The sequence below is a fragment of the Sander vitreus genome, chromosome 5, assembly GCF_031162955.1.
Source record: "Sander vitreus isolate 19-12246 chromosome 5, sanVit1, whole genome shotgun sequence".
NCBI lineage: Eukaryota > Metazoa > Chordata > Actinopteri > Perciformes > Percidae > Sander > Sander vitreus.
This window is the reverse complement of record NC_135859.1, coordinates 20,889,895-20,961,983: the sequence shown is the minus strand read 5'-3', so window position 1 is coordinate 20,961,983 and position 72,089 is coordinate 20,889,895. Positions and strand designations below refer to the sequence as shown.

Below are 72,089 nucleotides of genomic sequence, written 5' to 3'. Positions count from 1 at the left end.
AATGACTAAGTGGGTAAAGGCAAATGATAGAACAGCTAGAACAGTCTGGTAAATTCAGAAAATTGCATCACTTTACTATAATGTAGCCTTTAAAACCAGGAAAAGACAACACTTATGTCATATTACGATATCCAAAATTTAAGACAATATCTAGTCTTGTATATCGATATAATATAGATATATTGCCCAGCCCTACTTCAAACTTCAAACGGCTAATGTCTAAAAGGGATGTGCTGAGATGCTCCTTGTAATGCAATGTGTCAATTGTCAAATCACATAAGCCAATGGAGCTTAAAAGGGCTGTAGGCAAGAAACTAAAGCTCCAGGAAGTCTTAGGTCAACACAAGAAATGACACTCCTAGCTTCACCTCACCAGGTATCTGAAGAGGAGTAATTGACAGGCCAGAGTTCTGACTTCTGCCTCAGACATCTTCTGTTTGGTCAGATTGATTTTTAGCATGTTTTACTTTGAAATGAGAATGGCTACTGCTGAGATGTATGTGATTCTGATGTTATATACTTTTGCAAACAAAAATGCCTATTCTTGCTCAAGGGCAGATTGTCTGGTGGGTGTATTGAGCTTGTACCCAGTGCAATTTAAACCCTGTAAAACCTTCTAATAACTTGACTTCAAAAGAATCATGCCCTACCCTGTGTGCAGACTGAGCCGACAGCCACTCACACTAACATGTGCACTCCCTCTATATCTTTTATTGGCAGTTTGGAGACAAAGCTCAAAGATCAGGCATACCAACACTTTATATAAAGAACATATTTTATATAAAGTAATATTTGCATATACATACACATACATGCACATTCTGTCTGCTCACTTGCATACAATGACACACATTCAGAGCCTGTCTATAAAAAGACCAGGCAAGTAAAAAAAGTATTTAAATAATAAGTAAATAAAGTAATTTTGCTGGACGATAAATTGTCCCAGAAATTATTGCAATAAACGATAATATTGTCGTTCTGAGACCATTTTCATCTAATATAATGATAATGGCATAATAATGCAGGTACACCTTTTCAAAGATCAATACACTTTTATTTCTAAAGAATATTTAACACTGGAACTGGAAGACATTTTAAATATCCACAATATGTCTTTGATGTCCTTTAGTATGTCATCTTTCATGCTGTTGTACAGTTGTGGAATTGCCGTTTGTGACATGTATGTTCTCCCAGGCAATTCATACTGGCTGTCAAATGTTTGCAGCATTCGTCGAGTGTTTGCGCAATAGACTACAGACTATGTACTACATTTAATAATTATTTATTAAACACTAACTATTACATTTAAATAATATATAATTAATAAATTATATCTATATCTATGTGGCTATTTGCCACATGGCGAAAAAATGTTTGTATCAAAATAGTTCTGTTTTTCAGTCTTCATTTTGGCGAAGATGCAGCTACTTTCTTCCGCTCCTCTGCTGTCTGCAGGCCAGAGCTTCGCGGGGACGGGCCGACACCCACACCCACCCACACCCCCCCACACCCACACACACACACACACATCCACATCCACACAAAAACTGGCGCACACACCAGACGCCAGCCACCACGTCACTTCTGTTTACTGATAGCTATCGTTTACCTCAGACTAATTAATTAGCTAGTAAGTGGCGATTATTGGCAGCCAACCTTCCAAAAGAAAGCACAATGAAATTAAATAACTGATCATTAACCGCTGACCGACAAGCAGGTAACGGAGTCTCAGTTCACCGTCTGGGAGCCTCTCTGACACACTTTCCGCACTCCGTATCCGCGGATAGCTGTAGGCTGTGCATTGTCGGACACATGCAGCCACTTTCTTGAAACCGCTTGCAAGACTGACAAGTCCACAGCGGCGTGTGTGTCCAAACCTGTCTCCACCGCGTCCACCTGCAGGTTGGCAACTGTGTGCTTTGGAATGAAAGGGAGAAAACAGGACGCCGAGTAACACGCTCATATACTTTTTTTTAACTTTTTTTTTTTCGGCACCTTAACTGCAAAGTGCTGCGGGAAACCCTGCTCCAACAACTAGTGTTTTCGCTGTCTCTCTCTCTCCGCCAGCTCTCCCCACACACAAAGACCGTGCAACTGACAAGAGGGTTCACTCGTTGTTACGCTAAGGAACCCAGAGTGGTCATCCAGTCTCTTTGGTAGAGAGAGAGAGAGACAAGGAAAACAAACAAGCATGCAAATAGAAATTATCGTGGCCGGAAAAATTATTTATAAAAAAATAATAACTTTTTTTATCGTGCGATTAATTGATTTATTGACTATCGCGACAGGCCTACTTTTGCCAGCAGACATTATTTTAACACTAGTAGAAAAACAGCTTGTCACAGCATCTGTCAATCTCTTTATCGGACCTGTGTCGTGGCATCCGTTGTGACATAAAACCAAAGCTGCTCTTGTCAGGAAAACAATAAGCAGATCTTTGGATTTTGGTGATTCTGCTGAAATGATAGAAAACGTAGCTTGTGTCATAAGCCTGGTATAAAGCAATGTCTTGATAATATTGTTTTTACTGAAACCACTAAGACTGAACAAGTTACAAAATCTCATAATGGATCAACCCAGAGACTTTAAAGGTGACACATACAGTATATGCTGTCAACAGTGCCTGCAAGGGCATTGGTGAATAGAAGTCAAGAGGACTGAATAGGCAAGGTTCAGTCAAACATATAGTAACAAACAGCTGCTATTACAGTTGACTGCTTTGGTCTTGAATGCAGCTCTGTGGTTGGTGTGCCTCATCAGGGCACAGGGTCTTTAGATCTGACATCTCTGAGAATGACCATAGTGGCATTCCCCAAAAGGCATATTCTTCAACACCACTCTTTCAGTGTGATAATGTTGTCCTAAAATAAAATGAGAGCAGACCCAGCATCAGCAAATCAGTATAGACTGCAACTCTTTTGAGCAATGGATAAGGTTTCCCAAACATCTTAAACATACAATTCAAATAATTGCTTAGGAATTAAGCTTAGCCTAAGTAAAGCACAGTGGGCATCAGAATTTGAATATATCGTGTGGTTATGGTTTACTGGCAGTGCTGCCACTGCAATCACAACATCATCTTGGTCACATTGAATGTCAATCTTTATTCCTACATAGTGTAATAATGTAATGTATCACTGAAATAAACTTCAAAGAGGTAATCCATGGTTTTACAATAAGGCCGGGGTAGGGGTGGAATCTGCGTGCACAGTGCATGTATATGCAGTTTTAAGGTATCCAAGCTACCACAGTGTATGTGAATGCATTGTCTGATTTCCTGTGCAACCTAATTTCTTGTGTGAATGCAAACATATTAATTGTCACTATTTAACATGCTTTGAGCAGAGGCTTTGAGATCAAGCTAAAGCACTAAAAATCTAAATGTCAATAAATGCTCCCGCTTTGGGATTGGATCATTGGACATTTGAATTGCTATTAAAAGAGCATTTTCCAAGCAGAACACAACATCCTAATACTAATAACTACAAGTTTCCTTTGTATTTTTTCACAAGATATAATTAGAATAGGTAATCAACACTGATGAGGATGGCACTCATTAAACAGCTGCTCCCGGGGAGTCGTGGGAGAGCCAGAATTAAAAACTGACAGAAAACTCCAGCTATATATCAGGACTAATGACACATTAGGCACACTGATAAAACACATAAACACTAAACACAATTTTTGGCACTATTATCCTGTTGTTTGTTTGTATAAGAGCTTTGTAATGTATATCAAAAATCATATGGTGCACATCAATTACAGCAACTACAGCATTACTATGTCATGTCATAGCACTGATTAGTATAATTATTCATCATAAATCCATTTTTGGATGAATACTTATTTCATTATTTTAATTGTTACTAGGCAACAAAGCAATTTTGGGAGGTAAAAAACAACATATTAGAGTACCAAACTTTAATAGTTATCAGCTGTAAAACAGGAATATATATTTGGTTTCCTTCACAGATCAATGGTTATGATATTGTGATCATAACCATGGACCTTGTGTCCACTGTCACACTGTGCTAATTAGATCATCCTGTATGAGCACGGAAACACATTGTCTCTTATTCAAATACAATGAAAAATGTAAAATGTATGCCGTAACTCATCAGAATAAAATAACATTTGATAAAGCAGCTTTGTGTGTGACCCCATTATTTCAAGTATTTATGAGCTGTCAAACGTACCTCTAATCTGTCAGTGATGCTGTTAGACTTACTTTAATGTGAATATGATCAGCTGCCGGCTAAATAGATGTTTTATGTTCCTGTGACATTACAATTATATACTGCAGCATGCTAAAGGATTGTACAGGACCTGCACAAAGGCTGGCTGATTTCTGAGAGGTCTCAAGTCTTATTGTGGGTTCCAGAGTGAAAACCTTTTATCATCCCCTCCCTATAGAAAGAGGTTGGCCCCTTTTTGTAACTGCATGCTGTCTATGGCAGGCCTGCACTTGCTGTGTGTGCATATGGTGTGTTCCTGTCAGCATTTCTGGAATCATTGGCCAAGTATTCCTTAAAACACTGCTCTAAAACTGGAGTTGCAATGCTTCTCATGGCTACATTTCAGATTAATAACACACACACACACACACACACACACACACACACACACACACACACACACACACACACACACACACACACACACACACACACACACACACACACACACACACACACACACACACACACACACACTCCCAGATAGACAAATCTATAATTTTACTCATGATTATCTGCATTTACTCCTTGTGACGTGACTCTCACCACCAGGCATGCTGCTCAGCCAGATAGTGTAATTATCCCTATTATCATCATTATTATTAAGTCAAGCCACTAGAGGTGGGTGGCTCATTTAGCTTCTCCCTTCTGCTTTCTCAAATAAGTGATTTCTCCCTCAGCTGAGCCAAAAAGAATCCCATGAAAACAGAGAGTGGTGTACATGACAAGAGGAGGAAAGCAGACCAAAGGGATGCCCCCATTGTCTCATACTATCATATGTCTCCAGACTTAATGGGTCTTACTGCTATCAGCATCATCACTGCTCAGCTTCCTGTCAGAGGGAGGCACACACAAACACAGCAGTCATTTAGCAAGACTGGGGTCACAGCAGCTCCAAGCAACAACAAAAAAAGTGACAGAAGAATACTTTAAACACAACTTATAGCTGAGTTTGAATGCTTTAACCACTGGGCAAGTCATTTATTAAAAGTTCTTTGGGAAACTACATGCGTCTTTTTGAAACGCTACCCAATTCATCACTCAATGGCCCACCAACAGCCATGAGGGTTAACAGATGTCATTAACCAGAGCCCACAGGAAATCAGATGTAACTCAATCCGGATACCCCTGCCACTAAGGAGTATTGAACAACAGAGGCCCCACGTCCACAGCTGTCCTCACACCTGTTACCATATGCCAGTAAGTAACATGTTCAGCGGTAGAATATTAAGTGTTCAGCTACCTTCGATCTTCTCACCAAAAGTGAACACTGTGCTGCCCTACTATGTTTTGCATTTTTGACTGACATATTCTCACACCTCTTTTCCATTCCCCTTTTTATGTGCTAATGCAGAAACACATATTTCCTGATTTAAAACTGCCATGAACAACAACAAAAAAACGAAGTGAAACCGTAGCGACATAGTGTCCACAGTGTGCAGGATTTCCTTTACACTCCATCCTGATAGACAGAGGAACCACTCGTAAGCACATATAGAATATTTAGGGGTGGATAAAACAACATTCCTTATTTAACCCTGAAGTAACACCTCTAAAAATATGAGACATATTAGTTTGTGTGGCAATTAACAGGTTTTCCATCCTGCTACATATTGTTTACTTTAGTTTCAAATTGTGACCACTGTTCCTCTTTGTCACTGCGGTTTGTTTGTGTCTGGCTTTTGTTGCCATGATCAACTAAACCTGCAGTTTGTTTGACCAATGCATGTTGTTCTAGTGGCTTAAGTGTTCAAGACGCGGACCATGTAATCACAATGTCAGCAGGTCTGGCCATGGGACCTTTGTTGCATATCATCCCTCCTCTCTCTCCCTTCATTTTCTGTCACTTTTCAACTGTCCAATATCATAATAAAATCAAAAATGCTTAAAATAATCGCACATGTCAAAGTACTGATTATCTGATCTTTTTAATAGCTTACACTACCTGGCATTGGACCTAAAATGACCCACGTCTGAGTGCACCTCAGAGTCCGTTTCCATGAGGTTTTGACATTACTTCTGTACCTAACACGTGCTGTACATAACATTACAACAACACAAAAAAGAAGCCGTATATTACATATTTTTCATTCAATGTTGCTGAGCTGACAATATAAAAAACAATTTATGTTAAAAACAAACATAATTCCCTCACTACAACTAACAACAGTATGAGAAATCACTGTCAACTAATGTGAATTGTGTCTCTTGCATCATCACTTACTGGCTGCACTGTTTTGCAACCACACATTTCACAACATCATGCTTTGCTACAGTGCAGCATCTTCTAACTCCTCCGCTGGCTCATCACTAGATTCAAGCTGTGACCCAAGATCCCTCACATCTCTCAGCAGCTGAGCTCAGCTCTGCACAGCACAACACAGCACAGCACAGCAAGGATCCATGATTTCTCCTTGCTATTAAAAAGAGGACGGTGCATTCACTGTTGTGGTGGATGGAGGATTTTACACTCACAATAGAAAACAATAAAAACCAATAGAGCAGAAACAATCAGACATCAATCAGCAAATTTTAGATTATCGATTAATCTCTTAAATCATTTATTTGCTGGTTTTAGATTTTCAACTGTGAGGATTTGCTGCCTTTCTCTGCTTAATATAATTGTAAACAGAATAGTTGTTAGACTGCTGTTGGACAAAACATACAATTTCAAGACGTCATCTTGAGTACTAGGATATTATGATTGGCATTTTTCACTGTATTCTTAAATTGTACAGACAAACAAATAATCATAAAAATAGCTGGCAGATTAATCAACAATTAAAAAAAAAAATGCAGCTCTACTTTAAATCAATTTTAGATAAATGTTTGCATGACTGCATCAGTGCCGATTCATTAAAATCCCTTATGTAAGAAAATCATTTATTTTTTATTAAAATATTAATTTTCATCCAAGTTACAAAGTTTTAGATGGTACACTTACTGTATGGGGATTGAAACAGTGCCTTTTGTGTACAATAAAAATAAATGTGAGGGTAAACAATTTGCCTCCTCATCATCCACCATCCTAAATTTGATCAAAACTAATCTCTCCACCTCCACAATGGGAATGAACCATCATGCACAGTTAAACTGCTGCAACATCACATAAAATGTTCAAAAAGCCACTCAGTTTGATCTGCACATTCTGTATTGGAGAAGCTTTATATGCCGGTGCATGCTAATCATAGGAAGTAGCCTATTAGTGTATTTGTTTTAATGAGTCGTACTACTGAGAAGGCATGGCACACAATAGACTTCCATGTACATACTTCCTCCACACCTGGCCAGTGTAACAGCAGGAACTATGACCACATCCCTTACTCATTTATAGCAGCTCTAAGGGCTAGTCAGACCTTATGCACCACAGGAAATGATCATATAACAAACACTAGATATAGAATCAGCATCCTCACGAGGAGGAAATGACACTGATAACATACAGATTGGTCAAGTTAGTGTAGAAGCTTCAGCGTTGTGTCTCCACTTCTGAGTCTTTGTTTATGTAAATAACGAGCCAACAAGAGAGACAATGTATCTGGATGTCACTATAACCAGAAGTTAACTGTCCTTTAATATTTCTTATGAGAAAGTTACAAATAAAAAGTTGGCTGTTTATTATCCTCCAGGCTACCTTTTTTTCCGGGACAATGTGAACTAACCTGCAGCATTAACATTCATAACATGTGGCTGCCTGCCCCACTGTGGAAACCCCTCTAACTGTCAAGACAGAGCTCCTACCCATATCTCTGGGGAGGTACCAAGAGTTCACATTCACGCCTAAAACTAACCCTGATAGCAAAACAACCAGAGCTAACCTACAGACATTTTTACCTGTTGATTTTAAGAGCGAAAGCCCGTCGCTCCGCGCTGTTCAGAGAAGCCATATGCGACTCTGAAGTCATCAGCGGCGTTGTCTCTGTTGTTTTCCTGCGGTCTCGCCGCCTCGCTGTCCCCTACGCGCCGCTTCTTCTCCTCGCTACAGCTCAACTGTCATGTCAACACTCATCTTGGTTGTGACGGCAGCAGCTTTCCTGGGTGTAAACTTCCGCATTTGATTACAGCCGTCCCGTCATGCGCCATGCGTCCCGTGGAGAGAGGGCGCGCGCGAGAGAGAGAGGCGCGATTGGTGGGAGGGGATGATGGGACAGGCTGGATTACTTATTAGACACGCGCTCTCCCTCGCTGCCGAGATAAGCTTGTGGGTTTACTTAACAAGCAGTCTCAGTTCTCCTCTCTCTCTCTCTCTCTCTCTCTCTCTCTCTCTCTCTCTCTCTGATTAAATTGAAGTGAGAGAGAAACCAAATCCAGCTTCTGATGAATACAAATGAAATACTCAGTAAAATGTGAACCAAAGAAAATCAAGTTGTAAGACATAAATAAGCCCTGCTAGCAAAAAGAATTATAAAATTAAAGCTGCAAGCAGCGTTGGACGGGCCCTCACACCTCCTTGGGCGTTGGGGTTACTGGCAGACGCTGCTCCATGCGCCCGTGTATTTGTGTGACCGTCGGACATCGCAAACCATCACCAATGAAAAAGGAACTCTCTGCTGAGTTCAATGATACCTCACATAATAGTCTACCTCAAACGGGTCATAAGTTATGAAAGGGGGCGTGGCGTAAGCATAGGGGGTGGGCAAAACCATGACCAATGACAAAGGATCTCTCTGCTGAGTTCAATGATACCTCACACAAGACTGTACCTTAAACGGTTCAAAATGCATAAAAGGGGCGTGGTCTGAGTACATGGGCGTGGTTAAAGTATAGGGGGCGGCTCAGTATCACATGTAGACCACACATAAGTTTCATCTAAATCAGATGATGTTTGTCATATAAGCTAGGCTGATATCCTGTAGCCAGCAGGGCCACCAATAGATGACCTTAGGCCTGGACCCTTGTCAAATGTGAGAAATTTCGGGCAGATATGACAATGTACACTTAAGTTACAACAACTTCTTCATTCATCGATAAATGCCCAAAATGGCCGCCACGCCCACACCTTTCGACAAAAAGTCTTGATTTTAACAACTTTTCATCAGGTCTTGAGTTGGCACAGACCAAATTTGAAGTCGATCGGATGAAATCTCTAGGAGGAGTTCGTTAAAGGATAATTCTGGCGCAAAATGAACCTAGGGGTTAATAACATATGTGTACCGAGTCGAACGTTCTCTGGGATCTGTTTTCATGCTAATCGAATGCGTCTCTAGCTTTAAACAAGTTTTCCAAGATGGCGCCTGCATGTAAACATGAACACTACTGTTTATAATCTATCTTTTTAATAAACTATATGTACACTTACAAAGTTCTCAATGCTTCGGTTTACATGTAGGGACCCTCATTATGCTACCCTTAAAGTGTGGTGCTATTTTGAGCCTTCTTAGTGGTATAAAATAGCGATTTACCATCTGCCCCGAAAGCTAGCATTAGCAGCTAACCACTGGTTTGCAGTAGCTTGTTTAAAGCTAGAGACGCATTCGATTAGCATGAAAACAGATCCCAGAGAACGTTCGACTCGGTACACATATGTTTTTAACCCCTAGGTTAATTTTGCGCCGGAATTGTCCTGTAAAGTATAGCACCTTGACTTTTAGGTCTACTTCCTGTTGCCACTAGGGGGCGCTATGACTTTGAGTAAATATCTGTCTCTAGATGTCCTTAGGGTTGGACTCTTATTAATCCTGAAAAGTTTTGAGCCAATTGGACAATGTACACCCAAGTTACACCCACTTCCTGTTTTGTTGGCAAAAAACACCCAAATTCTGTTGCATATCACATCTACACATATGCATGAACAAGGGTAAAAAAACGTTGAAAAGAATTATTACTCATTTTTCCCAGCAGGTCCGAACCTGTATCTGTGCACGTCCCTGGCTTGGTGTATAGCCCCTATATTGTGCTGGACTTGGGGTGAAACCCTCCATGCATTGTGAGGAGCTTTCTTGCAGTGTTACCAACTTAGCGACTTTGTCGCTAGATTTAGCGATTTTTCAGACCCCCTTAGCGACTTTTTTTTCAAAAAAGCGACTAGCGACAAATCTAGCGACTTTCTGTAGAAAAGTCAGTATTGTCCAGCGAGCACGCAAGGTATTTCTCTCCTCTAGCCACCAAAACTTGTGGTCTTCTGTTCTGTGACTGAGGAGCAGAGGAGCAGCCTCTCCCCTCTCTCCTCATGTGCAGCAGCACTGTGCACAGTGTGCAGGTAGTTAGAAGGGGAGGGGGACAGGGTGTGCGGGGCCGGTGTAGGTAGGAGAGACAGCAGGACACGACGGGAGAAAGATGCCGCTGAGCTGGCCTGGACCTGGGCAAGCCAGCCTTCTTTAATAATTCTTTATCAATCTTTTTCCCTCCCTTTGTAGAATTTCATTTTTTTTACTTCAAAGATAGGCTACCTAAGTAATAATTATAAGGTAAAATAAATTCCTGTATTGAATTTGTGATTATTTGGCTAAAGAGTTCTATTTCTTTCTATCTACCTTGCTGACACAACCACTAAGCTTTATACAAATGATTGCGTAATGACGTCAAAAATAGGCAAATGAGCGTATGATGTCATCTAGCGACTTTTAGCGACTTTTGGAGCTGGTGCTAGCGACTTTCAATGGAAAAGAGTTGGCAACTCTGCTTTCTTGTCTTGATATCAGTGGCTTCCTTTGGCTTCCTTTGGCCAGGTTATTGCCAGGTAGCTGGGTATCTAATGACTGGCAGTGCACATGTGCTAATGGCTCGGACCTTGTTCTTACCATTCAGCTGACTCTTCAGGACCTGCCTTACCTGTGTAGGTACTTGGCTGTGGCCGACTGCCTTGCAGCCTCCTTATGGTTTCCATATTTCCATTTGCCCCAACGGTGCCTTGCACTGAAAGTGCGAGGAACCTATTGTTGTTGTTTTGAGTCCTTCGTCGCCTTTTTGAGGGGCTTAACATACTCAAAGATTCACCAAAATTGGCGGTTGCATCAATCCTGGTGAAAAGGTACGTATTTTAAGGGTGTCGGGAATAGGCGCACAAAAATGGCTCGCTAGCGCCCCCTACAAAGTTAAAATAATTTAGCCCCTGCAGTGCGTTTAATGTAGACTAAGGAAACGTGGTACACATATGTAGCATGTCAAGACGTACAAAAAGCTCATTGGACCCATACCCTTAACGCAACAGGAAGTCTGCTATTTTGAATTGAAAGTTTAAAATTAGTGCGATTTTGGCCATTTCCACGTCGTACTTTAACAAACTCCTCCTAGAGATTTCATCCGATCGACTGCAAATTTGGTCAGTGCCATCAAAGCTGGTCTACGGAAAGCCTTTTCAGCCCCACTGTACATAATTTGGTTGCAGTTCCACCAGAGTTCCACTGGGGGTGATCGCGGTCCAGTGCAAAATGAATGGGACTCTATGGAGCTAGACAGCTAATTGTCTCTTTCGCCTGATTGTCGTTGAGAAATCTCAGATTTGATTGTAGTTTTTGCAAGTTCAACATGGATTATAGGTCGAAAGTTGAATGAACGAGTACTTATGTCATTTTGATTTCTTACAGGTTGAGAGCCTTACCTGTTAGTGACTCAGAGCTTGCCGTAAAGCAGTATCTCAGGCCATATATGTGTATGACGTCATTGACATTTTAAAAGGCTTTTTAGAACAAAAAAGCCACTTTAAAAAAAATCTCCAATTGGCTCGAAACTTTTCAGGATTCATAAGAGTCCAACCCTGACGACATCTACAGGCCGATATTGGCTCAAAGTCATAGTGCCCCCTAGTGGCAACAGGAAGTAGACCTAAAAGTCAAGGTGCTATACTTTAACAAACTCCTCCTGGAGATTTCACCTGATGGACTTCAAATTTGGTCTGTACCATCTCAACACCTTAAAGATTGAAAGTTATTAAAAGAAAAACTTTTCGTCAAACGGTGTGGGCGTTGCGTGGCGGCCATTTTGAGCATTTATCGATGAACGAAGAAGTTGTTGTAACTTTAGTGTACATTGTCATATCTGCCTGAAATTTCTCAGGTTTGACAAGGGTCCAGGCCTGAGGTCATCTATAGGCCAAAATTGACTTTTGGTCATAGTGCCCCCCGCTGGCAACAGGAAATCCGCCTTATATGACAAATATCATCCGATTTACATGAAACTTATAATGTGCGGTCTACATGTGATACTGAGCAGCACTTAGGCCACGCCCCCCTCTTATGACTTTTGAACCATTTAAAGTAGAGTCTTGTGTGAGGTTTTGATTGGTGATGGTTAGATCTGCCCTCTATGCTGTAGCCACGCCCCTTTTTTTAATAACTTATGACCCATTTGATGTAGACCCTTGTGTGAGGTATCATTGAACTCAGCAGAGAGTTCCTTATTCATTGGTGATGGTTTGGCCCGCCCCCTATGCTTAAGCCACGCCCCCCTTTTCATAACTGGTGACCCCTTTAAGGTAGAGTCTTATGTGAGGTATCAATGAACTCAGCAGAGACTTCCTTTTTTATTGGTAAAGGTTTGCCCCGGCCCCTATACTTTGGCCACGCCCCCTTTCACAGCTAATGAACTGCATGACGTAGTCTTGTGTGAGGTGTCATTGAACTCAGCAGGGAGTTCCCTTTTCATTGGTGATGATTTGTAATGTCTGAGTGCCGCGTTAATGCATGGTCACAAGGAGTGGCATCCACCAGTAACCCTGACGCGTGCAGAGGAGCGAGGGCCCGTCCAACGCTGCTTGCAGCTTTAATTAATGTTATTATTTACACGTGTTTTACTAGCTATGGAAGGCTAAACTCCTGCTCTGAGAAAGGTCTATTGGGAAAGTATACAGATTTTTGTTTAACAACTAAGGATAATTAAATGGCTAAATTATCCATTCTTTCTTAGATTTCCCACTGCTTCTCCTGTGGGACCCCAATGCATTCCCAGGCCAAGTTTCATATGAAGTCCCTGCATTATGTTCACAAAATATACATCACATAGCATATCTTGCATACAAAGAAGGCTTAAGTTATATAAGAATATGAGCTATCTTCAATAAAATGAAGAAAAAGTTACAGCTTTCCATTTCTATTGTAACATTTTGTATCAGGACTGAGAGTTAGTTTACACTTACCCTAGCTCCCTCCATTCTTTAACATGACGGCATCTTAAAGTAGTCTATGAATATTATTTTCCAAAGGACTTGTAGGCTTGTGATAGTCATTAATGAGTTTAAAGATACCTTATAGCCCCCCTTATCTGTTAAAAATCACTATAACAAGAACATCCTTAGTGTGGGAATTTAAGTATTTACACTCAGCGCATAGCCACCATATTATGCATGCCCCAATCTAAGGTCCAATGCAAAATACCTACCATATTTTAGTATAATTATTGTGTTTTGTGTGTTTGTTTGCTTTATTATTGTTAGATAGTGGTCCAAATGATTTGTACTTTTTGTGCTATAAAAAACTGTAAAATAATAACATGACTATAACATCCAGAATCTTAAAAGCGTTGCAAAATTGTTAAATATTTTTGTTGATGTAAATTATTTCTAGTGGCCTACATTCCCCTTATGACCATCTCTGTCCTTCACCTGTTTATGTCGCCCTCTTGTGGTTGATACTTGTAATCATACCGGGATCAGTCTGTTCTGTGAAACTGCAGTTGCGGGGAAGAGAAACAAGAAGTGTGTGTGTGTGTGTGTGTGTGTGTGTGTGTGTGTGTGTGTGTGTGTGTGTGTGTGTGTGTGTGTGTGTTTATTGTCAAGCTAATGCTGTTTATCATTCCTTCGTCTGTTAACTCATATTATACATCCATGGTTAATTCTAATATTATTTATAATCGTTTTCCGGTCAAGCAGACTTTGCGACCCGACTACTGGGAACGACAGCGGAACCATTGTTGCCGTGTCAGGATTTGAACGGAGTCTATACAGTGTCGCACGCTGTCAAAACGTAAAGCATCAGCAGTGTAGAGAAGAACATTTTTGGTGAAAACTTTGAATATCTGCATCTTCAGAGGCATCAGTTAGGTAATTTGTTTATAGCCATTGTAAATAAAGGAAAGTCAGTTTGTTTTGCTGACGCCGGTGCTTTGATCAGGTTATTGGTCACGTTATTTGGATAAACTCTATGTTGGCTGTCCTCATTCTGTGAATAACGTTACACACTTTTCACCAGCTGTTAATACTGTGGCGAGAGAGGTGATCCTATTCATTTACATTTTCTGGGTTGTTTTTGTTTATTTGCTGAATATTTACAAACATCTTTAGGACTGACAAATTATTCCTAAATTTAGTCCGAGTAAATATCACAGTAAGCTATGTGATATGGGCACCAGCCAAATGGAATGTTCAAATTTTACCAGCCACTCAATAGATTGCCATTTTTTGGCTGGTGAGTGAAGCACATCTACCAGCCACTTGCCTATTTTACCAGCATTTGGCAGGTAGATGGTGCTAATTTTGGGCCCTGGATATGACGCTTTTGGAATAAATTTGTTATACTATGATTTTTGTGTAATTCCACTCATACATTGATGCCTTAAATGTGTTTCTGTATCAGATCCAGCTTGTGGCCCTGTTGACAGTTCTAGTATGGATGGCATGGTGATGGAGGAGGAAGATGACTGCCCAGAGTTGGTGCCCATCGACACCCCGCCTGGTCCTCCTGCAGAGCAGATACCTGTCACCATCATCACAGGCTACCTCGGTGAGAGACTATGTATTACTCACAGCTTTAATGAGCTTATGAAGGAGATTATAGTCTAGACACTTGTCAGTCCATCCTCATCAGACCCAAAAGATGCTATGGTCCAGGACCATGGTATTGTTCACTTAATGATCAATTTGCTTTATACTTCCTCATCATGTGTTTGTTTCTTTATAGGTGCTGGAAAGACTACACTGCTGAACTATATCTTAACAGAACAACACAAAAAGCGGATTGCTGTCATACTCAATGAATTTGGAGAGGGTAAACTAATATAATGTCCTTTAGAGAAATCAAAATTAGTAGGCCTAGTAGTTTCAACTGGTTTTGTTCGGGCCAAACAAAGATGCTCCAAGCTATGCATTATAAACTTGATACCAGGCTGATGATTGTTGTGTTGTTTCCTCAGCTATCCACAAGAGAGCAGCATAGTAGCAACTTTGCCTAAAACTGAAAGAAGCTCATAGATATGTGTTGTTTACTATGCATCCAGAGATTTTCTACAAGCTCTGCTTCACCAGATGCCATATTTGCATTGGACTTAGTGATTATTTGAAATGTACATCCTTTTTTTACAGTTTACATTAATGTTGAATTGTGCATAGGCTGGTTTGGCCAGTGTTCTTTTTTTGTTAGAATTTGTTGAAGTGGTCCAAAAAACTCTTAATATATATATAATATAATATTCATTATGTTGAAATATTTATTCATATTGCAAATATACAGCAATACGGCATTTTTGGTAGAAATTCCAGAGTCTTTATCAGCTAATTTTATTCTGATTTCTCTTCCTTCTTCATCCTCCACCTGCAGGCAGCGCCCTTGAGAAGTCCCTCGCAGTGAGCCAGGCAGGAGAGCTGTATGAGGAGTGGCTGGAACTGAGAAATGGCTGCCTCTGCTGCTCTGTCAAGTACGTAAAGTAACTAAAGTCCATTAGTTGATGGAGTGTTAATTAAAACAGAAATTAAAGGTTCAACTTGTTGCTTTGTTTTTCTCAGTATATATAAATGTACATTGTAACATTGTACTATGTACCTGTAGACACAACGTATGTTGGTGTCCTGTGTTGACATTTTGCGTTCTGCATATGCCATTTTTAATCATTAGTGGATGTTCCTTAATTTATCAGGGACAATGGTCTTAAAGCCATCGAGAACTTGATGGAGAAGAAAGGAAAGTTTGACTACATCCTGCTAGAAACCACTGGACTAGCTGATCCAGGTACCACACATTTTAGTGTTATCATATCAACCTGTATTTGATTGTTAAGTAGGCCGCTGTTTTTTTCAAGCTCTGGCCTGGGGAGCATGTAGACAGTTATATGCCTGATGTTTCCAGATGACCAGCTGTTTCAGTAGGAGGTGTAATGTGTGTGGGCTGAAGGCAGAGAGAGGACCTGGTTCTTCTAGCACACACACACACACACACACACACACACACACACACACACACACACACACACACACACACACACACACACACACACACACACACACACACACACACACACACACACACACACAGGCACACTACATTAAAACACAGACATACATTTTACAGTTAGCTGGCAAACAGCAAAATCTATTTTATGCAAGAAACGCAATGATTATGTTTCTTCTATAAGATACCAATACCACTGCAGAGTCATAAAACAGGGTCACACCAGATTCAACAACTGACTGGCCATATTCCACATAGAGATTGACCAACTTCTGCAAATGGCTGGTATTGACAGCATAGTGGACATAAATAAAGTAACTACTGAAATCCTTGAATCACATTGCCAACCCATACCTCACAGGCCTCTTTGAAGGCATCATCATGGCTCCACCACTGCCCCTCATGATCACACAAGATCAGCAATAAAGACTTCTGAGAGGTGGGATCCATACAGTAGCTCACTGAAAATCATGCAGCCAAAAATGCTACATTCAAGAGTAGCCTTCAGTATTATGGTGACACTATCTGGAATCAGACAGGTCTACAAGAGAACAAACTAGTCTACAGGTGTTCAAATCTGACATATGGAAATTAGTATACTCTGCGTTTTGTTTTTAATGAATGTACCCAGGACTCACTGAATAGCGGTGTTGATAATGAGTGGTGAATAATGTAAATTGAATTGAATTAGTTTACATGATTTGTATGAAAATATATGTATGAGTTAACTTATGCACTCTACTGTATATGAGTACATTATTTTTTTTACTTAAGACTGTCTCTGCTTATAGACTGTTTTGTGTTTTTATGTAACTCAGAAAGACATTCCTGGCATTTATGGATGACCAATGGATCAAGCAATGCTTTTTTCTCTTTATGTGTCTTAATTACGGTTAAACCCCTGCAGATTTCTTTCTAAGCCTACAGCAGAAGTGAAACATTTTCTAATTCTGAGGACCAGACTAGTGTTGCGGTGACACGAGCGACCAAAAAGCCTATTTTCATCAGGGCATCCAAAAAAAAACCTAGCTGTCCGTTCAGCTCTCCGCTTTAAATCAGAAAACCAATGTTAGACCATTACAGGGGAGTGCTGTGACAATCGGGGTGTGTCGCTAAGTGACAGGTGTCAGGAGGTAGCGGCGTGTGCAGACACACGCCACATGGCTTCACAGACAGGAGCAACAGAGCACACTCAGACCGGGACTGTCCAAACTCCTCTGCCATGTCATTGGCTGAGACAGCCTTGTTATCGACTAGGACAGCTCTGTCATTGGCCCTGGCAGTGCTGTCAATCGTAAAGGCTCCCGGGGGATTCTCCTCTTCCATTCAGAAAGAGGTTGGATGAGTTATGTGAAACATGCCACTCAAAAACAGTGTTTTCATTACGCGTCCATCAAATATTTACCATGCTTTCTTATTCTCGCTTGGCAGTTTGACAAAAGTGCATTATGTGAACAAGCTGTGGCTTTCATGGTAACATAGGGTCTTATAATAACCACGTTCACAGGAAAATAGAAACAACCCAAATGTACCAGCAGGAGATAAACAATTGAAAGCTTCTGATATTGGTTTTATCTGCTCCACAGAGCTCAGACAGAAAAGAATGTACGCAGGGTTTCTATAAATAACGCAATGCAGACTTTTAAACAGAAACTTACGATGAGGATGTCATTGAATAAAGTTCATTTATTTTATGCGGAAATTATTAAACTAGCGACATTAATCCTCTGTCACTTGTTAAGTGAAAGTGCCAAAAATATGCTGATTTCAGCTTCTCAAATGTGCAAATTTGCTGCTTTTCTCTGTTTTATATTATTGTAAATTGAACATCCATGGGTTTTAATTAATTTGAAGATGTCTCCTTGCACTTGGGAAATTGTGATGGGCATGCATAATGCATTTGACGTTGACAAAATGAAAAATTATAAATTGAAGACTTTTTAATTAAATAATGAAAATAATAATTGGTTGCATTCCTTAATTAATTGATATACAATTATTATTAGCAATATAACATAGTTAGCTATTTCAATAAAAACAAAACATGTTACTTGTAGATTTCCAACAGCTGTAAAACATTTTACATCGTCAAACTTGTAAATTGTGTCGATCATCTCTAATGTCTAACAGTGTATATTTAACCACAGTAATATCTATGTAACATGCCAGGGGACTGCATTGTTATGCTTGGATTTCTCTGTTATGTTGAAGGCCTTATGGAAAAATATGAGTACATTTATGGGGGAAAAAAAGACGAAAAGGAAAAAGATAGCATCTGTTTACTTCAACATTTCCTATCTGACATTTTGAAAACTTTGTATTTGTATGTGTGTATGACTTTCATTTACAATCTAACATACCTGTTCATATCCTCTGGCAGGAGCTGTGGCCTCCATGTTCTGGGTCGATGCAGAGCTCGGCAGTGATATTTATTTGGATGGTAAGATATTTGTGTCTTTGTCCATCTTGCAATTGAATTGGTGGTAGGAATAATCTTTGGGCATATTGTGTTTGTCTAGTGCGTCAAATATAACTTCTCAGACATCACTGGTCTGAGTCTGACTGGTTTTACTTAAGAGGAAAAATGTCTACTACTCAAAATGTCAAAATTAGTCAGACAGCATTGGGCCAATTCTTTTTCTAAACCAGCAGGGATGGTGCTTTTGATAAAAATGTTACAATGAAAAAAAAATTTATTTCACGCCGTAACAGCTCCAACTATGGTCTAATTTTGAAGAGACATTTTTTTTCTGACTTGGGTGACATTTTCTTGTTTGTGTATCTGTTACTGGTCTGTGTGCGTGCTTGCATGAACGGTGTCTCGCTCCTCACACTAAATGATCAGCTGTCCACTCTGTTGTGACAGGCTAGCAGACCAAAAGTGGACATCAAGTAACTCCGAGAGAAAGCGGTTTAGACAAACGGACAAAACTATTTCCCAAAAGGCAGTTCAGAAAAGATTGTTCATGAATTGTAGCACTACATTTGATTCACTGATCACCTTTTTTTTTTACTTTGTCCATCTTAGGCATTGTCACAGTCATTGACGCCAAGTATGGACTGCAGGTATGTACTAAGAAGATATTTAAGAAGCTTCTTATTTTTAGAAAATTGAACCAATTTTTTTTTAAAGTTTCTAATATGTCTGTAAATTAAATATATTTAAGTTATGGACTGTTAGCCAGCCATAACAAGCACTTTAAGTTGTTGCTTTAGACTGTGGTACATTGTGATAGGCATGTTTTGCAATTCTTTGACTTTTTATAAGCTCCTTGATTAATCCATTAATCAAAAACGTATTTAGTATTTAAAATAATAAGTTGCAGCCCTAATGATCTTGTTGCCAAACATTAAAACATCAGCAGTATTTGCACCTGCGCATATATATTAAATGCATTGTGCTTATTGTGACTTTAAATCAAAAATAAGCTGTTAAACTTGTGAGATTGTTCGTAAACCCTCAGTGCATAGTAACACACACACACACACACACACACACACACACACACACACACACACACACACACATCCTGCCCTCCCTGTGGTATATAAAAGGAACAGGACAAGTGACACCTAAATAATGGGCTCTAATTTGAAGGTGTCATACTCAGTGAGGTGACACATTTCATGGCCTATGGGTGCTGCTCTGTCTTCTCATTGGAGAGAAGCAAGATGAAGGAAATAATGACAGAAGGAAGGAGAGGATAACTGAGAGCGAAAGAGTAATTGATTTCAGAAATGTGACCATTGTAATAGGACTGTCACATTCACTCACCTGCATTTCCGCTCATCTGTCCCATAAAATATCCATCTGTCTGAGGGGTTTCAAGTTGACTTACACACACCCTCTGAAAGGCCTTTGTCTCTTTAATTCATTTTTGTCATTCATTCCTTCAGAAATAAAGCAGGGGTGATGCACATAGTGACAGATGAATGTCAGATTGACACTCAGGGGTCATGATCCAGATTAACACCTCCTACTCTGTCTGTTATTACATATTAAACTGTTTTGGAAAGCACTGCCTGCAGAAAAGACGCAAGCAGAAAATGAAAAGCGATCTCTTGTGGATTCATGTGTTGAGAAAGTCACTTAGATGATAGACAGGCCTTTCTTTTACCAATTTATCTGTCACATTTTGTTTTTGGCTGTGGCAAGAACTCGCAGATATTTCTATTTTTTTCAAGAATTTGTTTTAAGTTGGAAATCTATAGGGTCAGCTTGAGCAAATTTTGGCACTTTTAAATCCTTTTTTCCTTTCATTTTTTGGTTGCTTGTGTTATCTTTTCTTTATGCAGCAACTTACAGAGGAAAAAGCAGATGGACTCGTCAATGAAGCAGCCAGGTATGTTTGCTGATGGTTTAAAAAAAGAAATGTTTGGGAAATACACCTATTCTTTCTTTCTTACATAAAAAAAACACACTACAATGTTTATGGATTAAACAAACGAGATATAACATGTTAATTATTGGTCTTTAGAGGTGCTGGTAGGTGGGTTTTGTTACCTTTGGACAAAGCCAGGCTAGCTGTTTCCCCCCGTTTCCAGTCTTTGTGCTAAGCTAAGACAACCGGCTGCTGGTTGTAGCTTTTTATGTCCTGTACAGACATGAGCATGGTGTTTCATCGGCAAGAAGCGCTTTTCCCAAAATACTGAAATATTCCTTTAAGACTAAACACACCGCTCGGAATATCCACCACACTTTGTCTCATAACATGCTGTTGACTGTACTCTTGCCACCCACCTATCTGTCTCCCTCCCTGGGCGCCTCTCTGTTTGTCTCTTCCAGCAGCTGTGTGGTGTTGTTGTTGAACAAATACACAGATGAATAAAAGACCAGTTGCATGACCCTTTGCATTCTTGGTCTTTGTTTGTGTTTTCACCTCTAAACTAAACTAAACTGCTCAGCTCCCATTTGAGATTGGCACATACCGCTCACTGCCACCCATGAAAACCCATAAACTACACTACACCTCGTTACAAGTATGAACCAGGCGATGACTTCCTGGTTCAATGTTTTTAGACCCAACAAAAAACTATTTTGTGTGATTCTTGGTAAAAATTCCTGTCCCTGTTGTTGGTTTTGTGCAAATTGTGTCACTTGACATGTAAACATAATGTTGTATTTAATGTCTTTTTAGGCAGATTGCTGTCGCTGACCTGACCATAATCAATAAGACAGACCTGGTGAATGAGGATGAACTCGCTCAAATACGAGAGGCGGTCAGGTCAGCTTCACACTTTTACTGTTCATCATCTCCCTTAACTAGTAGTATTCTGTTTTTTTATCTATGCTATCTTATTTTTGAGCTGCTTATGTGTAACTTTGGGACAACAGTACATTGGTCTCCTTTAACTGGTCAAAATAAAATAAAGTTTTAGGGGGATAGGGTAGAAGGAACTAGGTCCAATGTATTGAACCTTTTTCCTCTCACTTCAGGTCTGTAAATGGTCTTGTCAAGATTCTAGAAAGCCAGAGGTCAAGGTACGTTTTTTTTCCGAACAAAAAGAGATCTTTTTTGTTGTTGTGTATGTAGCTTTGTACCAGGTTTATCTGCTTTGTTTGGTGTGCTGATGAACTCCACGTGCTGCTCCTGCTCAGATCTTTATATCAAAGATGAAGTCGTTCAGGCGTGACATTGCTCAAGAGAAACCCACAACACACATACACAAACTGCTGCACCCTGAATAAACACCAAACCCTCAATGGTGTCCAGTTACCCACAAGTCTTTGCTCTTTGACCCTGGGTCTTTAAGCCAACATGGTTGCTTATGTGTGTGCGTGCAAATATGTGTGTATATGCGCCCTCTGTGTTGGCATGTTGTGTGTTATCGGACCCAGGTAGCATCTGGCTAACACAAGCCGTGTGAATCAAAGGTTTGGGTGTGTTTTGGATCTGCTTTGCCCCCCCACGGAGTTCAGACCAGGGTGAACAGATGAAAGACACCGTGCAGTGAGGGGTTAATCGGAAAAACATTGCCACAACTTTTTGCTTGAGCCAGTTCACTCGGTTACCCTTAATGTTAGTTTTAGCCAACTTATAATCAGCGCTCTTCTCCCCACAGGGTGGATCTCTCTGAAGTGCTGGATCTGCATTCCTTTGACAGTAAGGATGGAGCAAAGTGAGTTGGTTTTGTCCCATTTAAGTTTCATGTACACAACATGTCTTATTCAGAAAGGAATTATGTATGTAACAGCCAAGAAACTTACATTTAAAAAAACAAATACTGCATTTTTAAGCCTTAATACCAATATTGATATTTGAGTCTTTGAAAGCTCTATCAGATGATATTTTTCACTTAAACATTTTTAAGGATCCCTGAAATTTAGTTGTGACCAAGATAAGTACTGAGTGGGACATTTTACAGAAAACGTGCCCATGCTCTCTGCCAGACAAATTATGTAATGGTGACACTGTTTCTGAATTACATATCACAAATTACTAATATTTCTTTAAGAAAGCAGTATAGTCCAAAGTAGTCAAAGACGGTATGGGCCACTCTGCGGAAAAAGAGGAAGCAAACGGGCTAAAGAAAAAAACTTGTCACTTCAGACGTCCCTTACAGTTTGTTTGCGGCGGATACCCATGTCGATATTTGGGAATTTCAGATGTTTTACATAGATTGTAACACCTAATAGTCTTTTTATTTTATTTTTAAATATTAAGTGATATACTGTATTTAACATTTGGAATTTGTGACAAGAAGAAACATGAGAAAATATTTACTGAGCAGGACATGTCACCGCTGAAAAATAAACTTGCTCTCTAGTGGACAAAATATTTAATGGCAACACTGTTTTTAAATGACCTCGAACATATCTTTGGCATTTCTTGGTTGACATTCTGTATACGCTGATACCAATGTGCCCGCTGATAATATGTATAATACCCATCCTGTTCTATTTCAAAACTTGCAGTTAAAGATCAAGAACTTATTTTGACTGCGGTGATGGCCTTTGTTGCTAGTCTGTCTGAACTGTGTACCCAGCAGTCTTTGATACTGTTGCTCATCATGTTTCTCTCTAATTAACAAACTCTTTTATTGAGCGTCCCCCTGTTACACCGCAGGGTGGTCATCATATTGTATCCCCTGTAGAATGTCATTCTCATGAATAGAGTCAGTGTTCGTCCTTTCATGTGAATGAAACGGGCCGCGGTGTTAAAGCTCTCTTACATGCCCTTGGTCAGTGTCTCTGAGACCAGCTGCAGAGGATTAGAGCTGTGTGTGTCCACTGGCTCCCGAGGAGTCCCCCTTGTCCCCACAGATAGCTCCTTTCCCCCTGCCTTTGAGAGTCCATGCCCCTCCTCCCCTCAATCCCACGCTGGCTGTTTGAAGCGGCCCCCCGCCGCTCCACCTGTGTGGTACTAACAGCACGCATGGCTCAAGCTGCTGGACACAACATTTAGCCTCCTTGTGAGGTCAGGGAGAAGGGGGAGGTCGAGGAGGTCTGATGAGGACAACAAGGGCTGTATAGTTTGTTTGGGGGTGGTGGTCGGTGTTTTGTAGGATTTAATTGCCATTCCTAAAGTTTTTACAAGTCCCTTCAGAGTTGTGTCATTAAGCACTGATACAGCATGCAGTGTATTATACTGAGAGACGGAACACAAAGACTGTGTAGACCAGAGAGAGAGAGAGAGATCTCGCTTGACTTCAGATGGTAATTTTTTTTAAAGATTATTTGTGGGGCTTTTCCGTTTATTAGATATGACAGTGGATAGACAGGAAAGGGGGGAGAGAGACCAGGAAAGCTGCTGTGACATTAAAATCAGTTTTTCATGATGGACGGCACTAAAAATGAGTTACAGTTCAATTATATAAAAATATATATTTATCCCAGAAACATCTTCAATGGCAGCTTAAAACAGTGGTTCCCTACTTTTAGCTTGTTAGCCCTAAAAATAAAGAAATATCTAGTTGCGAGCCCTCATCACTGGTTGCATACAACCTTCATCTCTAATATTGTGACCAGTTCAGTCAAAATAAAAAGTTTCCTCTTTGTTTCATGGTTTAGAGTCCTGAAGAAGTAAAATGATCCAGCAATTTACAAGAAAAAGGGCAAAGATTAGAAGAATGTCTGAAAATATTGGCATTAGGTTATATAGCAGAAATGGTGGAACCACAGCCGTTAAAGTGACTGTATGTAACTTTTTTTATGTTTCTGAATCTGTGTAATTGATGATCATAAATGACCAAACGGGACTTATAGTGAAAAGAACGCTGTTTTTACATAGTTTTTATTAATGCCTTTGCCCGGGTCCGCGAAGTTACAAAATGATTTACGGCAGGCAGACTTTGCAGTAACACATTCTGTTGGGTCACATATTTCGTTGTAACACCAGAAAAAGCCTGCGTATCCGCCAGGTAAAATGTAGCAGGAGATTACTTTATATAGGCCTTATTGTATTTTAATTTTATTTGAGAAGGTCTCTGTTGTAGTAATGGCTGATACGGGGGCATTCCCATCACAGATAAAAAGGAAATTAAACGAAGAACAACCAAAAGCTAAAAGGGAAAGTGACAGACAACGGTCGGGTTTTCAAAAGATGGAGACAATTACGTGATTGTAAATGATTCAAAACCCACCCTGAATTAGCCCTCAGGTATGTAATATCTATTCCGTTCATAAAATAACTTTACAATGCGCGATGTGGTTGTACATCAGTAGCCTACGTTAAACTACGTACCCCTTCCTTTTAGCACCCGGTTTTATTTCTTTTCAGTGCGTGCTTGTGTTGGCCTACTATTTTCTTTTCCCTTGTCCTCCTATACTTGTGTAAAGCATCCTTGGGTTTCATGAAATGTTCTTATTGTAAATTAATGATTTTCTGAGCAAAACATTCATCGCAACTATATGACCTCCTGGTAACGCTAACTCGGTAATACAGCACCGTAAAGAAAAGATCTTTACAACAGCAGGTGTGGTAAAAACACTACCGCTTTTGTCCAAAGCGGCCGCTAGAATCAACACAAACTGAAAGTTACAAATAGCCACTTCAAACAACCCAAGAGTTCTCTAAAACCATACTAATAACTTGGACCAGTCCAAAACAATAACTCACATATCATCAACATTTTAAAATTAAAATGTCACCAGGCAGTATTTTACATTTTTTAAATAAAGATATGGCAACCTTTTCATTGACACAGGGTGTAAATGCAGCTTCAGAAATTATAAAAATGATGTAAGATCCCAGGTTTTAGCTCTGGTCAGTCAATTATGGCACACACACTATCATGTTGGATGAAACTGAAAAAATATGTTATGATGTTTAATCATGTCTCTCCTCTAAAAAGTCTAGCAGAGAAGCTCCAACTTGTGAAAGATACAAGACCACATCTTGACAAGGTATTGTTTGTATGCTCTGAACTCTTCTTCAATCATTCTTTTATTCATCAACTGCCGTTACTTAACTTCTCCATGCATCTCTTATAGCTTTCCTTGTTTTGTTTGCTAATTTATTCCAACACATCATTTCCTACAGGATAAAGGGGATGCATGCTCCTGAGGCTTGCATTCCCCCCAGGCTGTGACACTGTAGTGAAAACTCCCTCCCTGCTCTGGTTTTTGTGTTGGGATCGACTTGAGGCTTTTGATGTTTTCTTGTCACACTGTAAATAGACCCATTCTCGGTCATACACATCAGCATCATAGACATTCATTAGACTGGGCACACTGTGTTGGCTAGACTGGCTAGAGTCTTGGCTACGTGTTACAGTTTTACAGTTGTTTGAACTGAATCCAGATGTCATAAAATGTAGTATACAGACATGTCATTGTTTAATTAGGTGTTAAATGTCAAATATGAATGGGAAACCTATCATTTTATAAGAAAAGAAACAATCAATTAAGTCCAGTTATTTTCAATGCAGATGTAAATTATTAAAAATATTTATTAGTCTCATACCATTTGTCTTGATGTTTTCATCAGGCTTTAGCACAAATGATTCCTCACAGCAATTAGGCCTCATCTTGTGCTTTGTACCTGTGGACCTTTATCACAGGATGAGGAGAGATGAGGGTTGTTTGTGTGGGTAAATAACGGCATTGTTGTCTGTTTTCTCCAAGTTCCCTTTCCCGCATGAAGCTCAACCGTCCCTCAGACCATCCCCCTTTCTCCCCCCTCCTCTTCCCCGTGTTGCTCTTTTCATGTAAATGAGAATGCTGTTTTTCTGTTGTTATACCAAATGACAAGGAAGTGTGTAACCTTAACACTCCAACACAAAACCCCCAAATATCTACAAAGTGCCCTTTCAATGCTGTAAGGAAGTATGGAGGGGTGTGTGTGTGTGTGTGTGTGTGTGTGTGTGTGTGTGTGTGCGTGTGCGTGCACGAGAGAGAGAAAAAGGGGATTTAGGCAGATAGAGGTGCCAAGTGGAGTTGTGGTTTTTGACACAGTCTTTGACAAAGTCATCAGGCGGGGCGTAAAAACACTTCCTTTTGTTTAACGTTCATAATGACTCTGCAGGTTTCAGTGAACTGAAAATATATTTTAAAATGTATTAAATGTTCACATTGGTGAACTGTAAGTCCTTATAACACCCGGAAAATATAAATCTCAAAACATTAAAGCTACACTTATCCAAGTACTGTACTTAAGTACAATTCAAGGTACTTGTACTTTGACTTTTTACATTTTATGCCACTATATACTTCTACTACATTTCAGAGGATTAAAATAATGTACTAAAACATACGATCAGTTATAAACTACCCAAAGTTCTTGAAATTAGCTCCACCTTCACAACATTAAAATGCTGCTTACATGTTAATGGATCAGGAAAAAAAAAAAAATATATATATATATATATATATATATAGATGATAAATATATATACTTAGAATTGGGCCATTTTGCTTAATGGGTACTTTTACTTTTGATACTTAAAGTAAATTTTGTTGACGGTTGTGCTATTTTTTTACTTAAGTAAAATATCAGATCACTTCTTTCACTGTTGCATAAAAGCCCTTTTATGCATTTCCTTTCTGCAAAGTGTGATTTATCTGTATTTTAGTAAGTGAAAAATGTCGGAACTTCTGAACCACAATTTAAGACATATTTTTTCAAAACCACAAAATGTCTAATTTGTTGTATATATGGATAACACTATTATCCATATTATATTTAATGTCATCCTCAGAGTATTTTAACTGTGACGTTTGAAGTGGCTGGAGATCTCTCTGAGGATGCCTTGAATGTCTTCATCCAGGTACACTCCAGTTCGTATACCCGTTGCCATTACTAATTAGCTCTAACACAATACAGTCCTTTGTAAAGTAAACACACATTTCCCACTGTTTCAGGATCTCCTATGGGAAAAGATGTTCAAAAACAAAGAAGGGCAACCCATGACTGTCATTCGGTCAAAGGTACAGTAAAGAACAATAGTCACCGCAGTGGCCGCAGTGATCCATAACTGCCACTTTATTATCTGCATTAATCAGTTCCAAACGCTGCATTCAGGGTCGGTTAATGTGTCACCCGTGACTTGTGTGTGTGTTTTTAGGGCATAGTATCATTTGCAGGTAAAGCCCACCAAGTGATGCTGCAGGGGGTCCATGAGCTGTATGACCTGAATGAGACTCCACAGCTTTGGGAGGAGAACCCGCGGATCAACCGACTGGTCTTTATAGGTGAAGACACAGACATCTTTCACATGTGTATCTTTACACAATTCTTACACACCACTCTGAAGGCAGCAAATCCATTGAATTGCATAAAATGTATCAAAATGGCTCTTTTTGACAACATAGTCTTTGTGTTAATGTTCACTTAACGGAGAGGTAGTACAAAAACTTGTATTGACAAATTCACAGTTATAAGTAGTTTTGTAATTCTAGCATAGATTATATAAGTTATATGTGGTAAACCTGCATCATAGTTGTGGCCAACACTTTTTTTTTTATGGGTCCACAATTTCCTAAGAATGTCACAGCAATTTTCTGGGAAAATATGTAATTTGGTACACATTACTTGTAAAATAGAGACACTGTTCATTTGAGTCTTTTACTCAGTGCACAGCAGGTCAGCTGAACCTGCAAAAATGTGAAATTTGTCAACATGCAAGCATACAATTAAACAAAATAGAGAGTAATGTTTCCAATAATAAATGAATAACAAATATATATTTTCTTGGGTTTCAATTAAGCTTTTATTTCAAGGGAGATTCTCTGGAAATCAACTAAACTCGACACAACTAACTAAACTCTCTAACTTAACAGTATCATAACTTTGGCCCCGTTTAATCTGTAAATAGTACCAAATTACATTTTTCTTTTTAGGGAAATTCCTTGGAAATATTTAGGAAATTGTTAGGAAATCAGACACCCATAAAATATACATAACACATACAATATCTACGTCTGTGTGTGTGGCCGTGCTGCGTCAATGCTCACGTTTCTCTCTACTCTGTCCTGCAGGTAGGAACCTGGACAAGAACATTCTGCAGGAACAGTTCATCTCTACGGTTTTGGAACGAGCAGAGAGAAAGTAGCTACAAACTCTTCTCTCCTTTTTGCCTCGAAAACGGATGATTCTGGAGCAAAAGGCGTGGCTTTGGCCATCATAAATCTGGGACTGTGTTTCAGACGTTCACTCCTTTCATACAAGAACACGAGGTACGTCAGAGGATGGTCAAGGTTACAGTAGTAATCAATACAGTAGTTTTAAATTGTGAGAATCTGCCACTACCTGCTTTAAAAACTACTGTATATCAAAGAGTGTTTATGTGGCTGTAGTGCCTGAGCTAAATACTGTGTCACCCTGGAAACTTCCACTGAACATGACCTCTAAAATGTGTGCACACACAAAGAAGCAACAAAAGTCCAGAAATGTAATCAATATATTGTTTTGTTTTTTTGTTTTATATATAGATGGCCTTGTAAAATCTGCCATTTTAAAGGTTAGGAGCCCAAGTAGTGTTGGAACTTGCGAAGTGAAGCACATACTGTAGTGTGGTACAAGACTGTGTACTTTGTAAACAAGTAGGCTTGCTTATGTTTTTGGCTTTTCACATCCTGTATTTTTAAGTTATTCAAAATAAAGTTTATTTCAAAACATATTCTAAGACTGCTCTGATATACCTAAAAAAAAAAAAATTGTTTTTAGCAATTGGTAAAAATGGCTAGTTCTAGCTGACAAGGGCAGACTATTAACATAACAACAGACACAAAGTTCCTTTGTGTTAAAGTGGTAAGTTCACCATGAAACTCCACAAAGTGTGAAAAATGCCTCCAAGAGCAATAACATCTAAGCTTTTATTGCTATGAAACCAGTCAGCAGACCATGGTTATGATAAAGTGTGTTTCACATGAGATGACTCAAATATTGTAGGTAATGTTTTATAACTAGTTTTCTAAAAAAAAAAAAAAAAAAAAGCCTAAAATGTGTGATTGGCTGTAAATATGTTTAATCCTAAATTGAAAACTTTTCGTCTTGTTCCCGATGGAGATATATAGGTTATTAATAATTACATAATCTGTTGTCATCCATTTTGCCTTGTTTCAAAAATACTGACAGTTTACCTTAGTGTTGCATTTAAGACTAAATGTTGAATTGCAGCTTTAATTACGTAAGTGCTTATACTACTTGACAGTCATTTAGTTTTCTGTTACTTTGGCCTTTAATGGTGCAATCATGTGAGAGCCATCGCTCTCACACACAGTAGGCTCAGTAAGGTGAGGAAATAGGTGGAGTTTTCCCAACTTAGTCATTTGCAATGGAAATAGTTTAGCAGCACGGTTTTAGCACATATCCGCTGGTGGACCGGTTTGCTTTGAGGATGGCTCTGCTTATTCATCCCGGCCGTAAAGCCGAGCTGAACCCTGTAGCCCAGAGCGCATCGTTCAGCTGCGTCGTTTCCTACTCGATTCTGATGCTGATGGCCTCGTTAAGGCGACTATTGCCTCTTTTCTTTGCTGGCTGCGGGAAGCCCTACCACGGCCATTTTCATGGTCACACCACCCGCAGGCATCCAGAGGTGGCAAACTAAACGAACCCGCGGGGGTTCCGAGGGGGAAACACTTGGTTTCTTAGCACTCACTAGGCGGGGTGTTAAAATTCCCAACAACATCCCACCTCCGACTGTGCTGCTGTACGATTTGTCATATCAGATGATTAAAATACCAAGAGTTAACTTTAACCTCATATAAATGTATTTTGGTAGCGTGTGTACATGTCAGACACAGAACACTGCGTACACCAGGCTCACATACCATAGGATGCACACCAACCATTGTGAAAGTGTTTACTGTGTGTGCTGCATGGCTGAAACAAGTGATGGGCCAAAATAACACTAGTGAGTTTGTTAATATGTAGGGCCAATATTCATCAAGGAATGTCTCAATACAAAGATATGTAAGCTGTGAGGATAAGCTTTCAGTTTTTTTTTAATTTAATTTTATGTTATTTTGTGTTGCACCGTTTCGAGCCGTTTGGTTATTGAAATATCCTTATTGGCCAAAATACAACAGATTGCCATCTATAAATTGAGCTTTCTTTGCATGAATAGGCGTGCTCACCTCAGGACTCCCCAAGCCCCCCCAGCTGTGTGTTGCTCCCCGCGGTGAGGGGCTACTCTGATAGGTCCAGAGGGTTAATGGGACTGGCCTGCAGGGCAGCAGTCTCCCAGCATATAAACCCTCCTTACCACAACAAACAGACAGTATACCGGACGGTAGATGCGCTTTTACGCATGAATAGGGGCCTATTGGTTTGTACGCACACGGAACCATTAATGCCTCTTTGGCACGGTTGAGTTTTTACTCGTTTTTTTTTTTTTTTTTACGTTCTGCGTGTGACCATGACTCTCTCTAGTGAATTTGAGGCTTCACAGCACGCTGCTTTGCCCCTAGAAGAGGATGAGATTGACATAGTGGGCGAGGATGAGCCTACCCACGGGCGTTTATATCGAAATGAGTGCTCCACGGACCCCGGCTCCTCAGCAGAATCTGGTGCTGAGTTTGACTCTTCAGAGCCAGACTCCTCGGGGGAAAGCGAGAACAGTTTCTGCGCAGACGCACCGCCGTCCAGGAAAGCTCAGAACAGCTCGGTAAAGCCTCCCTACTCCTACATCGCCCTCATCACTATGGCCATCCTGCAGAGCCCGGTGAAGAAACTGACGCTGAGTGGCATCTGTGACTTCATCAGCAACAAGTTTCCCTACTACAGAGACAAGTTCCCCGCTTGGCAGAACTCCATCAGGCACAACCTGTCTCTCAACGACTGTTTCATCAAGATCCCGAGGGAGCCTGGGAACCCGGGCAAAGGTAACTACTGGTCTCTGGACCCTGCCTCAGAGGACATGTTCGACAACGGCAGCTTCCTTCGGCGAAGGAAGCGCTTCAAGAGAAACCAGCCCGAATTCGGCAAAGACGGGCTTATGTTTTACTCCAACTTGAACTGCTACCGGCCGTACGGGCAACCATACTGCTTACAAGGCCAGGTAAGCCCTCCGCCCGCTGCTCCTATCCGGTACATGCCTCTACAGGAGGGCATCATGATGCCTCCCTCTTCCTATCACCTACTACCACAAACTTTGAACAGTCACAGGAAGTACAGTGGGCCTAAAGACTTCAGAGCGCAGGTTTGCGCACCAGAACCCCCTGGCCCGCAGGCAAAGTGCTCTTTCAGCATTGACAGCATCATGAGCAAGCCCTCTCCCAACTGTCCACAGAACCCAAATCCACAGCAGAGCCCTCGCAGCGCTCTTGGGTACGGTCACCTCATGGTTCCGACGCTCCTGCAGGCTCCGAGGACTCCATTCTGCCCTCCTGCCATGCTGAGCACGGCTCCTTTAAGAAACGAGCACCTCAGACTCTCTTACCATCACTGCTGAAGCCTTTACTGTCTGTATGTTTGATGATATGTGAAGACACGTCGGTGTAGCTCATTTCTTAAAGAAATGTTTTAATTGCATGATATTTATGTGCGTTGGCAGTCAAAGTTATATGTCTCAAAAGAAATCAGTGTAAATAAGATGAGTGGTAATATATTTGTGAGACTTGCTGCAGTGAAAACCCTCGTTGTGTTTTTGTTATTAATTAACGTGTCAAAATAAATGTCTGAAAAAGATCTGTGATGTTTAAAGCTCTTTATTTGGTTAGGAGCAGTACTTTGCAGTTTAATTATTTAGTTCAGGGCGCAGTGGAATTTTAAAAGAAGAAATACAGCAGTTTATGAAATTAGAAAAAGCACCTTATTTTCCATATCATGTAGTCAGAAACATAGCCTATTATGATTTTGTTGAGCTCATGCAGTGTGTCAGGCTGCAAAAAGTTTAAAAGGAGTTTTGTTTAAAAAAAGCAGTTCACAATATTTCCATCATTATTAAAGTCAATCCTTTCGATATATGCCTACATCCTCCCAGTCAAATCTATTCACTTGCACGGTCATTTTTAATTATATAAGCCTAGGCTATGTAAAGACTATTGAAAATGTCGACCCATCCTTAACGGTTAAACACCTCTTTACAATCATTTGGCTGTCATAGAGATATAATAATTGAGATAAAACGTTGAAAATATAAACTTAAACCACATTTTTTAAACCAGCAGATTAATAAGGATGATGTCAGTCCCCGTTAACAATGAGTCGCTAAACTAAAATAAAGAGACTGTAATCATTTTTTTTTTTCAAATAAACGTCTGCATGTATCCTTCTTGATTTTAACACATTGAAAGCCCACACATTTCTCAAAATTAATAGTTTCCAATTCTACACAAAAAGTCCATTTACAACACAAATTAAAAAACAAACATTAAAACTAGAAGCCTAAATCGATGTAATGTATTTGTTGTGGGATAAAACAGCATATCGTTTTAGTTTTTTATGTATAAGAAAAGTTCAGTTCTTCCTTCCAGCCTCAAGGTCGCACTGTTTACCAAATATTGGAGCAGGCATAATAGAGACTGCTGCAGGCTTCTTGCGCTGACCTAAACTAGGCTACTCGTGTAATGGGACTGCGAGCTAATAAATGCAATGTCACAGTTCCGATTCCTTTTTGCATTTAAAAGCCAAATATAGGCCTATGCAAAGAAACTGCATGAGAGAATCGTGTGAGATGTGGAACTGAAGATCCTGAAACAAATGAAGTTCAAATGAAAAAGAAAGACTGTGCTATTAGGGAGTGGAATTTTGCTCAGTGGTCTGTCATTTCCCACAATAAACTCAAGTGACTACAGTACCGGCTTATGCCTTCATACCGGGCAGTGTGGACAGCTCAGACGCAGCAGTGTCCGGTTGCAGACCGGTCCCGACACAATTCCCCTCTGCCATCAGTCAAAGGTCTATTTTTGGCCTGAGGCTCAGCTGATTGTGGGCCTTGAAGATTCTGGCCCTCCCTGATTTTTTTCTTGTAGTCAGTTGTTCAGGCTTATTAGGAAAAGGGAGTTGTCTAACAGCAGAGGAGAGTTTTGCTGAATGTTAAGCTCAGTACTGAGGGATGCAGCTCTTTAGGCTACAACATTAGTTGCTGAGGTGAGGACAATTGCGATTGGGTGTTTCCTTTCATCCCTGTGTGGGACTGCTGTCACTGCTCTCCTCTTCTCCTCGGCAAGAACACAACTGTAACTTCACTTTGCAGGCTGACGAGGTCCATCTTTGTGCTGTTAATTCGACGCATTACAACTACTTTTACTCTGTGGTCGGATACCACCAGAAGCGAACTTCGAAAACTAACTTCAGGTCGTTTGTTCGGCGTCCTCTCGTTGGGTCCCGACGAGGAGGATGGAGACGAGCCCCATCCCGGTGTTGACGGTCCAAACCGCCCCCTTCGACGACCAGCGGCCCGGTACCAACGGGCTGCGGAGGAAGACAGCGGTGTTCGAGGGGAAGAAGAACTACCTGCAGAACTACATACAGAGTGTGTTGTCTTCCATCGACCTGCGGGACCGACAGGGCTGCACCATGGTGGTGGGCTGCGACGGCCGCTACTTCAGCCGAGCTGCCACCGAGGTGATAGTGCAGATGGCAGCTGCCAATGGGGTAAGTAGGGTGAGGGGGAGGCGATTTTCCAGTCTTGACATATACCGACCGAGACTGTCAAGCTTTTGTTTCATTATATCAACATATGGAAACACTTTTAACCATGCTGTAATTTCTTCCTGGTAAAAACAAAAAAGAATCTACGGTAGTGTATTTATAACAGGAGTTGTTCATGAAAGGGGATAAAAGTAGCCTATTATCCCCCCAAAAAAAAAAAAAGGTTTCCAACCTGGGGGTCGCAAGATGAATCTAAAGGGTCACAAGATGATTACCAGTGTAGGAAATAAGAAAAAACTAAATTATGCTTAGGCCTATTTTTATAATATTAACCCTTAATATTTACCCTTTTACTTGTAAGATACTGTATAGATTTATATCTTCAGGCCTTTAAAACTAGCAAAATGAAAGACTGAGAAGTGAAAAAAACGAACTCTTCCATTGAACTGCTCACAACTCGCATACAGCTAAACTTAAGGGAACACAAGCAAAAAAAGGTGGGGAAGCACTGCTATAGCCAGCCAGAGATTGTTCCACCACTTGTTAAAACATAGTTAGTAGGACTGCATTGCAGTTGGTCAATATTTATTTAGCATTTTAATCATGGCTGACATATCATGCTAGTTCATGCAATTACTCCTCATTCAGACATGAAAGCTTCAGTTTAGATGAAAGTAATAATCTGTGGTATTAACACATGCAAATCCATCCAAAATGTGTCTGAACTCTCATGTGTAAGCAGCAGATAATTGAAAACAGGAAGACAGAGAGGAGGAAAATTTGTGATTGGTTTGGACAGGTTCCAAAGGAAAATCTGAAAGGAATATCATTTGTTTTTGAGATCTGTCCGTTTTTTATACTGGCCCAGCCAAATGTCTCTTGATGTCGGCCTTATCAGCACTTCCATCCATCCTGCTCTATTTTCCTGCCGACGTATGTCGTTCCCCTCCCCCTCACTGTTCCACCTCTCCAGGGCCAAACTTAATGCTTTGGGCATCCCCTGTCATATGGCATTGAACCAAAAGTCAGACAGAAGAGGGGCAACACTTGTAGATAACCAAGCCAATGCATGGAGCGAATGAAATCTAAACATAGTGGGAAATAATAGATTGATTAATATGTGTTCTTAGGTCATTACAATACTATGCAGGCTAAATGTGTTTTAAAGAGTACATTTCTTAGGATTGCCCCTCACTTTCCTTGTCTTTACTTTATAAACACATGCAACATGCCGGATGTTAGAAGGATATACTGACGTCAGGAGAATAAATTCCTCTCCAGTGAGGACACTTTTATTTAGAATAGCTGATATGCAGGGGATTTAAGGGATGCTGGTGGTATTACCACTTTAAAAGTAGCATACAAATTATAAATAGAGAGTGCAGCACTGTTATTTAGGCACCCTCCTGGGGCAGATCATTTGCTTTTTAAAAGCTGGCTGTCAATTAGTCACCTGTAGAATTATGAGATGCTTTGGACTAGTGTTGCTTTCAGTTCCAGTTGGACAGATGGGCTCTTAAACATTTTCAACTCAGTGTAGAAACAAAATACATGATTTTTTTCTAGATTTGATGTCATAGCCAGCTCAAGAAACGCTACATGACATTATTCTTTTCTGCTTCATTTCCCCCATTGATGGTCATTTTTCACACAACAATTTTAAGCAGAGCCTGATTTCATATTTAAGCAGCATTCTGAAAACATCCAAGTCATCCACAAAAACAAATCTAGCTTATCAGAAAGCAGTTACAGTAGGTAATTACAGTAGGTGACATCCTGGACCGATGTGCAACTGACATTGCTCCTCTTTAATATCTGTGCTGTGCAGATTGGTCGTCTGGTAATCGGCCACAATGGTCTCCTGTCCACCCCTGCTGTTTCCTGCATCATCAGGAAGATCAAGGCCATTGGCGGGATCATCCTCACAGCTAGTCACAACCCCGGAGGTCCTGGTGGAGACTTTGGAATCAAGTTCAACGTGGCAAATGGAGGTGAGGACTGAGAAAGAGTGCTTGTATTCTGATTCTTCCAGTTGCTTCTTCCTATTGGGAAATGTTTAAAGTCAAAGTTAGGGGTTTAAAACCATCTGTAAAGTCAGGGATGTTTTTTTTAGTGTTTTGTTAGTTTACATGTATAATTGTCTGTCTTACTTTGTGTGGTAGGTCCGTCTCCGGATACAGTGATGGAGAGGATCTACCAGGTGAGCCGGACACTGGAGGAGTATGCAATCTGCCCTGATCTCCACATTGACCTGTCCAGACTGGGAAGACAAGAATTTGACCTGGAGAACAAGTTCAAACCTTTCAGAGGTACAATACCCACCCGCTCTTTTATTCTTTCTTGAATGCGAAAATGCATACAAACAAACTCATCCGGTACCAATCGTCTCTTCTCTGTGTTTGTAGTGGAGATCGTAGACTCAGTTGATGTGTATCTACAACTGCTAAGAAACATCTTTGACTTCAATGCCATTAAAAGTCTTCTCACAGGACCAGCTCAGCTCAAGATACACATAGATGCCATGAATGGAGGTGAGGCAATTCATCATCTACCTTATATAGCCCCTGAGCTGTTGTAAATGTTATTGGAGATTAAACAGTTTCTGTCTTTTGTCCTTCTCTCTACTCCTCATGTTGTGTTACAGTAATGGGCCCCTATGTACGTAGGATACTGTGTGATGAGTTAGGAGCTCCTGCTAACTCTGCTGTCAACTGTGTTCCTCTGGAGGACTTTGGTGGCCAACCTCCAGAGCCCAACCTGACTTACGCCACCTCTCTGGTAGATGCTATGAAAGGAGGTGACTTTGGCTTTGGAGCTGCATTTGATGCGGATGGGGTAAGACATGTGATGTCTACTTTTAAATGTCTTAAAACATGGAGGGGATCTTTAACATTTTTTAAATTCCATTATAGTCATTTATATGATTGATATTTATATTTATATGTGTCAAATTAATTTTGTTTTCCTGGTATAGCCACTGCTAAATATGTGTGACAAGATTGGGGAATATGCTATATGGTAGACTTACTTTATGACATTGACAGTGTTGATATTTGACCACACACTGAATACATAGAGATAGATAGATAGAGATAGAGATACTTTATTTATTCAGAAGGAAATTAAGGTGTCCAGGTGCTTATACACATCATACATACACATAGGCACACAGACATATGACATCCACGCACACATACATACTACAAAAATACAAAGGAAGATATCATTAGTGTGCCCTTACAGTAAAGTTAGAGGGTTACATAACATCAATAGTACTGTCATAGACAAATAGCAACATAGATACAATCAAATGCATTTTACTGTGAAGCAGCTGCAGAAACATAGGTGCTTACTGAAAAAGAAATGTTGCTTGATTAACAGAGGCATGTTGGAAGTGATTTTGTCAAAGGCCTCTCTTTCATCCCACTGTCTGACATTTCACAAGACTTTGAAAGCTTTAGCAATGCATTTATACTTTATTTTGTGCCATAAAGCAATACCCCTTTGTGACATAAAATAATACAGTATATTTAGTGGATAATCCAACGTATTCTGATTATAATTCTGCTATGTAGAGGCTGGAAAAGGTTTATAATATATGATGGTTTAATTTGGTTTAAAAACATTAGTATGGCAATGCTTTAATTGTCCTAAATAGATGCCCTTTCTTACATACCACTGGATAGCCTGGTTTATGGTAGGTCACTCAGCAATGTGTACATTCAAAACCTATTCAGATTTATTTTTAACCAATACTAAAGCAACATCATTAGACTCCACCCATAGATACCAGAGAGAGTCTTATTTGTTTTTTATTTGTTTTTATTTGTTCGTTCATTGATAACAGGAAGAAAAGCAATGGGGGCTGAATAATACTGTGTCCATGACGATCCAACAAGCAGCTCACTTTTTCCACAGTGTCATCCAATAGTCGTTTCTACTGTTTACACACACGCACGCACACACACACACACACACACACACACACACACACACACACACACACACACACACACACACACACACACACACACCATTTGCTGAGTGAATTAGCTTAGCATCAGGAGAATTATTTCATATCTGCTCTGTTCCTCCTGCCAGGATCGGTATCTCAAACTTTAAACATTAATTGTGACGATTGGCTTTCACTTATTTGTGGCTTATTTTGTTTCTTACAGCCAAACTGCAAATCCAGCTTTACTAAATGTTATGGCAACCCAATGGTTAATCTGTGCGACTGTTAGCTGAACAGATTTATAGTCATAACATATTGAATTAGTATATTATATGTGGCATCATTTGGACAACAATGGAGGTCTGCAGCACAGAGGGATGGGGTTAATTGACAATAAGCAAAATATAGAAGATCACCAGCCTTATCCTTTGATATCACCTGTAATGTTAAATCAGTCATGTTTAGTCTGATTGCAGTTCTCTCTTTACATTGTTACACTTAAAACTAATAACAAGACTCACATTGTACTATATGCTGTGCTGATGTCAGGACCGTTACATGATCCTCGGCGAAAACGGCTTCTTTGTGAACCCGTCAGACTCGGTGGCCATCATGGCTGCCAACCTCTCCACCATCCCCTACTTCAGACAGCTGGGAATCAAGGGCTTTGCCAGGAGTATGGCCACCAGCACTGCCCTGGACAGGTACAACACACACTGACACGCACGCACACACTCAGTAGATCTAAGGGGTTCAAGGGAAAAACGGACTCACTGATTGATTTACAGCCTTTATTAATGCAAACAGACTAACGTTCCAACGCTACTGTGTCTTTATCAGAGTCAAAGTGGACAAAGACATTAGGAAAACACATATATAGTCAAACTAGATCAGGTGTACAATTGTCATTGGATAATTGGTTGAACAGGATTTTAAATCTATTGGATAATGGGTCCAAGGGTGTTAGTTGCCATAGCCAATGTCAAAGTACCCAACTATAATTACACTAAAATCACATCAAAAACACAACAACACGGATATATCTTAAAGTTACAAAGACAAAAGTACAACAAATGCTGCATCCATCAAGTGTAATAAGTTAAAGGAAACATGACAAATTGAGTTTTTCATTTAGGCCAAAAGGCTCAAGAGTGTAAATTCAATATGCTTCTCTGCAGAGCAGTGAGTTGAGTTTGTGTTCAGATAGGCAGATCTCTAAAGCTCTTTTAGTTTGTCCAACATAAACACAGAGACATTTCATCATGTAGACATGCACACATGGTGTCTACATTTCTACATGTATGTATACTGTAGATCTAAGCGAATTTGCCTTCTCTTGTCACACCACCTCAACCTCTCTCCACAAACTCCTGCAGCAGCCCAATCTCTGGAGAGGGACGACACTCTCAGATAAAGACTCACCCACTATGAATAAGACTGTGAGATCACTAACACACAAGCCCCACACACATTTACTCACCGCCTATAAATATTGTCCGTTATGTAAGACTAGAGGCGAGCAGAGGGTGCTGAGTGAGAGGATGTGATCTGAGCTAAAGTCATCCCCGTTAACATTGTTCCAGTAGGAGGGATCCCAGCATTGCATCCCAGTCAGGTTTCAACAGAATGCCGCTCAATAGAAATGTGTCATTTAATACAATGAAGGAACCAGAAAGATCAACTATAGTTAATTTAGTATAAGTATAATCTTTAACAAGTTCAGATTTAGTGTTCCATAAAATATCACTGGAGTCCATAAAACCAATTCAAAATCTGTTCTGTAATGAGTCGTTGAATTTATACATAGAACTATTTTCTTTTCTTAATTTGTGAAAAATAAAAAAGTACAAGAATGCCAATACGGGTCTCCTATCTGAAGAATATAGAAAGTTTTTTGCATATATGTATGAGTGTGTGTTTGTATCTATGGATTTGTTTGCAAGTGTGTGTGTATGTAAGAATTGTATTCATATAGAAATATTTTATATTATCGGTGCATTTTGGTGCGGAAAGATGATACAAAATGGCTAAGGTTAGGCAAATACAATAGATTTTTTTAAGGCCACTATGTGTAGACAGACATAGTAGAATATTTTATATAATATTATACTGATGGTGTAAGTTTTTGTTGGACACAATCCCAACAGACAACTGCAGCAGTCAAAGCAGTATGTGTTGCTGTCCCATCATTCAGCACAGTATCCTTTATCCTTGGCGAAGAGATGTCTGTCATGTTGTCTTTTTTAATACTATCAGCGGGGGAGCCAAAGTGTAACATTTTAAATTCTAAACATTGGCTTAAAGTTCAGGGAAAAACTGGGATCATGGTTAAATAACAAAAATGTCAACATTGACTGCTAGTGATGGATCCGAAGACTGGGACACCAGAATATCACTATCCACCAACGTAGCTTTCACACCTTTGTTCTTTTATGCAATACATGAGCATCACACTGTTTCCTGTATTGGTATTGAATAGGTCTCCTTCCCCCCACCCTAAAGAATATCACTTGGACACTGCTGTGTGCTGTTACACTGCTCCTTGCCTAAGGCTGTGTCTTATGATACTGAACCATCATGATCACAATGAAAGAGCTCGCTTTATCTCACACACACACACACACACACACACACACACACACACACACACACGCACACACACACACACACACACACACACACACACACACACACACACACACACACACATACACACACACACACACACACACACACACACACACACACTTTCTGTAGACAAAATGGCCTTTTCATTAGTTACTGCTAAAAATATGTCCTTCATCTCTCTTCATGTTTCAGCCTTTGCCTTTTTTGTATTGATGACATCATAAATTTAATTTCCTGGAAACTTGGTTGTGAAATCTCCTGAGAAGTAGAATCATCTTACAGTATGATGTCTATTACCGATAATACCTACACTACAGATAATATCATGCTCTGTGTTTTCTGAAAAGCTTCATCAGAAATAAATTGCATTATTTAAGATTTTCATTTTGAACCCAATTTCGCCGGCATATTCCAGGGTATGTGCTCTGATGCAAAGCACACCTACTTCTTCTATGTGCGCTTAACTGATAACTATTGGCATTGTTGCATGGTCACTTTGTTCAGCTTCACAATTACCACTTAAGTTTCAATGTAACACTGCTGTCTCTGGACACAGAATGTACATATCTGTGTGTCTTCGACCAGTGTGGAAGTACTTAGTAGTGGCCAAAGTGTAGGCCTTTTAAGGAGAGTGAGTGGCCTGTGTGTCTGTCTGTATGCTGTGTTTAGACTGAGCAACCCTTCCTACTTTGTGTTTATGCATAGTCAAGCCTTGATAAATGTGACAGTAAATATATACTGTATGTAGTTGTGTGTGTCCAGAGGGAATGAGGAAATAAGTGAAAACAACAGAGAGAAGGAGAATATTTTTGGATTCAGATGGACAGGATGCTGGAGTTACAGGTGTTAAATCTTGGGTAGACTGAGGGTGTCTGTCTTACTGCATTGTGTGCATGGGTGCCTGTGTCTCACTGTGCACATACTATAATCAAGGGCTGCTGCAGAGAGGGAGGGAGGTTAGAGAAAGTGAGAGGGAAATTTTGGTAAAGGAAACATCTGCCTCTCCTTTAACTGTTCCAGGGATGGGAGGATGTAAGGAGAAGAGAGGGCTGACCCACTGGTGTGCCTGTAGTCCGAGTTCTTGTACTGAATCACTGATTAGCCCGACAATGTAGAGGGGTCAAATGCGAAATGTTGAAAAAAAGTTTTTTTGTTTTTTTATTTCTGTTGTGCTGGTTACTAGGATGACCAACTTCAGTGTATTTAACTCTGTGTCCAGTTAGGGTTCCTGGTTCAGGTCAAGAGGAACATTTCAAGCCCAAGTAAAGCTCCCCATGCTGTGCTTTTTGTCTGAATGCCAGTCTAAAGTTTTTAGGCCTCATTCACATTGCCTGCGTTGGCCATCAGATGGTTGATTCATTCAGACAGATTCATTTTGAATGGGGGTAGTGCGTTTAGGCTGCGTCGGGGTGCGTCAGACTTGTCAGTCGGTTTTGAGGCAGTGTGAGAATCCCGTACAATGAACAGGAAACATCACTAACTTTATCACTGCCACAAAAAAGTTTTAAAACACATCTTATGGGGGCAAAGCAACCAAATCATTCTCATGACCGACCCTTTCTACCTCTGTTCAATTTGAGTTCATCTTACAGATAGGATAGGCTGCAGAAAGTCTATTTTCTTACATAGTAGCAGTACTGTCACATCATAAAGAGAAATGAAGAAGTCCTCTTAAAAGAAAAGCCAGCTTTTAAGAAAGCTAAAAGCAACCACATCTTAGAAAAATAATGTGATTTAAAAATATGTTTTTGGAACTTTAACACCTTATTCATGATCACTTAACATTAAGTATTATTAAAAGTTTATTAAAAATAATCATATATCCATACATAGTCAATCCTTATAATCAGAACAAAAATATGCCTTGGTTTAAAAAATCAATACTGCAATTTAATGGGTCACACTTTACTTGAAAGTATCTACATAAGAGTGACATGACACTGTCATGAACATGTCATAAACAAGTCATAAACGTTTATGACATAACGCTTCTTTTAGTTCAGTTTTTGTGAAGTTAGGGTTAGGGCTAGAGTTAGGGTTAGGGTTCATGTGTTCATGACAGTGTCATGTCACTCTTATGTAGATACCTTCAAGTAAAGTGTTACCATTTAATGTTGTTCCTTCAAGCTGCATTGTATGTGATAAAGGCACTTGATCACACATGCACTTTTTACACAAGGTCTGTCTGTTACTAGTGTGAGAAAATGGACATTGATAGACTTTAAAGCCTCACAGTTGAGAGGTCACACCTACACACGGGGGATTACAGCCCTAAATAGAAACCTTCCAAGTTTATTCCTTGTGTCTCCAGTCATACTCTTCTGCCAGCATTTTTCTGTTTTGGCAAAGCCTGCAGCGAGAAAAGCAGCATCCACTGATCCTGGTTGGCCTGAGACAGTGTACTGTATCTCTTTAGATATGCTTGTGATTGTACATATTGGCTTCCATTGTTTGATTTCAAAACGCTTATACTAGTTTACTAGTTTATACTATTTTTAACTGTGATTTAGTTTGAGGAATGTCATATCATGTGGGTAAGTAAAGGCCATGCAGATTGTTGATTGTGCTTGTTTCCCTGAGTTTGTATGTGTGCATGAAGGTTATGGGAGGGTATGTGTGTTTTTTCCACCATATTGTTTATTCTGTTGTTCAGTTAAAGCTCAGCTGGTACAATCATCAAACTTGAGAAAACATGATTTACACTATTCTCACACTGTTTTGTCTCTACATTTTTGCAACCAAAACTGAGCGCTGTTTGGGTCAGTTTCAGTGCTTATGTTGGCCGTGTACATGCTGTTTCAAACGTCAAAGGCTCGTCAAAAAGCCAGAGTTTCTGTTTTCTTTCAGGAATGCCAGGGTTTCCGTTCCAGCTCTCGCTCCCCTGGAGGGGAATAAAGCTAATTACTCTTATTTGGTAATTTATCCCGTCCTCATGTAAACAACTGTGCTGGGCACTGTGAAGTTTATTTATGTGCATGATGATTATGTGGACGTGTATGACCACTTAAACACCCTAAAACCCACCCACGTCCACATATATTGCACTTTGAATTCCAATAGCATCCCACAGTACAAGCTTTTGAGATTGACAGTTCTACATGTTTGTTTCTTAGGGAGCAACAACTGTTTTGTTGCTTTGAATATTTCTTCCAGCAATTCTTAGCTGAGTCCTGGGAATTGTGTTTACATTTTGCGGCGATTACTGAGGTGTGAATGATGTGGTTGAGGAGTGATATGTGGGGAATGAGAAGGACACTGGGTAGTCATCTTTGTTGCAAACTAAATATCTCTGCAAGCAGTCTTGGGATGGTAACTTTCATAATACAATATTATTGAGTCCTTTCCCCTCTTTTTGCTATCATCTGTCTAGCCTCTGAGACACAATGGACTTTCTCATATAGGTTGTGTTTTGTCACTTTTCTGAAAAGCTGAAACATGTTGGTTTGGTTCTCTGTTCATAATCTCAACTACATGGGCATCTGGGCACTGAACATTACAAATATAAGAGCCTCATGATTTGAATAATGATAGAGCAATGCTATTTTGTGAGCATTCAACAACTACCTAGTCGCTAACTTTATCTGTTTGCCATTTGGCGCTGAGCAGATAGCTTACAATGGGTTTATCAGAGCTTTTTTGCTGAGAACAGCTGCCTGCTGCTGCTGGAAACAACTCTATGAGAGCCTTAAAAGTGAACCAAAACAGTTGTAGGTCATAAAATGAAAACAATGAGGTGAAAGTTGCTGAAATGCTACATAGAGCTGAGGGAGACTACAGAGTTGGGTGATATTCTCTGTGGGTTCAACACTAGGAGCGACTCCATTCCCATACACAAAGTCATTTGATCTAATGTTATAATAAAAATGTTGATTACAGCACATTTTAAAGATACTGATTTTAAAATACTGGTTTGTCAGCTTAGGAAAATCCATCGTGATATTTTATGTGTAACTGCAGAATGTATACTCTCTACAACCTTGCCTGTGACACTGCTTTGACACTGTCCCAATGGCTGACTCATATGTTATTACTAAATGTAAATCACCATGGTTAAAATGATAGTTAGTTTAGAATATGGACAGAAAACCCCATGAACAGCTTTTTAGTTAATGCTAGTGGAGCAGAGGCTAGCTAAAAGAGGTGGTGGGACTTTCGGCTCCAGGTCAAGTTACTCAGTGCCAAGATCGGATAGTTTTGATTGCAGCTAATTTTGTTTATTTTTTAATATTACATGATTTTATTTTTTTATTTAGCATTTTTGTCCAAATGTGTCAACCCTTTTGTCAAAATGTACTGCTTTATAATCATGTTACTGTAACTCAATTGTATTCAGTTATTTTTCTGTACACTTATTAGACTTTCTCTTTGCCCTTTTCCCCTCTTGTCTGTATCTTTGCACTCTCTCTCTTCCCACATATTGTACCTTCTTCACCTTTTCACCCTCCTCAGGAACCCAACATAAACATAAATCCACACACACACACACACACACACACACACACACACACACACACACACACACACACACACACACACACACACACACACACACACACACAGACTCCCTCTCCTCCTTTCCGTATGCGAGAATGGCTCAGGTTCAAAGCAAACATCAGCTAAAAGGTTAACTCACTTTGTTCTTGCTGCCTTTGCCTTATTAAGTTATTGGATGAGCTGCTGGCATATTACACTTGTCATACAACATTTGGTTTTCTTTATTTCAAAGGTCAGTGGACTGTTTGGAAAGCTTATATCTCTATATCAGAACTGAGAAAGGCTGGCGTTAGATATTCAAGAGAGATGAATGCATTGTGTGTTTGTGAGGATAAAGTGCTTTGTTTCTCTCTGTATGTTTGTAGGGTAGCCAAAGCCATGAAACTGTCACTGTATGAGACTCCCACAGGCTGGAGGTACTTTGGGAACCTGATGGATTCTGGGCGTTGTTCCCTCTGCGGGGAGGAGAGCTTTGGGACAGGTACAACCTCTTATGCTACAGCACACTCACTCACAATCCAAACAACTCCACTAATAAAAGATATATTTGTGAATGCTTAATGTCATCAATACAGAAATCTGATGAATATAGAAACAAGACAGGAGTAGCCTTTTAGTGTGTAAAGAGGTCACTGATTCAAATCCCTGGACCAGCTTGGAAAATGTGAGTGGGTGTGTGACTGGGAAATCCCCTCCCCTCAGCAGCAACTGTTGTTGAGGTTCCTGCAAACAAGGCCATAGCTAGAAGACTGCACTGGCCAGCTGCTGCTAACTGTAAATACGCAGCAGGGACTTGCTGAAAAGCATGTGTCCAGTCAATCTTTTCTTTATTATGATAACATTGTTCTTACCAAAGTAATTCTGGTGATCTGGGAACATGGTGATATGGCAAGAAACACAAGCAGTCAGATGATCTGTTTGTAACCGGCTGTTCAGATGGCTGCAATGGTAGTTTAATTTAAGATACTGTGAGATCGGTTTAAAGAGTAGATTTGTGGGTTTGAAAGCTTATCAGATGCCAAAATACTGCAAAGCGGTTTGAATAAATTTATAATTAAAAATTATAAAATTTTACGACTCAATGTGGGAACCATTTTATTCTTCAGGAATGTGCCCAACCCAGTGCATTGCTTAATGACATTGCATTGCGTTGCAGAAAAAGTTGAGCCAGATTCAACTTTTTCTGGAGCTCTTTGTTTCAGCAGCCGCATTGCAGTCTCATTGAAATGAATGCAGGGCTGGGATTTTAATGTGATGCTAATGTTTGTCTGAACACAGTTTAAAGAAGCCAACATTTTAGCCAAAATTCTCTAAACCACTTTATTTGGAGGACTGAAAGTGAGCACAACTGAAATGTCGGTAACAATCCTTCATTGCACAGGAAAACGGTATGCATGCACAACTATAGTCAAGCCAAGTCAAGTACATTGTATTTATATAGCCTGAAATCACAAATTGTACAGCATATGACAGGTCAAATTTGAACCAGAAATCTGTTTGTGTAATAATTCTAATACATTTACTGTTTGATTTTGTTCTTTCCTGAAAAAAACATTTGACCTACCTGGGTTTGTTTAAAACCTGTATCCGTATTTGACCTTTGGCTTGCGTTTCTTGACTTTTTTGTAGCGATGTTGCCCCTTTACCAGATCTCAGCAATTAACGTGCACAGTGTACAATGTTATTATTACTGATAGGAATGATTAAGTGTTTATGAAATCAGCATTTCCCTTTAAGGTGAAATGTTTCTCACAATTTCCCTATTCCCTTCTGTTCCACTCACTAAGCAGCCTGTTCCAGGTCTAAAGTTGTAAGCAGTGCATCCTGACTGCCTGTAGCTCCAGCCAGAGCCGTGTAATAGATGTGAGGGCTGTGACCCTGACTGCATGTGTAAATAATCCCCATTCTTCTGCTATAAAAGGAGACGGGGCTCCCTGAATCACTGCAACACGCAGACAGCCCTCCAAGCCAACATTTTCTATGAATGCAAACGCAGACACACACATACACGGCCAGAAAATATAAACAATGTGCATGCACAAATAACACACAGACAACTGCCTCTCCACGCTTCCTTTTTAACTGACCTTTTCTTTTTTCTCTTCATCTTTTTACAGCTATTTTAATATAATTTTAATTTTTGACCATCTCTTTTCAAATTTTCTTTGGTTTTTGTCCTCTCTTTGACTTTCATTCTTCAATCATTGTTTTGACTGGAGATGATATTTAACTTTTAAAACCGAGCGGAACAAGGAAGGAGAAGTTCTATGAGACAATTTTAGTGGTATGAACAGGAGAGACGAGAAGCTTAAAGAAAAGGAAAGAGAGCAGAGGGAGTTTGGAGAGTCCAAATATGAGAAGTATTGACGAGGAGGAGAGAAATTAAAGGAGCAGACTATGGGAGCTTACTCGTTGTCTACCCATGTAAGGCCAAAAGCTCAGAGAGAGCCCTGAGTAGTAAATCATCAGAGCTGTACACCACTCCTGCTCTTCGCTAACTCTCATACACTTACTCAGACACACACAGCAAGAAGAGAAGAAAAACTGTAATTATGACATATTTGACAGTGTATGTGGGAAAAGGTCTGGTTGTGCTTTGGTGGTATAGTCATTCGATTTGTAAGTTCTACTCTGTCTCTCTCTGTGTGAGCGTGACAAAGGGAGACAGACAGTGAGACAGGGATTATATAATGACAACTGTCAGTTTCCTAACAGCTGTATAGTGCTAAATTCGGACACGGAGCTGGGAAGTACACTTCTTGTTTTCAGTGTTTGGTGGAGAAAACTAAATCAAATTGTGTATAGAACAGACATAATGATACCTTTGACTTTTTCTTATAAAATAAATGTAAATGTAACTTAAAATGATATCCAACCGCTGAGTCCATTTCCTGCTCCAAGCTCTGCCGGCGAAACATTGCCTAACATATTCAATGTTATTAAAATGTCAAAGTGCCCCCTTAACAGATACCTTTACTGTGCAGCTGTTTTCGAGAACAGACTGATAGCTCCCCAGTGAAGGAGGCTGATCAAGGGTGTGAACTCCTCTGTGTGTGTGTGTGTGTGTGTGTGTGTGTGTGTGTGTGTGTGTGCGTGCGTGCATGTGCGTTTTAGGGTGGGGGAGCATAAGACATTTGTGTGGGGATGTTTGGTTCGTCTCCAAGCCCAAGCACTTTCGCTGACATTCTGTTACAAACAGTGGAGTTAAATACTAAGCTAAATTCAATTATCATTTTAGATTGCTTGTTGTAAGTTGTGGATCAATACATCATTGTGTGAACAAAATGTTAATAATATAATCATGTTATTGGATGGCTCAGTAATTAGTAAAATTGCCAAAAAGTGTTCTGAAGACACTTTGCAGCTCCAGTTTTTGATACCACTCTCATATCTGTCCGTTAAGTATGGAGCCGGAGCAGATGGTTATCTTAGCTTAGCATAAAAACTGGAAACAGGGAAAACCGCTAGCCTGGCTCTGTCCAACGATTAAAAAAATAGCTGCCTACCAGCATCTCTAAAGCTCACTAAATACTGTATTGCATTATGTCTCGTTATAAACAGGACTATTTATTGGCGAGGAGCAGTTTAGACCCTAAACTATATAGCTGGGGGGCAAATCCAGGGGACAAACCGTCTGCTACTTCAGCACCACGGACAACGCCATGGATTAATCAATACACAGCACAGTTAAGCTTTCAGAGCCATGGCCATAGATTCTTTTTTTTAGGATTATTTTTTGGGCATTTTAAGGCCTTTATTGACAGGACAGCTGAAGAAATGAAAGGGGAGAGAGAGGGGGGAATGACATGCAGCAAAGGGCCAAAGGTCGGAGTCGAACCCGGGCCCACTGCGTCGAGGAGTAAACCTCTATATATGGGCGCCCACTCTACCAACTGAGCTATCCGGACGCCCGGGGCCATAGATTCTAACTTGCACAAACCTCAGTCAGATAAAGGATCAATGAGTCAGGCAGACTAGACTAACATATCCAACTAAACAATCCCTCTGCCTATGCACTCTCTCTGCTACTAGGGGACGGAAAGGGGGGATTGCAGGTTAACAAGGGGCATGCAATTCGGTCACTTTGCTAGCAAGGTGACCCCCCCGCCCCCCATATCGCCTACTGGTTGTAGTTATTCGTTATCTCTCACCACCTGAGTTGATTTCTACAAAGTATGTGAAGTTTATCAAGAGTTGTCGTATTTTGGGAATTTTCTTTCTCCTCCAGGTTCAGACCACATTCGTGAGAAAGATGGTTTGTGGTCGGTGTTGGTGTGGTTGTCTATCATGGCCGCCAGGAAACAGGGTGTGGAGCAGATAGTCCGAGAACACTGGGCCAAATTTGGACGTAACTACTTCTGCAGGTAATCAGCTAAATAATCTCTCTCTGAATATGGAGCTGTGCCTTCATAATGCATTCGGTCGGTGGTTTATTTTTTGGATCATTCATCTCTTTAGTGGTCTACCCAGGTTTTAATCATGATGCTACTTTTCTTGTTTCAACCACTATAACTTGAATGTATTTAAATCAACAAGCCCTGAGATTGACTCTCTTTTCCCAAAAGTCTCAACCCCTTGTATCCCTACCAAAGCCAAATATGTCTCCCAGGCCTTCACCTTCGTCCATGTCTCCTCCAGTCCCCCTGACTGGTTGTCACTTGTTCTTATTTTAACCTCTCCCATGTGAGAGGCAGAGATAGTTCCTACAGTCAATGTTCCCACTGACAGTTGCTGCAGCTTTTCATGTTCCCACAGAGAGCTTTCCTAATTTGATGTAGATTTACCACAACATGTAGATGGAGAGGACATACAGAACAGGCCAAGGTCCAGATCCCAAAAAAGTCCATAAAACACAAACATCTGTCATAATTTTGAGGGAAATCAACCAATCACCCTGACAAACCTTGTATCTTGCATTTTAGGGGTATTTTAAGTAAAAGCACTGCTTTAAAAATGTATGTTTATCTCAGACAAATTATTTTTCTGAAATCTTTTTCTCTTACTGCTTTCTAATGTCAGCCATGGTTTAATTGCCTTTGTATGTGTGTCTGTATGGTGGGCATGTAAGTGTTTAAGCATTTATGTGTTTGTGTGTCGGTTCTTGTCAGGTTTGACTATGAAGGCCTGGACCCGCGCACAGCCTTTTACCTGATGAAGGATCTGGAGTCAGTAATAGCAGACAAAGCATTCACCAGCCAGAAGTTTGCCGTAGGAGACTACATATACAGCGTGGAGAGGGCTGACAACTTTGAGTACATCGACCCCGTGGATGGAACAGTGGCTCGAAACCAGGTCAGTCTCGACTAAGAGAGGGAAGAAAGAACATGGAAAAGAGCATATGCGTATGATATTAGAGGAGTGGAAAGGGCTGGTTTCACACTGCCGCGTGGGCAACCCCTCTGACAACTGCCTACCTGCAAGAGTATTTCTCAAAAAAGCAAAGCGTTTTTAAAAGCAGCTCCTGCTGCCCTAGTTACCGCCTGAAGTTCAGCAAGGTGAACTCTGGGCGGCAGAGCAAAATCTGTCCGCATTCACGTGGGCGACAACCGCTTCATACCCCTACCACAATGATCAAAACCGCTTCCCCTCATTGAAATGATTGGATAAATAAATAGCAATTTAGGTCATAGCCAACCGGAAAATGAGATGGATCAGAAAGGTTCAAGTCAGGTCATTCTATTTTCATAGGGTCAGGTCTGCCTGAGGACATCTTAAGCATGCACATACACTCATTCTAACACCTTCTCTGTGCTCTTTTTCAAACACATGCACTCAATTATCAGCTAGACCACCCTCTAAGCTTCAATGTTGTCTCAGAAAGATTTCATGTTTGGACATGATAATCTATCTTCCATTTCAAACCATAAACATACACACACACACACACACACACACACACACACACACACACACACACACACACACACACACACACACACACACATATTGCATATAGCACTTATCCCTACACACACTGATAAGTCCCTCAGTTGGTATACCCTCTCTGTCCTCTCCCTCACTCTCTCCCTCCCTCTCAGTCTTTGTGAAGTTTACCCAGCTGACCCCCTTTGTTCTGCCCAGAAATGTGTGGAAACTCATTCCTGACATCGACAATTCTTAGCCTCTGCCCCACCTCATATCACATCACATACACACCAACACTGTGCACATTGGTGTGTGCACTGTCCGTCGGTCCAGTTGTCCCCGTGCATACATACACTTGCATGGCCTACACGTGTTCACACGTTTTTTTCGGGCAAGATTGTGCCTACAATTTGTCCGTCAACTTGACCTTATGTATCAATAAAGGTCTCACTGTCCTTTTGTTAATACTTCTCTGTGTTACCATGGTTACAGCCGCTCCACAGCTAGTTAGTCACTCACCCCAAAATGTGATTTATCCTCAGTGGCAAATCCTCAGCATCCCAGTCGCCTCAGTGTGTGTTATTACAGCACACATTCCTCCCAGTACAGAATTATATCAGCTGTCGTTGTCTCCACTGCAAGTTTGTTTGAAGGGGGGGCAAGTTGACACATAGACACAAACACAGACACAAACACACAAGACAAAGCATGGGGGATTTACAAAGCAGTGGCATGGCAGCCTTGTAGTCGACTACTGAATTCATTCTGCATTGTCTGCATATCAGACAGATAGTCAATATATAGAAATCATTGCCATAGAACGTATACTACCTAAGTGCAGATACAGCATTTACTACTACTATACCGCAGAATGTGTTTTTCAGCTTCACTGTGTCCATCATAAGTAGTTATGAAAATTCTTTGTTTTGCTTATTTATTATTTACTGTCCATATCTTATTCATATCTTGTTCTTTTTAATAACTAAGGCTTAATTTAGTTACTTACTGAATTACCAAGATTTCAGTTAATTAAAATATTATATAATAATAAGTAATATTATACATAGATATTTTTCATTTACAGATAACAGAATCTACAAGTAAATGTAGTTGTAGCTTTTGCTAGGGCTATGTAATGTTAGCTAGCTTGGTTAGCCAGAATGCAGTAAGGAGCCATTCTGCAGAATGAGTACTTTTACTTTTGATACTGCATTTTGCTTATAATAATTCTGTTATTTGATAGGCCAACCATTTTAAATTCAGGACTTTTACTTTTACTAATGGAGTAGGCTTTTTTTAGACTATGGTATTCGTACTTTTTTTTAAATTAACTACACAGCCAGAGTGCAGTTACTGAGCTTTTATTTATATATATTTTTATTTTATATTTCTATAATTGAGCTTTTAGCTACATTTTGTATTTACAGAAACTATACTAGTTTTATCTAGTAAAACATACGTTTTTCAGAGTTAAGTCAAAAAGTCAAGTTCATGTCATTTCTCAAGTTTAACCAGAAATGTAAAGGCCTACTACAGCATTTTGCCTTTGTATATCTAAATAGATGTACAGAGACAGACAGACAGACAGACAGACAGACAGACATGCTGTGGTTGGTATGTGCTCCACTCAGGGCCTGAGCTTTTTAGCAGACATTGTTTTTAACAGGCCTACTGATAACTGCTTCTCTATTGTTAGAGATGAGCTGACACACTCACATATAGAAAGACAGACAGGCATACGGACATCTTCCATTATCGCTGTCTCTCCTCACCCAGACTCTGACATGTTAAATGCCCGAGCAAAACTCAGATTAAAAGGAAGGCGAGTGGTTTACTTTACTTTTATTACTACTGTCTATAAACTATGAAGCTGAGTCCCAGATTGAAGAGGTAACAGATATTGGTCTGAGATGGGGTCACTGTCATACTAGTGCACCCAGTTGACTTTTTACTCCTATAATGGTGAAACTCCTAAAAAGTGTCTAGGGTGTGTTTTATTAAAACCATTGGGACATTTTTCTTACATGCTCCTTGTTTTTTCTCAAAACATATTGCCTGAGCTTGTCTTTTGCTCTAATGGGATAAGGGAAGAAACACTGTGGAATTTAGGACAGATAAGAGTCATCACACATCCATTAGTCTTGAAGACTTGAAGAGTCTTATCTTCTTTACGTCAACCAGCAAGAGTTGTGGTTGGTTGCCCCAATGCAACAATATCCTGTTTTTCCTGAAACTGCAAAGGTTAAGTTCAACAAGTTAACAGGCCTACTGTTAACTTGTTGAACTTAACTTCAACTCTTTAAAAATGTCATGTTTTACTCTGGTTTGGTGTAAAATTGTTCTCCGCCGTCAGAATGTTAAGGAAACTGTGGAAATACAAACTCTATGAGCTACTAAACAAAATGTTATACCTTGAAATTAGTTTAGGGCTGGAGTTCATAAAGCTTCTTAGAAGTACCAGAGTAGTAATGACCTTACATAAGTTTATAGACAGTACTATGTGAGGGACCAAGCATGTAGTACATTGTAAAGGGATCCTAGGTGAACACAGTCCCAGCTAATCACACAATGACACCTAGTGGATGTTTGTGTTTACTGCACATTAACAAACCAATTTTTCTCTTTTTAAACTCCATAATCATTTTTTTCTGTTAATAATGAAATATCCTATTTAAATTATAGGAGAAGATACACTTTCAATACTTAATAGTCTAAAATATGTACAGTATATTTTATGATGATATTTTATCATTGTGGGTTTTTATGTAGTATGTAGAATTAAGTTGTACATTTAGTTTACTGTGCAGTGCTAATAGGATTATTCGATGGATTCTGTTAGAAAATGTCTAATCCAATCCCAGTAGTCATTTTGATTATTTATCAAGCTGATGTACCATGTACTGAATACTTTGGTATGTGTTGTTTTTGCTGTGGTAACTTGTGGTGGGCATTTGTCAAAAAGAAAGTAAGTCAGTAAATACACTGAATAGTGAAATTGATATAGTAAACATTGGTTTGTATGTTTCTAGGGTCTGAGGATTGTGTTCACTGATGCGTCCCGCTTGGTGTTTCGGATGAGCGGGAGCGGTGCAGGGACGGGTGCCACTATCCGCATTTACGCCGAGAGCTGTGAGAGAGACCCAGAGAGACACAACAGAGAGACACAGGTACAGAGGAAGTGTGATGGTGTATCTGCAAGATTGTGTGTGTGTGTGTGTGTGTGTGTGTGTGTGTGTGTGTGTGTGTGTGTGAGGTGAGACAGAGATTCTGTTTGTTTGTGCACATACAGCATCATGTAGACTTCTGTGTTCTTTGTAAGTGTTTAGCTGGTGTACCAGATACTATCAAATCTTTATTGACTTACATCAGACAGTAGCAGAAGTAATGTTTTATGGCCAGTCTATTTATTATGTTCTGCAGAATATATATGCCATAATAATATACATAACAGATGCACAATTGGCACACTGTCCTCCTTTGAATGATGGGATAAATTTAAAATCCCTACTAATAAATATATAAAAATACGTGAATGAAAACTCACACACACAACCAATCATCTCTGATGTTTTAGTATGCATAATTTTGTTTTGTTTTCTTTGATGCTGTTACTTTTTTGATCTGTGCTTTGTTTTAAATTGAAAATCAAGGAGAAAATACTTTGATGGTTGCAGCTACTGGAGTGGTAATACAGCCTATGCTGTGTTGGTGAAATGCCATTTCATGATCATGTAGTGAGCTTCATGTGACACTATTGAAGCTAATTGACCTGTAGACTTTGGAGAGATTAGAATCACTAGCTTATTGTGTGGTTATGGGTGTTGGAATAGGTAGTGTACTTTAACCATACCCAGGGGTCGTAAAGCTGCAGTTATGATGGCCAGACAGCGTCATTTAGGCTTGGCCACCTAACCGTACAACTTTATCAAACAATATGCACTAACTGAGGTTAATGACCCAATTTTGTGCCATTCTTTCCTACTTCTACAAGTCAAAAGACAACCAATAATTTTTTATTTATGTAATAGTTTATTTGTCAAGGACAATGAAAAACATTGTAACAAGTTACAATAATATGATACAGATGCATTGCATTGGGATTTCTAGCCAAGGCTAATTTGCGACCCCTGTGTCTTGTTAGGCTTTTCAGCTTAAAACATTTCATAACATTCATCATTATCATTACAATAAGTACAATTGTTAAATTGAGCATATAATAAATAGTGACATTCTCCTAATCATTCTGCTCCTAACCTGACGTAAGGACATACATCACCATGACACAACATACTTATTCGGCTAGGTTAAAAGTACTGCATATTCGTTTACTGTGTATACACCTCTCTCTGCTGAGCAGCAAAGCCACATGCTGTGTGTGTACATGACATTAAAATCCTCATTTTCAATGTTTCATGTAGTTTTACATTGTAGTTGGCTTTGTATGCTTACCATATACTAAATAATTTGGTTTGACCGAGGGACTTATCTGTGTGTGTGTGTGTGTGTGTGTGTGTGTGTGTGTGTGTGTGTGTGTGTGTGGAGATATGTGCATGTGTGTGTGTTTTATTCTATCACACAACACTGTGCAGTAAATGTTTAACACCCTAACAAAATCTAGTCATGTTATATCATTATTGAGGAATGTTTTAAATGTGTCATGCTATTTCGTTATACACCTGTCATGAAGCAGCTCAGCATATCCTCATAGCTTTTCTCCAAATGCTTTTAGTTTCTATTTTTATTCTATTCTTATTTTAGTTTATGTACCTCTTATTATTTATTTATTTTTACTTTACTTTCTATACTTATCTGTATTTATTTATGTCCTTGTACTGCTGCAACAACCATATCTTTCCACTGGGGATCAATAAAGGTGTATCTTATCTAATCTTAGCTAATTTCGTTATTACACTACGGTGTTCCCATTTGAACAAATTAGATGAATACATCATGTCTAGCAAGTGACAAGAAGTGGTTGACGCTCTAGGCTAAAGTGGTAAATGCTCTTGACATGCATGTTGACAGTTTTTATAGGGCTCGTTTGACACGAGTCAAACTATGTTATCTGCTCTGGAATCTGTTCAATCTGTTTTTAGGCCCAAACTCACATGATCTCTACCCTATATATGCAGCCTTACACAACAAAACAAAGACAAGGGCAATGTCTGCTCGAAGATTTACTTATACTTCTTACTTATTACAGTTTTTTTCCAACTGCTTACACACGTTTTCAAAACTATGTCTCCTTTTTTCAAAACTCTACACACAATTCCCAAAACTTCACACACAAAATGCAAAATGCCTCACATCTCCTTCAAAATGAAACACTGCATTAAAAATACCTTAAACACATCTCAAAATGAAGTATTTGCATCAAATGGCAAACACTTTTTTTCATAATAGTAAATTTTTGGATATACCATGTACACACTGTTGTTCTAAATCTAAAGCTCTGTTCTAGAGAGAAAGTAATCTGCTGAGAGGGGTTGAAAAGTTACAGTAAAACAGAAAATATTTATTGGGCAAAACATCATGTTTGTAAGAGTAGCACAGTGTTGTATACAGTAGCATGAAACAAGAAAACAAAAGTACAAAATGTAAACCAAAGGTATCATTTTTAGAATAAAGAATGTGTGTGTGTGTGTGTGTGTGTGTGTGTGTGTGTGTGTGTGTTTGTGCATGCTTGTGTGTCGTGGCGGGGTGGTGGTGGTGGTGGGGGGGGGGGTTGTATACACTTTGTGCAAAACAAAGTCTGATTGATTTGTAATGCTGAAATAGTCATTAGATAGTTGCATGCAGTATGGACGCCTCTGTAAAGCTACTCAAGATGGGCTTCTCTCATTGGTCAATCTGTGGTTGATCACATGATGAATAAGTGTGGCCCTGATCTCATCAGAGATGGCTCTCCTTCTTCCTCTTCTTCCCTCCTCCTCCTCCTTGTTGTCGTCCCCTGTCTGTCCCTCCTACTCCCCTTGCTCTCTGTCTATTGTTGGCATCCATTGTTCAAGAAAGGTAATCTGACCTTTGACCTATGTATAGGCCTATACTAAAGCAGTGATTGGTTAGTGTTCAGTTATGACATAATGTGTTTGCACATGTGAGGAGTGTGTGTGTGTAGATTTTTGTGTCTTAGGTAGAGAATTGTGTGTAATGTTTTGAAAAAAGTGTTTTATGCAATTGAAAACTGAGTGAAAGGCTGAAAAATAGCTTATGGTTTTGGAGATTTGCTGTGTAATTTTGCACTTTGAGTGAGAGGTTTCAAAAATTGTGTGTCATGAAAAGATTTTGTGTTTAAGCAGTTGAAAAAAAACTGTAACTACTGTGATTAGTTTTGAGAGCCTCAATGTTAAGATCAATGCTCTCATCGTCATAGTCTCATAGTTGTATAGTTATTAATTAAGCTGTGCTAGGGATGCTATAATATATATATATATATATATATATATATATATATATATATATATATATATGATAATTTATATATTTGTTTGCAACGTGAGTTGATAGAATGCAAAATCGGGTGATTTCTGCTTTGAAAAAATTCTAAATTAAATCAAATTTAACTTTGTTGTCCAAAACAAAGTTGGTCAACATAATAAAAACAATACAGAAAAGCAGTAAAAAACAACGGAGACAAAAACAATATACATTGTCATTTTCAGGTGCTGAATCCTGAATGTTCTCTCTCCCTACCTAGTAACTTCCTCCATCTTCTCAATTTAAAAACCTCAGCAGTGGAATTATCGTTGTTGAAAATGTTTTGTGCGTTCCTCCTGCTGCAGGTGGTGCTGGGTCCTCTTATCGCCATCGCCCTGAAGATCTCCAACGTCCATGAGAGGACAGGACGCCGTGGCCCTAACGTCATCACATGAGCAACCAGGAAAACACACACTTGCATGCATGCTCACATGTGCATCTAACTGCTCACACAGACAAAAATACCTTCAAAATATCATTTTCCTGTACTTATCTGCCATTTTTTAAATCCCTTCTCTGTAGCTTCTGTTCTTTTTTCTTTAAATGATGACTGAACTGATGGTGCTTATCTCAAAAAAAGAAAGCACAATGTTCTCTCAACTGTTATCGACCACTATTATCTGTCAGATTTTTACCCTGTAAAGCACCTTGTAAACCTTGTTTTGGAAAGGTGCTATATAAATAAAGTGTATTATTATAACTATTGAAAACATAGAATATTTAGTGTCTAAACCGGAGAGCCTATTTCATTGTTGCCATGAATAAATAATGAAAAATATGTAAACAGCAAACCTGTTATGAATGTGCAGAATGACTGTTAATGTATATGGCTTGCAATTATCAAGACTTATTGACTAAGGGATCCAAAGACATTTTTTTCATCCACCATGCTGTTTTTATAACAGTGCATTGTTCACGTGTCATATTTCTATGACACGTGAACATGATAAGTAATCAAACTTTTGTCTAAGTGTAAAATAAAACAGCCGATTCATTGCAATTAATATATCAGTGAATTGAATTGCATTTAGTTTATGTTTGATATTATATTAAATTAATGTTTAATGCGTATGTAGTGGGAGGTTGTCAGACTCACGTTTACTATCTAAGGACAGGGTATTCAAAAATGTAAAAAGAACAAAAATAGCAAATGAGGCCACAGGTAATGGAAAAAAGAAAATATATATTTTAGATTTGTTTGCTTATCTGGCTTTCACTTTATTTTGTAAGTTTAGGCCTTTGGGAATTCTGTATAACCATATTTGAATATATTATTTCATTTTTTTTCATCCAAATAAACATTTTTGTGTGTAGTACTCGCCTTTTTTAATTGAAACAGACAGGTCTAATGGGGACAAATAAAAATACATCATCCTACGATATGTTGCCCTTAGGCATTATTGGATTTTAATTAAACATATTCTTCATAATTAAGAGCACCATGTTGTGCTGCTACTATATATCATGTGATGATTGAACATCCTTGAGGAAAAGGAGGCTTTTGTTTGTCGAGCACAGCACCTGCTTTTGAACTGAGTGTGAAATGTGTTGAAGCTGTTGTGTTGAGATAAGAAATGAAGAGGGTTGATCTTTACATGGCCTGAATGAGACACAGAGAGCAGGAACTCATAAACACGCTGATTGCCGTCATTATGAGTTGAGGATATGCCAGTGGATATCCGCAAGGATGCGTTCACTCAGTCAGCCAGACATTACCTGTTAGCCATTGCAGGTTATTGCCCCATTCAACTGTTTTATGTCTGGCATTATTTCTGAGGTTGGATGATGATTAATGTCACTTTATCACCTTTGAATGTGTTGCTATTGCTATTGTATATGTGCAAACTTATTTTACCAAGTCCATCTCGCGATCATTAACTCAGATTACAAGACGTGTACCTGTTGTCTGTCCCCAATGTGTAGACAGAGATTGTAAAGAAAGCCTTCATGTTTTCTGCTCCAGCCACATAGAATAGTCTACGAAAGGAATTTAAATTAATGGGTCGTAATTTTATGCTATTTTAGTAGTATTATTAATCGTTTTAGTATTGTTAGTATTGTATTTGTTGTCTGATTTTTTATCGTTTTGCAGTTGTATGTGCAACGTTTTAATGCTCCCATCTTTGCCAAGTCTCCCTTGCAAAAAAGGTTTTCAAGCTCAATGGGGCTTTCCTGGTAAAATAAATGCTGTATAATAAACAAGGAAATCTAACTTATAGGACATTGTGGTGGCCATTATGGAATACTATGTCATCCTAAATCTAACTGGGGACCTTTTTTTGCATGTTGTCTCCCTTTAATTTCTTTAATTCAGTGTCATTATTGTTGCAGCACAATCAAGAGAGCTTGTTTTCAAGTAGGATCAGCCGATAAATATAGTCAACTCAGATTGTATTACACGTGTAATAATTTAATAGTGTACAAATTGGAGCTATAGTGCAGGTAAAAGTAAGTGCTGTTTATCGATTCATAGATCCAACTGGATTAATACTCTCCTTATGTTATTTGTCACACCACCAAGCTGCAACTCAAATGTGCAGCTCATCCTTACTTGAGGAAACCAGAGAAAAAAAATATTTGATCAACATCAACACAAAACCACAATTTAACCTCTTTAAAGACCTCTGGGCAGAAACAGGCCTGTTGACATACTGTATGACCCTACACTACACAGGTTTAGCACTGGGTGTAGATTGATGGCACAAAGGTGATGTCAACACACCTCTCTGGTCCATCATTTGCTAGCCAAGCAGTCCATCCATATTTAGAGGCACCTAAATATGGCACCTTTCTTCCCCTCAGTGTCAGTCAAGGCCTCCCTCTGCTCCTCTACGTCCACCTCTCCCTGCTGAATATGCTCCACCTGACTGTACCGAGGAGGCTGCTCCCAGCTCCATGTGCAGTCCGGAGTGTCCGAGCTATCCGAGCTGTACAGAGGAGGAGCGAAGCTCATCACCACATCCACCCCGTCAACCACAACAACAGAGTCAGAGGTTGTTTCAGGACGCCCCTGGCTGCCATGGGATTCCTCGTACGATGGAGGGAATGAGCTCGGTCTGCAGAGGAAAAGACATACAACACATCAGGGGCATTAGTTTAGTTTAGTTTGAATAGTTTATTCTATAGGGACAATGCTCATTGATTAAACGATAAAAGAACTGTACATGAGCCAGAGGAATGTCATTTGTATCTGTATCCCTGGCTCGATGTTAGAAACGCATCATAGAAATAGAATAATAAAAGACATTTTGGATACATAAGAAACAAACAGTATGTGAGAAATACTATTTGTATTGACTTTTAATGCCAAAATAAACATTTTCCTTTAATGCACAAATGATCCATTCATCTGGAGAGAGTAACTTTACTTGATTAGTTTGATAATGTCTTCAATAGTAACTATTTACAAAAGTACCTCAATTACTTACAAAGAAATTTCTTGAATGTTTTCTTTTTTACTAAAACCGGGTCATTTCCTAAACATGTTTTGTGTTTTTACATTGATTCTTTTTCTGTAAAGCTTGCCAGTTGCTTTGTAATTCAGTGTGTTTCAATACAAATCAATAGGCAGTTTTTAAGAGTTATCTTTCCAAAGTAAATCTGTGGATACAGGTGGTATTACCTTTCAATAGTGTAGACCTGGGTGTGCTGTTCATGTCCTCCTCTCTGGTACATCTTGCTCTTCATGCTGTGGCAGTTAGTCCAGAAGATTCCGATGAACACAGCCAGGATGCCGAACACAATCAAGATGTAGGCAGGGATGACACTCATAGAGTACTCGTACTTTATCTGCAGGGATACCAGGTAGGACCCAGTGCAGATCATCGGAAATCCCACACCAGGCAGGACAATGCAGGCCAGGGTCCACAGCCTCTTCTTCACATTCATGATCATTTAACTAACTTGTTGCTTCTTTATTGAGTTTTCAGGTGCCTTTTCTGTCGTTTTCCTGCACTCTGCTGGAGAGAGACACTGTTGTCAGGCAGGAGGTATTTAAGGAGTCTTGTGGTTGATCTATTTTTTAGATTTGCCTAAACATAAATAAATCATCTTACCAAGTTTGAGTACCAATAAATGTGTCTGGAGTTGAAGTTGTGTGAGTCTACGAAAATGTCTTTGCCTCTTCAGACGAAATGGGAGGTGGCTGGGATCTTCCTCTTCCTGCCTCCTCGGTTATATGTATTACGTAACACAGGTTGATAGTTGATTAGGCAACAAGATGACCATAGGCTGAACTTCATAATATAGAGGTGTGGGCTCCAGGTCTCGACATATTGTTTAGAATGTCTAAAAATTGCCTTGTTTGTGGTTCTAGATTTATTATTCTATTATAATTAGTTTGACAGATGTTGTTTTCTACTCTGGGAGTCAGGAGTCAGTGGTAGTTAGAGCTGTATAGGTTATAACCATTAATGTAAAGTAACTAAATATATTTACTCAAGTACTGTACTTAAGTACAATTTTGAAGTACTTTGTTACTCTATACTTCTACTCCACTACAATTCAGAGGGAAATATTGTACTTTTCACTTCACTACATTTATTTGATAACTTTAGTTACTAGTTACTTTACAGATTCAGATTATTAATAAAAAGTATGATGTATTGTTATAGATTAAGCTACACAGCAGTACATAGCAGAAATTAGCCCCACCTTTACCAGCTCAAACATCAGAGTGATTTGTACATGAATCTCTTAATAATTAGAATCCAGTAATATAATATACCTTATTCTGAAATGGGCCATTGTGCACAACCGCATTGCAGTGTACCCACTCTCCACCAAAATGCATGCTCGGTGCCATGCCTACATTTACTGTTTTTAGACATACAACTAATAGAAAAGAATATGTATGATGCTGCAAAAAGGAAGGAAAGTTTTAATATTTTATGCTGAAGTTGATAAATAATGTTAATAGATTTCAAATCTTCCCTAGAATAACTTCTTTACCAGACAGTGCACCATAACAAGCAATTTTACAAATGGACCAATAACTCCTGAACATTTTACAGCAGAACGTTTTAGTTATCTCAGATTGGTTTACTGATTAACAATCCACCGCACACACTTGACTCATTCTAACTTAAAAAAAAAAAAAAAATGAATATTTCAATAGATTTTAAGCAAGTGGTGTGTCCATGTCTGTGTAAGAAAATGTATTTTTTATTTGATGGAAGCTACTTAGTTATCACTACCAGCTACACAGCTGGCAGTGAGCATATGCATGAGACAGTTCGTGCTGGTAAAATGTCACAGTATTGCACAACATGTTTCTAGTGACGCAGCACAATGGAAAGTCATGAACCTGGACATTGGTTCACATTTATACAGCATGACAAATGTGTGTACAGACAAAGTGCACAAATGAGCAAACTTAACAATGTATAATTACAATGATTTTTATCATTATCATCATTTATGTGTAATATTTATTTTTTAAATGTAATTTAGAAGATGAGTTTACATATAGATTCATTTATAGCAATCTTAATTGGCAGTATAATAATGTGTTTTTGTGTAATTCTATATAAATAAATTTTTCTCTTATTTTCCACATGAATCTTTTCTTTTTTTCTTTTCTTTCTTCTCAAACCTAAGACTATGTACATCCTCTCCATGATATCTTTAAATCCTCTGCATGTACATTGGCCTCCATGCTTATTACAAGCTGTAATGTTTAAATGTCTTTACAGTGAAAATATAACTTCCTTGTTATATAAAGCTGAATGATAAACATTACGGTCCACGCTTGGAGCAAGGTCCGGTGTTGATCTTTTCATCATCATCCTCAAAGATGTGTGTACTTTTTTATGAATGTTAAGTTGAATGAATGTTATGTTAAGCTTTGCAGAGATGGGTACTATATTAAGCTTGGAACAATGTAAAGGAATTGTAAATGTAAAAGAAAAAATAGCATTATATTGTGCTACGTGGCACGTGTGACTTTATTTCCCCTTTATGTTTGCCCTTGACCTACAGCCCTCTACTGTGCGCCTCACTCGTTGTATATAAGTCAGCATCATCATAACTCACCATGTAATAGGGATGCACCGAATCCAGATTGCGGTTCGGCCGAATACCAAATCCACTGGTTAAGATTCTGCCGAATCCGAAAACGAATACCGAATCCTACTCCCATCCTCAGTCCATTAACAAAGTAAACACATTAATGAAGTAAACAAATTGTTAACACAATTTTTTAGCTGTGACTGTCCTTCCTTTGCCATACCTGAAGTTGCTGCATTTTGGCTGCTGTCTGTAGATTCCGTATTCTTTCGGATGTTTCATATGCAAATGTTTTAACAGCGGCGATGTTGTGTAATGTTTAGGGTCCTTGCCACCACGAGACGAATCAGCATTGCAAATTGAACATGTAGCTGGACTTGAATCGCCTTCTTTTGACTGAAAGTACTGCCAAACAACACTTTTAATGCTCAGTTCAAAATTCTAAGGTTCGGCGGAATCCGAGTCCTGGATTCGGTTCATCCCTAGATTCAGTTGAATACTGGGCTTTTTGACGGGGTTCGGTTTAAGGTTCGGTAGAGATTTTTTTTCCACCAAACCCTACGCTTGTACTACGCGCGCTACGCTGGTCGATGTTATGATGCCGCCGTTGATTGTGGGAAGGTGTTTACGTAGGTAGACCGTTCAATGCAGTAGGCTGTGAGAAAGTGAAAATGGAACTCGTGAGCAAAAAAAGTGTTGTTTGTCAGTACTTTCAGTCAAAAGAAGGCGATTCAAGTTGAGCTACATGTTCAATTTGCAATGCCCATTCGTCTCGTGGTGGCAAAGACCCTAAACATTACACAACATCGCCGCTGTTAAAACATTTGCGTATGAAACATCCAAAAGAATACGGAATCTACAGACAGCAGCCAAAATGCATCAACTTCAGGTATGGCAAAGGAAGGACAGTCACAGCTAAAAGTGTGTGTTAACCGTTTGTTTACTTCATTAATGTGTTTACTGTGTTAATGGACTGAGGATGGGAGAAGGATTTGGTATTCGGTTTCGGGCAAAATTTTAACCAGTGGATTCAGTATTCGGCCGAACCCCAATCTGGATTCGGTGCATCCCTACCATGTAATGACCCTTCATTATGAGAAGGCTATTCTTGGATTGTATTATGAATGAAAACTATCCACACCCCCTCAACGCTTGTTGTGAATGCAGCACAGTCATCATAGCTCGTATTGGCACTCTGAGAGTGTAATGGTATTTTGAACATGTTTTTTTTCCTTATCAGTGTGGAGTTAATCCTCTGAGCTACACTTGGGTGGCATCTAGATATTGCACCACAGCGATGCTTTTTGACAGGTTAACACACCCCTGAGTCTGATACCCACATGAGATGAGTATTGGCTTTTTAATTGGCAGGAATTAGCAAGTAATGAGTGTTAATAGTGGCACTTATAAATGTTAAGTAGATTATAAATCTTGGTGGCTGCACATTCAGCAGTCTGATTATGGTAAATTGTGGTACTTCACCTGGACTGATAGCTCAAATGCCTTGACCTGTAAGAGGAATTAAAATAGGAGAGTGAAATGGCAATATGCTGCAGCAAATAATCTGAGACAAGTGTTCACCTGTGCCATGGTATAATTTTCATCTGGGACTGCATTATTGCTCACGGGGATTTCAGTGACGATGTCATTATAACAGATCCACTGTACGTGAGAAATCCTATTTCAAAGTGGTTTTCCTCGATTCCTCTGGAGGCTTGCTTTATTTGCATAACATTACTGTATATATGTGTATTTTTTAGCCTTTGTGGAGACATTGGAGGGACCTGTTGGTGCTCTGAAATGCACCTGTTTGCACACTTCTGAAAAAAAGGAAAATAAAACTGATAGGGACCCTCATAACCAGACGCAACAGCCTCATTATAAGTGTCTCTATATTAAGAGATTAGTTGACGTTATCTCTGGTAATATTAGAGCCGTACAGCTGCTCCACACAGAAGCTAGAAGATTACAGTGACTGTTTTTCACATGTTCAGTTGTCTCTGCCAATTTAATCATAAAACGTAAAGGGACATCAATGCCTAAACCCCATTTCAATGGAGTGAATGTCATTTTGTTTGTGAATCTCACAGCATTGAACACCATTTAAAACATTCAACACTGCAGAAGGTTTTTGCACATGTAAACAACTAAAAAGACACTGGTCCCTGGGCGCTGCAGCTGCCCACTGCTCCTATGTATAGGATGGGTTACACACACACACACACACACACACACACACACACACACACACACACACACACACACACACACATACACATACTTCTTTTAGACCTCATTATTGAGTGATAATTATAGACAGAGTGAGACAGAAAGCCATTAGTTGTGAGGAAAGGAGTGAAGGGTCGGTTATTAATCAGTTGGACTCTGATGACGACCTGCCATCCACTCCTTCATTAATACACATCAGGGTCAGACTGCATACTCAGCAGTACACAAGTTCACTCATTATATGGTCGCTAAATCTGAATAGAAGACGCACACAGCGTAAGTGGATATCAATTATTAGATTGTTTAGATGATTGTGTAGTGTATACATAGTCAGTTTATGCATGCACAGTAGTCATTTGCAGCAGTAGTACCATGAGAGGTCCAATGGGGGCGATGTTGCATTATTTTGTTTTACTGTAAACTGTAACAGTGCCAGTGGCTAGTGAGCCAAATACCCTGCAGCACTGCTTGGTAAAAACTATTTAATTAGGGAATACAATATATAACTAAAACCCTCACTTTCTTCTACCACAGCAGCTCCAGTGGGTGCATCATGTGAAATAAAAGTATCTCTCAGTCCTTTAGTCACATATGTAACTTTAATGTGATCCATTTGGAGGCAGGGTGAGGCTTCCAGCTTGCCTGGTTTCGATAATCAGGATGTTCTATTTCACTGGGGATTGTGGTTGAGATTTTTCCCCATTTTTTTGACAGATTATAAATCTCCTCAGCTCTAAGCGTTTGATAACATCTTTATACTGTAAAACCATTCACTTACGCACTTACAAGCCATGATGTCATTCTATCATTTTGGAGATGCTATTACAGATAAAAGAGATATCTCAAATGTTAACTGTGTATGTTGAAAGAAAAAGTGGTCTTAAAATGAAAGAAAGAAAGAAAGACAGAAGGGAAGGTGAGGGAGAAGGGGAATCAAAAGGGAAGTAGGCAAGAAGCAGAAAAGAAAGGTTTTTAAACTTTCACTCCCACTCTGATTCTCTGTCTCTTCTTCTAAGTGGCTCTCTTACCTCTCTTTCCATATCCATCCTCTGGTGTTACATGTGCTCTTCCCTGTAGTGGCTGTATAAACCCTTGCAGTTGTCTGGACTAGCCTAGGCAGGAGGGGATCAATGAGGAGATCGATAGGGTCCCTGGGAGTCCTAATAGCCCTGTTACTGCTCCCTGCCTGGCTGCCTGGCTGCCTGATATAGTAGCCCACTGGGTGGAAACAGAGTGGTGTATCTACTGTGTGTGTGTGTGTGTGTGTGTGTGTGTGTGTGTGTGTGTGTGTGTGTGTGTGTGTGTGTGTGTGTGTGTGTGTGTGTGTGTGTGTGTGTGTGATCCAAATCCTGTCTACAACCCCCAGCTGAGTCTGTACTTACACTTAGGTCATGATACAGCACAACAAGTTCTGTAATTGTGCCCATTTATGGGGCTGATAGCTGGGGATGATCTGTATGTGCGACACGATTGTCTACTGTGTTCACTTTCAGTTTGCATGTCGTGTTCCCTGAAAGTGAAGTATAGTTGACGCACTAGGGATGGAATGCACATTTGTGGTGCACTTTAATAAAAAATTTTTGTTACTTCTACCTTACTTAAAAGGTGACTTTTCCAGCCCAGTGTCCTAGAAATTAAGTTCACATTGGGCAGTTCTGCAACTCACGATTTTCGTAAGTAAAAGTAATGTTTCATATACTGTATGTACCGAGACACAAAGTAAGGGTGTGGAGTTTGGTGTGTGTGTGTAGTTGTGTAGCATGTCCGTACAGGAGACCGACCTTTACCTATTTTTTAACCTGTGACCCAAGTCTTTCCCTAACCTTAACTGTACTGTAGTTGCCATGTGCAGATATTGTAGAAAGCGTGAATTTTAAAAACTTGTTGTCACTGCTTAGCCTGAAATAATGGTTGTAGCCTATAATGTCTTCTAGGCTCGGGAGGGGCCTCAGTGTCTTAAGTCTGAGAAGAAGCATAGAGTCATGTTAAAGACATGGGTGTTTACCAGTCAGGGAGGGTCTAATGAAAGATGGTATATAGTTGCATTATGGGTTGTGTAGGATGCAGTGTTTATGCAGGGTTATATAAATGATTAAATGACAGAATATCTCAGCTGTATCTCTGCTGCATCAATATGAATAATTTGGACCAATCTTTGTTACATTCTACGTGTGTCTGTGGGTTCTTTACTGCCTTTAGGTGGGTGGTTGGCTTTTTGTATGTATCTATTAAGTCTGTCACATGTTAGTGGTTGCTGCATGTAAATGTTATGTAAAGCACATTAAGCTTACTTGTAATAAAATGTGCTACATAGAGGGAAATATTGTATTTCTTATTTCACTACAGTGTTGATGCAGTAGATAAATCAAGTTTACATTAGTAGTCATTACTAAAAACCATTAGTAAACAAATTATTTTTTTCTTGAGTCATGGTGTCTAAAAAAAGCATGTACAGTTAAACATGCAAAGAAACATATGAATCAAGGCATGTTATCAGTACTATAGCCTGACTTTGCCTAAATAACAAAAAATTTTACCTTTATGACAGCATAATTTTGAAACAATGTATTCAATACCTTTGGTCCAAAAATAACAGAAATGGTACCAATCAACAATAAATATTGAAACGATTCAATATAGTGTCCTCCTGCATGGTATGTTTCACTCAGAAGACAGAGTTACTGATTTCCAAACTATTTCATCTAATTACCTCACTCCCACTCCCCCGACCGCATCAGTCCCCAACCAGGTCTCGTCATGGTATGGCAATAAATATAGATAAACATGAACACTAAATCAACCATACAAAACTAACCCAGATAACATTAATATACACCCAAAACATTAACATAACATTATTAAAACACACTTTAACTAAGACAGAAACAGTTCAAAACATACTTTTTCCCATGAGCCTTTGCACTGCTTCCGGCAGAACAGGTCAAATGACCCCGCCCCTCCCATGGAGAAACTTAACATCCTTAATTATCTCCGCTTAATGTGATCTGTGCACTGTACTGCATACTTACTGTAAGCTGATTAATACAAACAATTAATGTGATTTAGGAATGAATATGTTTTTTAACAAAACATGAAAGAATAAGTAGTGACCACTACAAAGTTTAACTAAATCTGGGTTTACAGTCTACATGTCTTTGATAAAAATCTTTACTTGTCACAATACAAAATAATATTTTCATCCAAACCATGTGAACATCTAATAAAATGTGATGCATATTGTAAACTACCCAGCAGTATAAAAAGTAATAAGAAATAGCTACAAATTCTGCCTAAATGTTAAAGACTATTTTACAATTTTTATGAACGTTCGTTAGATTCAAGCCATTGCCAAATGAGTTGAGATACAAAGCTAATTAAGCCTAGTAGCTTCACAAAACTCGCTCTGTAATTGTCAGTATGACTGTGTTTACAAATGGTGAATTCCTGCGATATTCGTAGGCAGCAGCTCAAGTGAAGTGTTTTACGTCACCGTTGAGTAGGGCTATTCAAAGCTCAGTGCCTGGGCCCTGACATTTTCCCGGGCTAGTGTCAATAAAATAAATCATATAATTCCTGATATCAAAATACTGAGTGAAGTTTAGAAAGAATGAAGAACGCAAAGTCCGATGACGTCATTCACATGCATATTAAATACCCATGTGGATTTACTGATCCAGTGGAGAGGATGGTTTGTTTACGGCAGCAGCTAAATTCACAAGATTTTGTTCAAATTTAAAGACTTGTGACAAACTATAACAGTTAAAACAGTTAGACTACACACAGTGAAAAAAAAATCGCTATTTACAGAGTAACGCTGTGGTTGTTAGAACCACATGCAGACAGAGCAGGTTGAAATATCGCTTTCTTCATGTTTATGCCCGTTAAGCTGATGAGAGACATTGGGCTAACACCGCTACTCCAAATATCAGTGGTGAAGTTTACGGGCAACAGGCTGCTGATGTGCTTTTTCACAAAGCAGCTTAGGAAACACTGTTTCTGTGATGTTGTGACGGCTGGGAATCCCTCGGCTCCTGTAGTGAAGACGTCGAAACCCAGTATTATTAACGACTGACAATGGCTGGTCATCAAGTGCAATCATGCATTGGGCAAGAGCCTAGTTATTTTTTTACAGCCAGAAATCTCCAAACGGCTGGCATTGCTCCTCTTCCGTCGCCTATACCTGTTTGACGGAGAAGTTATTGTCACATTGCTATGAGGTGGAATCGGGTGTGGTAGTATCGGAGTATTTGTATGACTACAAGTAGGAGTACATGCGCATGGCATCGGACCGATACCCGATACTGGCATCGGTATCGGTGCATCCCTACTGAAAACCCAAAGAAGCACCCACAAAATGTTTCAGTCAGTGATTGTACTGCTTAGAAAAGAGCTATACATTCAGCAGAAGGAATTAAACGCTACTAGTAACTGCGTGGAGGAGGGGCGGGTGTGGTGCGCGACCACTGAAGGCTTGCATCATGAGGATGCGCCGACAGTGTTTTTGCCATTACTTAGAATTCCTTATGGGGGCGACAGAAACTATGCACTATAGCTTTAATGCATCAGTAATAATAATCCAATTATCAGGGCATCTGGGTATCTCACCTGGTAGAGCGCACGCCCATTTACAGAGGCTCAATCCCCGATGCAGCGGCCGCGGGTTTGGTTCCAACCTGTGGCCCTTTGCTGCATGTCATTCCCCCTTTCTCTCCCCTTTCAAGTCTAAGCTGCCCTGTCATAAATAAAGGCCTAAAACTGCCACAAAAAATCTTTAAAAAAAATTAATAATAATCATCCAACAATCAATATACTCAGTTGCCAGTTTATTAGGTACACCTACCTAAAACTAATGCAAGCTAATAAACAACAGTCGTGCAATAAATCATGAGTGTTATTATGTTCATGTTTTTGTTTCAGAGAGGTGTTGATTCGTGGTGCTGTTGAATTGTATTAGATTACACTGAGAAGTGTTTCTATTATTTAGTTTCATTTGATAAAAATGTGGTATGGACAAAATAAGATTTTGACTTGAGTAATACTTTTACTTAATGGAATATGGGAGTATTTCTACATTATTCTGATGAAGCCTACCAAATTGTATGTGTCATCCAGTCATTGTCTGAAACCCCCCCCTGTGCCTGCATTGATAGTTACATCACGATACAGCACAGGTTCTCTCAGTGTGCCCACTCGAAAATGAGTTGTGAGAAAGTACAATATAGCTAGACTGCCAAAGCTTGCTGCTATCTGAACACCCCGCTGATTTCTCAGATTATCAGGTTTCACACTGGCACCTCAGTTGTGGTAATAAACATGTGTAATGGAGGTGTGTTGGTGAGAAAAGGAGTAACAACAAAGTGAGTCCAATGTTAGTGATGTTCCCTGTCTGAATTTCACCATATCATTTGTACGAATTAGATAAAAAAAATTGGGAGTGAGAGTGAGTCTTTTTAGTTTAGGAACTAGATTTCTTTGCTGTTGGGTCATCGCTGGGTTTCTCTCAAACATCAAAAACAGATGGGAAGAAAAAAAGACTACAAATAAGCATGTAGAAGCAGCTGCATCTGAGGGGCAAACGGGAACATATTTTTTGCAGAAAGTGGGCTTTACACTTTAATCACATGGAGACACTTTTATATTTGAGGTGTGGTGGAACTTCTGGAAAGCAGACGGACTGAGTTACAGGGCATGGAACAATCCTTGGTGGGTTTCTGCTTTAGCTTCAGAGAGAAGTTCAGAATTTTCCAGCATGTAGGCATCAGTAAGTCAGTAAGTAAATTAAATGTACAGAATGTATACAGCTACATGGAATGCCCACACCCCCATCAGACAAAATGCCTTTTCTACAAATAAGCTTGTGATCTCAGTCATAGACCACATACTCTGTATGTGAGGACGTAAAGTTCAAAGATCCGCAGTAAAGTCATGTTGAAGGCAGATGTTGTGTCGTATATCAAGAGTTCCCGCATTCCTCCTGGGTAAGATGATAAGCTGATAAGGCCAGGGCCGTCCTGCATGGGCCGGGGGGAGAAGTAATAATCGCAGCGTATAATTCAGGGTAATGAACGCTCCGCCACAAGATCAGCCATAAAGAATGATAGGTGAGGCAGACGGGAAGCCGCTCACG

General features: G+C 39.6%; 5 protein-coding genes across 6 annotated transcripts in view; 3 read left to right on the top strand and 2 right to left on the bottom strand.

The window, feature by feature from the left end:
• Nucleotides 1-8,312, bottom strand: part of dock8 (dedicator of cytokinesis 8) — a 62,879-nt gene extending 54,567 nt beyond the window's left edge. Inside the window, exon 1 of the mRNA XM_078250942.1 lies at nt 8,070-8,312. Coding sequence (XP_078107068.1) covers nt 8,070-8,140 — 71 coding nt within the window. The 5' untranslated portion in view covers nt 8,141-8,312. The remainder of the gene's footprint in view (nt 1-8,069) is intronic.
• A 5,557-nt stretch (nt 8,313-13,869) lies between these two features.
• On the top strand, nt 13,870-29,389 carry cbwd (COBW domain containing). 2 transcript variants are annotated; one of them, XM_078250939.1, is made up of 16 exons: nt 13,870-14,211; nt 14,744-14,890; nt 15,068-15,154; nt 15,704-15,800; nt 16,020-16,111; nt 18,711-18,770; nt 19,359-19,396; nt 20,627-20,673; nt 21,469-21,555; nt 21,768-21,812; nt 22,394-22,450; nt 25,625-25,676; nt 27,470-27,538; nt 27,633-27,698; nt 27,836-27,962; nt 28,749-29,389. In XM_078250939.1, the coding sequence occupies exons 2-16, from the start codon at nt 14,776-14,778 to the stop codon at nt 28,820-28,822; spliced, it is 1,113 nt and encodes a 370-aa protein (XP_078107065.1). In that variant the 5' UTR covers nt 13,870-14,211; nt 14,744-14,775; the 3' UTR covers nt 28,823-29,389. The 2 variants fall into 2 exon arrangements, with proteins under 2 accessions (XP_078107065.1, XP_078107066.1); XM_078250940.1 differs by lacking the exon at nt 13,870-14,211 and adding an exon at nt 14,222-14,382.
• Nucleotides 29,390-29,486: 97 nt separating this feature from the next.
• On the top strand, nt 29,487-32,398 carry foxd5 (forkhead box D5). Its single transcript, XM_078250941.1, has one exon. It carries the CDS (start codon nt 31,130-31,132, stop codon nt 32,162-32,164), a length of 1,035 nt encoding a protein of 344 aa, XP_078107067.1. The 5' UTR covers nt 29,487-31,129; the 3' UTR covers nt 32,165-32,398.
• Nucleotides 32,399-33,553: 1,155 nt separating this feature from the next.
• pgm5 (phosphoglucomutase 5) lies at nt 33,554-59,040 on the top strand. Its single transcript, XM_078250937.1, has 11 exons — nt 33,554-34,311; nt 36,137-36,299; nt 36,471-36,617; nt 36,714-36,839; nt 36,953-37,143; nt 38,813-38,967; nt 45,751-45,866; nt 49,614-49,749; nt 50,494-50,677; nt 54,280-54,417; nt 58,033-59,040. Exons 1-11 carry the CDS (start codon nt 34,054-34,056, stop codon nt 58,120-58,122), a joined length of 1,704 nt encoding a protein of 567 aa, XP_078107063.1. The 5' UTR covers nt 33,554-34,053; the 3' UTR covers nt 58,123-59,040.
• A 1,451-nt stretch (nt 59,041-60,491) lies between these two features.
• On the bottom strand, nt 60,492-61,615 carry LOC144517741 (transmembrane protein 252-like). Its single transcript, XM_078249865.1, has 2 exons — nt 61,350-61,615; nt 60,492-60,783 (listed from the first exon to the last, which is right to left on the bottom strand). The coding sequence occupies exons 1-2, from the start codon at nt 61,613-61,615 to the stop codon at nt 60,492-60,494; spliced, it is 558 nt and encodes a 185-aa protein (XP_078105991.1).
• Nucleotides 61,616-72,089: the final 10,474 nt, after the last annotated feature.

Coding starts and splice junctions, on each gene's coding strand:
- pgm5 (XM_078250937.1), top strand. CDS start 34,054: ATGGAGACGAGCCCCATCCCGGTGTTGACGGTCCAAACCGCCCCCTTC. Junction 37,144..38,812: donor CTGCATTTGATGCGGATGGG/GTAAGACATGTG, acceptor TGCTGATGTCAG/GACCGTTACATGATCCTCGG. Junction 49,750..50,493: donor GGACGTAACTACTTCTGCAG/GTAATCAGCTAA, acceptor GGTTCTTGTCAG/GTTTGACTATGAAGGCCTGG.
- cbwd (XM_078250939.1), top strand. CDS start 14,776: ATGGATGGCATGGTGATGGAGGAGGAAGATGACTGCCCAGAGTTGGTG. Junction 16,112..18,710: donor CACTGGACTAGCTGATCCAG/GTACCACACATT, acceptor ATCCTCTGGCAG/GAGCTGTGGCCTCCATGTTC. Junction 27,963..28,748: donor CAACCGACTGGTCTTTATAG/GTGAAGACACAG, acceptor TCTGTCCTGCAG/GTAGGAACCTGGACAAGAAC.
- foxd5 (XM_078250941.1), top strand. CDS start 31,130: ATGACTCTCTCTAGTGAATTTGAGGCTTCACAGCACGCTGCTTTGCCC.
- LOC144517741 (XM_078249865.1), bottom strand. CDS start 61,615: ATGAATGTGAAGAAGAGGCTGTGGACCCTGGCCTGCATTGTCCTGCCT. Junction 60,784..61,349: donor CAGGTCTACACTATTGAAAG/GTAATACCACCT, acceptor TTTCCTCTGCAG/ACCGAGCTCATTCCCTCCAT.